Raw genomic sequence first — 72089 nt, forward strand, 5'->3', positions numbered from 1 at the left:
CATGTTGGGATTTCAAAAGGTTTCAAAACCTTAACTGTGTAATTAGGGGCCTCACCTACCATTTAAGAAGCACCTAATTATCAAACTATGCTACAAAATCAAGGATAGCTATCTTAATGCCACATAAAGGGGAACTGAGGTGCATAGGGATTGAGAGATTAATGTCAGATGTCTCAGCAAACTGCTCGAAAATGAAGGCTCCCGGTGACTGATTGCTTGTGATAATCTGCATTTAGAGGAAACCTAAATGTCTATGTTATGGCTGCATATTTGACTTAGTGATACACAAGGTGTGGTCCAGCAGCGTCTGCATCACCTGGGAGGTGATAGAAACTCAAAATCTTAGTGCCCCCTCCAGACCTGCTGAAATCAGAACCCTTGACAACAGGAGCCACAAAATCATTGTCAGTAAGCCCACTCTCCAGGTAATTCCTATGTTCACTAAATTTTGAGAGGCTCCTGGCATCATTTAACACTTGTTTACTTCCCATTTCCTACTACATTTTTCCTTCTGTGGACCGCAAGTTTTAATAATATTCTTTAATTACTCACATGTAGGAGTCCACTGGAGTCTGACTTACGTGTTAATGTTTGGGAATTTATGGAAACATCTTCAATACAGTCCTATTATTACAGAATCACTATCTGCTCCTGACCTGTTTTCCAGCTGTATGTATGTCTATATGTATTTATTTGCCCTTTCCCACCTGTAGCTTTGTTGTGATTCACTTGGAATGTGTACCCTTGTATTCATAAGTGAATTCAGCCTTGGCTTTTTGCTCCATTGCAGATTCCCAATAATAAACCTCTACATATTTAACGAACTTCAGTCTGCCAACAGCTTGAGTATCAACTGTCAGCCCACTTATCTCTCTTTGACGTAGAAGAGGATGAGAACCTCACAATGATAATTTCATTTTCTTTTCAGCACGTTCAAGTGCAGTGCTCACATGCACCCTCTAGCTTCCAAATCACCCCTGACCTCACCAGCAGAAGACAATAAGGTACCTTCTAGCTGCTTCCACAGCGATAGATACACCTCTCTTGTTAAACCTCAGAAGAATTTTCTTCTTTTTGTCTTTATTTCTCTTGATTTGCCAGGTCTTTCTATTCTTTTAAGCTGTTCTTTCCCCTAGCATCACTGAACCACTCTGATACCCTCAGTGGACAACAGAAGAAATGAAAAAAAGTCACCCCAAGGCTTTGGTGGTAGGTTACTATCCTGTGGGAGGCCGGTGACCTTCCTTTGCCGACGTCAGGGTTGCTGTACTGCAGTAAGTCCCTCTTTAGAGATTTTCTTTAGTAGGTCTTCAAAGATTCACTCAGTAGACTGAAATTGTCCCGGCTCAGTGCAGATTGATGGTGAACACTGATTCTGAAAGGCGAACACAGGAGAGACACCTCCTGCTGGGGAAGCGATGTCCTACTGGCAGAAGCGTGTTGGCTGCTATGATATCTGATCATTTCCCTTTTTGATTTCACAGAGGCGAATCCCTAGACTTGTAAGGCTGCTTTTAAATTCTCTGTCCGCGGGACCTTTATCAGTTGTTTCACCTTTGTTAGTTTTACACATACCAGAGTTAACATTTCTCTTTTATTTTCTGTTAGTTTTTCATATATCCTCTATTCTTTTTCCTTTATTCCTTCCATTTGTAGCACAGAAAATATCAAATGTTGCATATTTACCTTCTCTTTTTCTTGCATGCTTTAACGAAATTGGATCGAGAGGAAGATTAAATGTTTACTGAGCAGATGGATGAGAATGCATGTGAGAAAAGTCAAGAAAGGTTGAATTATGGTGTAAAAATCAAAAGGTGTGAGAAGGGGTAGATAAATCTAGAGGCAGTACAAGGGTACAGGGAGAGGAGTGGTGACAAACTGGGCCAAGGAGGAACAGAGAACAGGGAAAATAGGGGTGCTGACAGAAGAAGTGCTTTGGTGGGAGAGTGAGAAGGGGTAGTTGCAAACAAAGAGAAATGAACTTGAAAGAAAAGGAGAATGGTTCATGGAGGTGTTTAGGAAATCTTATAATTGGGTTTACAATGGATGCTCCCTACTCCATTCTGTGAAAATGTCCTTAAAAAATTTCAGTTGTTTTTAATGGTTTAGTAGCATATGAGTCTATTTCTTAAAGAGAATATTGAGAATTTACTCAGTTATATTTGGCTTTAAGTTTTCTTTTCATGGGAACAAATATGTGTAATTTAAATTAAAAAGACATGCTATACAAAGCAAAGGATATAAAAGATTGATTTTAGATGTGCTATTTACAGTGAATGCTTTCTTGTTTTACCTTGTTTATCTTCCCAGGAGATTCTTGTTCCTAGGACACGCACAAGTTTTAGATTGCAAAATATGTTCTAAAAACAAAGAAATCCTAATATTGCAAGCACTACCTACATTCATCAAATAATTGTAATTTTCATGACTCTTGGGCAACATATCATTGTTGGTGTCTGTGTGAATGTTGAGACTTCGGAGTTGTGTAATTGTGTTAGTCCCATAGAAGCCAATATGAAAGTGGGTGGCCCATGTTTATGAAGAATTGTAACTTTACAATGTATATGACAATCACCGTAAGTGAAAAAATGCTGCTGAAATAATTCCAATAGTTCAGCAAACACAATGAATTTGGATACAACAGGATGGAAGAGAATATTTTACTTCTGTTTCATTTTTTTATAGATTCACTATTTTGTATATAGATAGTCAATGTGAAGAAAAACACTATTTTGGTTAAGTTGTTTGCTTAAAATATCTACACTATAAATGTTAAATTTAAAATAAACATTTAAGCTCATACTTAGTCCCTAACCAATTATGTTGAAATATATGTAATCCACCAATTCTGTGGTTATTCTGGAGCAAATATTTATGCACATACTTTTGGACTATATTTATGAATTCCATTGCATTGTAGGCTGTAGTATTACCAAGATTACATGGTTTAAAATAAGTTCTGAACAACCTAAGACAGGCACAGTCTGAGGGGGGCCATCAGGTGAGAAATTGGGGATCAACAGAGGTGAGGCTTAGAACCTCACCCCCCCTGTTTTGAGAGAAATCTGCATCCATGGATGTTTTGTTGCCCTTGTCTAGCTTGGATTAATACTTAGTCCATAGAAACACACCAGATCATCTACATTTGCCCTCTTACAGCACTAAACTATGTTTTCTACCTTTATCTTGCATCTACCTACCACTTCAGCATTTTATTAAAAATAATAATAATAATAATAATGAGGGAGAAATGTGGGATTCACATACAAATCAAGTACAAAAATCAAACGAATATTCACATTTGACCTGATTGTTTATAGTTCATGATGCGTGATCAAAACCGAAAGTTTCTGTGATGACTGCCCTTGCACTGTTCACCATGTCAGAACTTATTCACTATGTAAGAACTTGTTCACCATGTAAAAACTTGTTTGTTATGCTTCAGAAGATTGGAGACTGTTGAGAATTAGGCTTGGGGTTGATTAATGATTGTGCATTGAGTCCCTTATACAGAATTTTATTGTTGTTAACAACCATATGATCAATAAATATGAGAGATGCCCTCTCAAAAAATAAAATAAAAATAAGTCCTGATTTGTTCCTAATATTTTGATATGTGCTTTTATTAGACTTCTAAGTCTTGAGAGAATTTCTCTTTATAATAGGGCTATTAAATTAATAACTTTCTTTCACTTGAACTCAGTGTCAAAGTGACTCTCTATGACACTTCTTTTTAATCCTCTTCATTTTCTTCCAGCATCTGTAGCCAGTTTCACATGGCGGCAGCTAGCAGTAACATGCATTGCTCTATTTAGTCCCTACCCATCGCTAAGTGATGATTCAATGGACTAGGTTTCAGGCCCCAAGTCATCTAGATCAAATGGAAAACAAGTACCTCATATGGATTGCTTAAATATACTAGGATTATGTGTGCTCTGCATTGAAGAAAAGGGCATTTTCTTCTTCCAGGTCTGAAAGTTGTCTGCATTTTGGCTCTGCCTCCCCAGCTCCCTAAATAACCTTGTCAAAGTCATTTAACCTCTTAGTATTTGTTTTCTCAGCTGTAAAATGAGGATAATTATCCTCACCTATCTCATAGGGATGGTGTTCAAATTAACCAATTAATGATTAGAAAGCGCTGCAAAAATGCTCAGTATTATTAAGGAAAACCTAAGTATTTGCAGTGCCTCTGGGTAAGAGCGCCACTTAGTAGAAATGACTCCCAACAAGTGTTTGATAGCCTGGTAAGCTGCCAGCTCCATCCCTGAGGAAAGATGACTGGCCCTGGGACCTTGCCCTTCACTGCCATTTTGTTAGCTGAAGAGCACAGAGGCTGCCTATGTAGCAAAAAATACTAGGATCAGTGATACATTCTCTAACTGTGAAACATTTGAAAAGCTGCCAAGTGATAGCAAGATATGCCACTTCAACCTGAAGAAACCGTCTTTAACAACCATGCAGAATGCAAAAATCCCTGTGGATCTAGTTATAATTACAGCTTGAAATACATCCTTACACAAAATGAATTCAGTTGTGGCTTTTCTTTACAGGTTAAGAAATTTTGTTTACATCTTTAGAGTTTACCTTTTGTCTGGCAGACCCATGGTTTCTGGCAAACTCATCAAGTAGTGGATATGGGATTTCTTTCATTAAACTTTTTACATTAAGTTATTTGCAGCACAATGGGCCTAACTGCTGCTTTCACATCTTTCTAAATATGGGATCTCTGGGCAGAGAGAGAATGAGAAACGCTCCTTTGGGCTTTGCTAGTTTGTTTGACTTACTGGTGTTTCCAAATTCTATGCGTGCCTTTTTCCCCTTGTTTTCATTGTTCTAGCTGGTGTGTTTTTCTCTCTCATTGGTCCACTGTGCTATCACTAACTGCTCATCCTACATCCAGTCCATCTGCTATAAGGGCCTTAAGTTGTCTTCCAAAGAAAAGCCTATTGCTTTATGCTTTTGCTTCAATTGTGAAGTGCCTCTCCTTACCTTTTGGGACAAAGGCCAGTCTATTCAGGATATGTCTCTCACCTACAAGCTACAATCTACCTACCAAACATCGCCAACAACTCCAGAAATACTGGTTGTGACCTTCCATTTGTGCAAACAATTCTAAACAACTAATCATCTTAAATTTGAAATGCTCTTTCCCCTTGAGTTAAATGTTATTAGTTCATGAAGAATATGTTCTTATGTCAGCTTTTCTGTGAATATATCATTTTCACTTAAAAAAATTCGTTTTGAAAGATTCAATATACTTTTTAAGACAAATTTCACTGGATTCCAATGCGCATCTTCTGTTCTCCTTAAATTATATGGTGCTGAGCACTATCCCTCCCTATGTCTCAGCTTCCTTCTATATTAACTGACAGTTCAGGGATAATAACTTATCTATTAAATGGGTTTGTTATTAGGATGAAATGAAATGAAATAATGTGTATATAAATGACTCGCAACATATTAAATGCTATGCCAATGTAAGTTATTATTATAGTACATTTTTTGTATTATGATTGTATAAATGTTTGCTTCCCTTGATGGAATATATGTAATCATACTGACAGAGGAAACTGTTTTATAATTAAACTTTGTATTCCCCAGCATCCGTGTGCATGCCTGAGATAAAGCAGTTGTTTAGTAAGCATTGGCTGAGTAGCTGAGAGGAAGAAGGCGACCAAGATAGAAAGTGACCCATTCCATGCATCTTTCCAGGTACACCAGGGTTCTTTCCTCATTTTTTTCATTTATCTACTCACTGAGAACAATGTACAAAGTACTATCTGTTAGAAAATGAAAATTACAACATATCTTTAAAAGATTCTCACTTTAGCTTGCTATTTATCAAGAATAAAGAATGGATTTAACAATTTTTTTGCACTGAATCACTCTTGGGATTCAAATACAACCGCTTTATAGTATCCTTATTTTCAGTATTTAACTAGCATACAAAAATTACTTGATCAAAAGAGACTGTTCACATGAATGAAAAAATAAATATTCACTCATTATCAAATATAATCAATTTAAAAAGTCTTAATGCCGTGAATAAGACTTATTAGAGTTGTTGATCGTGTTCCAATTTCTAATAGGCATTAAAAAAAACAAAAACCCTTGGCAACTGCACTTTTCAAATTACCAGAGAAGCTAAGGGAGAAATGATACCAAAATAGAGACTTCCCTTTTATTCTATGTTCTGTTTACAAGCTTAGTTAGCCTTAATCATAGCATATATGTACTTTAAATTTTAGGTGCTAGCAAATGGAATAATAATTAGAAAATTCAATATGTATATCTGATTGCTTTTTTCTCCCTACTACTTTGGCTTCTTTATTTGCAGTATGGAAATTTTGATTATTGTTAACAAATATGATTAATATTTTCTAACATCACTTTATAGAAAACCTTGTCAGGTTTTAGACAATGGCGATTTAATCAACATAGCGTGGAACTGATATAAAAATTCAGAAAGCACATTTGGCACAAGGGGAAAAGTTACTTGAAAATGTGTTTCTTAAAACTTAAAGAATTATCTTTTACATAATCCAAAATGCTACTGAGTTCACCATTTGTAGGGGTACTGACAAAGCATTTTTTTAAAGATGGAAGAGTAATTTCAACTTTTCATTAAAAGGCTTTTCAATTTCTACTGAATAAAGCCAGCTGTTCTTTTCACTCCCTCGTCTACAGCAGCCCATCATAAACGCTTAGACCAGAGCTCTGGATGACACCGCACTGCTCATCCGCAACTGCCTCCTTCCCAGAAGTCTGCTGGAAGACTGGAGCTGGCAAAAGATTAAGACAAGTTATCTTAATCAGAGCTCTGCCAGTTGCTTGATCTGGAGGACTTTGCCACCTGTGATAACAAAGCAATATTGTTTTAAAGAGAATGCGTACTGGGTGGAGTGGAAAAAAAAAAAAAGGCACCCTGTGTAACAGTTGCTCTAGAAGCCTGTCTGTTCCTCTAGAACTTCTTGGAGTACAAAAAAAATTAGAATCCAGGATTACAACCCCCAGGAGGACAGCAGGGGTCCATTTGCTATACTCTTTTATCACGCTTCCCCCTTTTGACTGTCCTCCCTTCTCTCTCTGGTTACTCTTCACCCATCGATCTTCCTAAATAAAAATTTTCTTTAAGAATTCACCACTGTTCCCATTAGTGGACTCACTCTTTGCAAGCCTTCAACTATAGTACCTAAGGATGTAAATCCAAACATTTTTATTCTCTCGATCCTGATGTTTCTTCTGGGCTCAAGCCTTGTGTGATGCACTGTCTTTTTGGATCTCTCTTCAGTGTCTCCTGTAGTGTAACCCATTTAACTCCCTGCTGTTCGATGTTAACACCTTGAAACAAATCTCTGATGATATTACTGCCTTGCTTGAAAACTCAAGGCCTCTTTGTTGCTTACAAAAGATCTAAATGCTCCAAGAGGGGATTCAGGATGCCTCATGATTTATCTTCTGCTTCTATCTCACAGTCTTATTTTTTTCTCCTTTATGTATTCTCTAGGACGGTGCTGTCCAGTGGGTATATAATGTGAGCTGATATCTAACTTTGAATTGTTTAGTAGCCACAGTAAAAGTAAAAATAAGTATGCAGAAGTATCTACTGATTTAATAGATTTGTATAATTTGCATATATTACATACATATAACCTATTCATATCATACATTATGTTTATGTTTATATTCAAAATATATTTTATTAGATACACAAATGAGACAAATGCTACAAATAATACAGTCAATATAAAAATCCATAATTAGATACCTATGTCCTAGCCAGTTTGCAAGATGACCCCTGTCGATCCCTGCCAAGATCAATGGCCCTGATTACCCCCATGCAATCCCTTTCCACACTGTATCAGGTTGGTTGGTGTGACCAATATGATATGACAGATGTCTCTTTAGTTCACAGATCTTATGATAAAGAAGAACTGTACTTGAGGAGCTATATTTAAGGAATGATACTCACATAGCTCATCTTTATCTGTATGTGATGACAAGATCTTGAACTTCAAACAAGTGCTGTGATGGGATGAAATTTTGGGACACCTTGGGAAAGAGTGCACATATTTTGCCCATGGGAATAATATAAATAATGTATAACCAAAGGGTGGACAATGTTTCACACATCTCTTCCCTTAAAGAGGTAGAGCCAATTGCCTCCTTCCTTGAGTGTGGACTGTATTTAATGAATAATTTCTAATGGATAGAATAAAGTAGATGTCATAGTGTTTGATTTTTGGAGACTAAGTCATAAAAGGTAGAGAGGAAGAAAACTTTTCTTCCCTTCTATGTTCTTTGTCTGGTCTAATAAATTCAGTTGACAAAACACAGATTAACAGGAGAAAAACAGATTTAATTTTGTATGTATGGGATCTCATAAAAATCTGAGACTCAAAGAAGTAACCAAGCAGGCAGCTTTTACACCTTGTAGAAAAAAAACAATAAATTTGTGAAGAACTGGCAAGATAAAGAAGTTTGGTGTTGGGGTAGCAAATGAATGAAGAAGTAACATGGTTTGTTTACAGTCTTCTTAGACCTGAATTCCCCACCTATCTCTGGTGATGAGGATGCCTTCCATCTTCCAGGTGCAGGGAAGGTACCCTTCACATAGGAGTTTATTTCCTGCTGTCAGGGGGACAGAGAGAGTCAGAGGGTTCTTAACACTAGTTGTTCCTTAAGAAAACTTAATTCAAAATAATGATATGACAGAGTGGCATATTTTATGGTGGCCTGACCTGAACCCCCTCAAAGGCATTACAGATTCCTGCTTGCTCCCTCTCTCTTGGATGACTCATTCTGTCGGAAGCCAGCGGCCATATAGTGAGGATTCTTACCTATGGTGATAGTTGATATGGCAAAGAATTGAAGTCTGACCAACAGTCAGCAAGTAACTGAGGTTTCCTGCCAATAGTAATGAGATTTGCTTGAAAGTGGATCCTCCATCCTCACTCAAGCCTTCAGATGCCTGCAGCATTGACTGACACCTTTACTGCAATCCCACGAGAATTTCTGAGCAAGAATTTCTCTCAAATTCTTGATCCATAGAAATAGGGAAATCATCAACGTTAGTGTTTTAAATCACCAAAATTTTAGGGTAAATTTTTATTCACTAATATACTATTAACACATTTTATAGTCTTTTAAAAGACTTAAAAAAATCTAGTATATGTTTTACCCTTAAAGCACATTTTAATTTGAACTGACTTCAAGTATTTGATAGCTATATGTTACTAATGGTTACCATATTAGACAGTGTAGTCCTAGAAGGAATAAATGTCTGTACATGAATTTAAATATCCCAGAATTTTCACATTTCCAGATATGTTTCTGCTGTTGTTGTTTGTCTTTTTGCTTAGAATGTACTTTACTCTCTTCTCAATCTGGTGAAATCTTCTCTTTCTGAAGAGTTCTTCTTATTCAATTTTCTGTGATTCTGTTTACCAACCAACTACTTAGAATTAATTATTACCTTTTACCTCTTTCTTAGCATGGTTTTATAACTGGTTACATGGTCTCTTTTTTCTAGATTGAGAATCTTGAGGGCAAGGTGTATGCATTTGGTTTTTAAAAAATCTTTTGCATGCACTAAGTCTACTGCTTAAAACTTAGTATTCAATAAATATTTGTGGGGTTTTCTTGGTGTTTTCTTTTTTATTATTGAAGTATAGCTGATATACAATCTTATATTAGTTTCAAGTATACAACACAGTGGTTGACCAGTTACCCCATCATTTTCACCCCAGCTAGTGCAGTTAGTATCTGTCAACATAGAAAGATGTTACAAAATCATCAGCTATATTCTCCATGCTCTGCTATACAAATGGTAGATACTAGACAACTACTTGGCAATGATGTTGTTGGAAAGAGTTCTCGCACTGCATGAAAAATTAACCTGTAAGATTCTTAACAAATGTCAGTATTCTATAAAATGCATCATAGAGAGATGTAGTTCCTACCGGAGGGCATCTCAAAATATAACATATTTCTCTCCCCTAAATAATTGTGTGCAGATTTGTTATGCAGAGCACAAATTAATTGAGTGGAGAGGGTTGCCCATTATTCACTATTCACTGTCTCAGTGAGGAAAAGTCCTGTTTCACAATTCCATTTCTCTGTCCCTAGGAAAGGGCCCTTTTGCCAGAATAAAAATTGTGCTTTAGGTCTTGCTGGGAGCTGAAATCTCCACTAAGCATTTTCAATATTTTATTATAGATGCTTGAGGCACAAATCAAACAGCACAAATCCTAGGTCCATAGAGAGTTAGTTCTTTTCTTTAGTTTATTAGAAAAAGGTCTAATTTTTGTTTTCAAAACAAATAATATTCTTCAAGTATTCAAAAAAAAAAAAACAACACCCAAGTCAGTATTCTTCAGATGCAAGGTTACTTTATAAGAGCGAGTTAAAAAGAATGAACACAGTATTTCAGATATAGGAAGACTAAGCAGGATACAGAAATTATAAGGATGTTATCTGGGAACAGTCTAATCCTGGGAACAGTCTATCAGTAAATAGATACTCTTTCCTTTTTTAATTTTGCAGAGACAGGAAAGCAGACGGAGGCAGAGATATGAGTCTCATCCAAGTGGGTTATTGTTCTAAACAGTAGCAGGAGACTATTATCTGACCACTTGAGCCATGAGCTTCCTTTCAAAATCATGTGATGACCCAGATACCGAACTTCTGTCTCTTGCTTTTTACTCCTTTTCTGGAACAGATGATGCACTTTTGATAGTGCAGATTTTGGGAGTGTCATCAAGTGGACTGATTTTTTAGGCTATTTTTACTATTAAAATACAGCTTTCAGTTTTTCTTTTCTCTTTTTTTTTCCACTCCCCTCAACGGAAGGAAGCCAAGAGCAGCATATCTTGCTCTTGTCATGTTAGTGAATCATAGAAATATTAGCATCCTAGGTGAGAAAGCTATAGAAGCCAGGGGCTGAAAGCTCAGTGATCCATATGGTTTACAATATACACCCTTAGGCAGGGCTTGTGGGTAGTGGCTGCATAAAAAATAAAAGGAAGAAAAAAAATAAAAGAGACAAGTAAAATGTGACTTTCTTATGAGGAAAATCAGAGTGCTGGGGTCCGCTCTTTAGAGCTGATTTCTTTTGCCTACAGTGCCCAGTTACTTGTGGAGGGAGTCTGCACAGACTCTCATGGACACCCCCAAAGCAGGACAAACAGAGCTATTTCCGTGTCTGCTTCATGTTAATTTGTACAAAGGAAATTACTGTGACTAATGGAGTACCTTCTTTCCATTTGTGGCTTCTCTGTCAGTTTTCAGGAGTCAGAATATAGGACAGGAAATCTGCTTTATGAAACTACCTAAAACTTTCAAAATACTCTTCACATCTAGTGAAAATTAAGAAAATTAAGATTTCCTGCCTTAAAAATTCATGTGAGTTTGTTCTCAAAGTTCAGGTTCTGTTCTTCTCTCACCAGTTTTACGATCAAGATAATATCGAATATAGTCACTCTCTATCAAAGTTAGTCTGTGATATACATAATGAAAATCTTGCAGAGTTGATTATAATTTCAAAAACCATTGAGGTTTCATATCATTGAGATATGAATTTATACTTGTACAAATGGCATTACTGTCTAAATGTATGCTAGACAGGAAAAATAAAAATATCAGACTTTGCATAAAAGACCAATGACTAAAAGTACCTACGTTCAATTATTCATACAAGTCATATGAATATGATTAATTTATCTAAACCTATTTCTAAAACTCATGTGTATATTGGAGATACTAATACTTTCTCTTTTTATTTCTAAGGGTTAATTTTTGTTACAATTCTTTGCTAAAACTGTAAATAATGATAAAAATGAAGATAATTTATGCTGTTGTTTATTGAGGCTTCTGAATTTATCAACATTAAATGAACTGATCCTTAGTTTCATAGATATCTTGAAAACAACCTTTTGTTTTTATTTTCACTGTAATTTTTTGTTTCATATATGATCTCTTTATCTAGAGTAGAGAGTTGGTTTGGAAGAAAAATTAAACCTTGGAAAACAACCAGTTAATACAGTAAGGAATAATGACCACGTACTTAACATTGAGTGGCCTCTTAAGATTGAGATGGCTCTTTGCTAATCTTGAATCTCAGGATTGATTAAATCAGACTGGAACATTCATCAGGCTCCACCTTGTTGTCTGCTACATTTGTTTTAGGATTATTTTAAGCTAACAGATAGCTGTGGCTTTACATGTCTCTCAAAAACCAATAGGTACTTAATTGTTAATGAGTATGATGTTGGTGATCATGGGGTTAATGAGGATGATAGAAAACTCAACATACCAAAGGTGAGTCCAAGATTAATGCGGGACATATCTGATCACAAAGATATTAAAGAGTTGCTGTAGGGAGGCGGAGCCAAGATGTCAGCGTGGGTAGAGCAGCAGAAATCTCCTCCCAAAACCACATATATCTATGAACATATAACAAAGACAACTCTTCCTAGAATAAAGACCAGAGGACACAGGACAACATCCAGACCACATCCACACCTGCGAGAACACAGTGCCTCGCAAAGGGGGTGAGATACAAGCCCCAGCCCCGCGGGACCTGAGCGCCCCTCCCCGCAACTCCTGGAGGGAGGAGAGGAGTAGGAGCGGAGAGGGAGAAGGAACCCAGGACTGCTGAACACCCAGACCCAGCCATCCAGACTAGAGCGCAGACACAGTGCATGCATGGAGTCCTGGGTAGTAGGGAAACAGGGCAGCAAGACTGGTGAGCGGATACCGGAGGCCGGCGCTGGAGGACAAAAGAAAAGCGAGAGGCCTTTTTTTTCTTTCTTTTTTTATTTATTTTTAATTTATTTTTGTTGTTGTTGTCGTTTTGTTTTGGTGAGTGCTTCTTGGAATTCTTAAAGGGGCAGGGTGGGACACTTAGTCCAGAGGTAGGGAATCCGGGGATGTCTGGGCACTTTAACCCCCTGGGAAGCAGGGAGCACGGAGTCCCCTCACAGAGATAAATAGCCTCCCAGCCGCTCCCACTCCAATGGGACTCCCCATTTTGGAGCAGCAGCCCGAGCCAGGCCACGCCCACAGCAAAAGCAGAGATAAACTCCATGGCAGCCGGGCAGGAAGCAGAAGCCTTGTCTGCATGCAGCTGCCCAGCACCATCCACTAGAGGTCGCTGTTTTCCCAGGAGAGGAAGGCCGCAAACCAACAAGAAGGGAAATTCTTTCGGCCATCACTCATCGGAGCTCTGCAAACTATTCCTATCACCATGAAAAGACAAAATTACAGGCAAACCAAGGTCACAGAGGCAACACCAGAGAAAGAGAAAGACCTAACCAGTCTTCCTGACAAAGAATTCAAAAAAATCATAAACATGTTGACAGAGATGCAGAGAAATGTGCAAGAGAAATGGGATGAAGTCCGGAGGGAGATCACAGAGGCCAGGAAGGAGAATATAGAAATGAAACGAACTCTGGAAGGATTTATAAGAAGAATGGGTAAGATGCAAGAGGCCATTGATGGAATAGAAACCAGAGAACAGGAACGCATAGAAGCTGACATAGAGAGAGATAAAAGGATCTCCAGAAATGAAACAACATTAAGAGAACTGTGTGACCAATCCAAAAGGAACAATATCCATATTATAGGGGTACCAGAAGAAGAGGAGAGAGGAAAAGGGATGGAAAGTATCTTTGAAGAAATAATTGCTGAAAACTTCCCCAAACTGGGGGAGGAAATAATCGAACAGACCACGGAAATACACAGAACACCCAACAGAAAGGATCCAAGGAGGACAACACCAAGACACATAATAATTAAAATGGCAAAGATCCAGGACAAGGAAAGAGTTTTAAAAGCAGCTAGAGAGAAAAAGGTCACCTATAAAGGAAAACCCATCAGGCTAACATCAGACTTCTTGAAAGAAACTCTACAGGCCAGAAGAGAATGACATGATATATTTAATCCAATGAAACAGAAGGGCCTTGAACCAAGGATACTGTATCCAGCACAACTATCATTTAAATAAGATGGCGGGATTAAACAATTCCCAAACAAGCAAAAGCTGAGGGAATTTGCTTCCCACAAACCACCTCTACAGGGCATCTTACAGGGACTGCTCTAGATGGGAGTACTCCTAAAAAGACCACAGAACAAAACACCCAACATATGAAGAATGAAGGAGGAGGAATAAGAAGGGAGAGAAGAAAAGAATATCCAGTGTATATAACAGCTCAATAAGTGAGCCAAGTTAGGCAGTAAGATACTAAAGAGGCTAACCTTGAACCTTTGGTAATCACAAATTTAAAGCCTGCAATGGCAATAAATACATATCTTTCAATAGTCACCCTAAATGTAAATGGACTTAATGCACCAATCAAAAGACACAGAGTAATAGAATGGATAAAAAACCAAGCCCCATCTATATGATGCTTATAAGAAACTCACCTCAAACCCAAAGACATGCACAGACTAAAAGTCAAGGGATGGAAAAACATATTTCAGGCAAACAAGAGCGAGAAGAAAGCAGGGGTTGCAGGACTAATTTCAGACAAAATAGACTTCAAAACAAAGAAAGTAACAAAAGATAAAAAAGGACACTACATAATGATAAAGGGCTCAGTCCAACAAGAGGATATAACCATTCTAAATATATATGTACCCAACACAGGAGCACCGGCATATGTGAAACAAATACTAACAGAACTAAAGGGGAAAATAGACTGCAATGCATTCATTTTAGGAGACTTCAACACACCACTCACCCCAAAGGATAGATTCACCGGGCAGAAAATAAGTAAGGACACGGAAGCACTGAACAACACAGCAGAACAGATGGACCTAATAGACATCTATAGAACTCTACATCCAAAAGCAACAGGATATAAATTCTTCTCAAGTGCACATGGAACATTCTTCAGAATAGACCACATACTAGCCCACAAAAAGAGCCTTAGTAAAATCCAAAATATTGAAATTCTACCAACCAATTTTTCAGACCACAAAGGTATAAAACTAGAAATAAATTCTACAAAGAAAACAAAAAGGCTCACAAACACATGGAGGATTAACAACATGCTCCTAAATAATCAATGGATCAATGAACAAATTAAAATAGAGATCAAGCAAGGAATATATAGAAACAAATGACAACAACAACACAAAGCCCCAAATTCTGTGGACGCAGCGAAAGCAGTCTTAAGAGGAAAGTATATAGCGACCCAGGCACACTTGAAGAAGGAAGAACAATCCCAAATGAATAGTCTAACATCACAATTATCGAAATTGGAAAAAGAAGAACAATTTAGGCCTAAAGTCAGCAGAAGGAGGGACAGAATAAAGATCAGAGAAGAAATAAACAAAATTTAGAAGAATAAAACAATAGCAAAAATCAATGAAACCAAGAGCTGGTTCTTAGAGAAAATAAATAAATAGATAAGCCTCTAGCCAAACTTATTAAGAGAAAAAGAGAATCAACACAAATCAACATAATCAGAAATGAGAATGGAAAAATCACGACAGACTCCACGGAAATACAAAGAATTATTAAAGACTACTATGAAAACCTATATGCCAATAAGCTGGAAAACCTAGAAGAAATGGACAACTTCCTAGAAAAATACAACCTTTCAAGACTGACCACGGAAGAAACACAAAAGTTAAACAAACCAATTACGAGCAAAGAAATTGAAACGGTAATCAAAAAACTACCCAAGAAAAAAACCCTGGGCCGGATGGATTTACCTCTGAATTTTATCAGACACACAGAGAAGACATACTACCCATTCTCCTTAAAGTTTTACAAAAAATAGAAGAGGAGGGAACACTCCCAAACTCATTCTATGAAGCCAACATCACCCTAATACCAAAACCAGGCAAAGACCCCACCAGAAAAGAAAATTACAGACCAATATCCCTGATGAATGTAGATGCAAAAATACTTAATAAAATATTACCAAACCGAATTCAAAAGTATATCAAAAGGATCATACACCATGACCAAGTGGGATTCATCCCAGGGATGCAAGGATGGTACAACATTCGAAAATCCATCAACATCATCCACCACATCAACAAAAAGAAAGACAAAAACCACATGATCATCTCCATAGATGCTGAAAAAGCATTTGACAAAATTCAACATCCATTCATGATAAAAACTCTCAGCAAAATGGGAATAGAGGGCAAGTACCTCAACGTAATAAAGGCCATATATCATAAATCCACAGGCAACAGACAGGGATGCCCACTCTCCCCACTACTATTTAACATAGTACTGGAGGTCCTAGCCATGGCAATCAGACAAGACAAAGATATACAAGGAATCCAGATTGGTAAAGAATAAGTTAAACTGTCACTATTTGTAGATGACATTATATTGTACATAAAAAACCCTAAGGACTCCACCCCAAAACTACTAGAACTGATATCGGAATATAGCAAAGTTGCAGGATACAAAATTAACACACAGAAGTCTGTAGCTTTCCTATACACTATCAATGAACCAATAGAAAGAGAAATCAGGAAAACAATTCCATTCACAATTGCATCAAAAAGAATAAAATACCTAGGAATATATCTAACCAAAGAAGTGAAAGACCTATACCCTGAAAACTACAAGTTACTCTTAAGTGTAATTAAAGGGGACACTAACAAATGAAAACTCATCCCATGCTCGTGGCTAGGAAGAATTAATATCATCAAAATGGCCATCTTGCCCAAAGCAATATACAAATTTGATGCAATCCATATCAAATTACCAGCAACATTCTTCAATGAACTGGAACAAATAAATCAAAAATTCATATGGAAACACCAAAGACCCCAAATAGCCAAAGAAATTCTGAGAAAGAAGAATAAAGTAGGGGGGATCTCAATCCCCAACTTCAAGCTCTACTATAAAGCCATAGTAATCAAGATAATTTGGTACTGGCACAAGAACAGAGCCACAGACCAGTGGAACAGAATAGAGATTCCAGACATTAACCCAAACATATATGGTCAATTAATATTTGATAAAGGAGACATGGACATACAATGGTGAAATGACAGTCTCTTCAACAGATGGTGCTGGTAAAACTGGACAGCTACATGTAGGAGAATGAAACTGGACCATTGTTTAACCCCATATACAAAAGTAAATTCAAAATGGATCAAAGACCTGAATCTAAGTCATGAAACCATTAAACTCTTAGAAAAAAACATAGGCAAAAACCTCTTAGACATAAACATGAGTGACATCTTCTTGAACATATCTCCCCAGGCAAGGAAAACAACAGCAAAAATGAACAAGTGGGACTATATTAAGCTGAAAAGCTTCTGTACAGCAAAAGACACCATCAATAGAACAAAAAGGAACCCTACAGTATGGGAGAATATATTTGTAAATGACAGATCTGATAAAGGCTTGACATCCAAAATATATAAAGAGCTCACACGCCTCAACAAACAAAAACAAATAATCCAATTAAAAAATGGGCAGAGGAACTGAACAGACAGTTCTCCAAAAAAGAAATACAGATGGCCAACAGACACATGAAAAGATGCTCCACATTGCTAATTATCAGAGAAATGCAGATTAAAACTACAATGAGGTATCACTTCACACCAGTAAGGATGGCTGCCATCCAAAAGACAAACAACAACAAATGTTGGCAAGGCTGTAGAGAAAGGGGAACCCTCCTACACTGCTGGTGGGAATGTAAATTAGTTCAACCATTGTGGAAAGCAGTATTGAGGTTCATCAAAATGCTCAAAACAGACTTACTATTTGACCCAGGAATTCCACTCCTAGGAATTTACCCTAAGAATGCAGCAATCAAGTTTGAGAAAAACAGATGCACCCCTATGTTTATTGCAGCACTATTTACAATAGCCAAGAATTGGAAGCAATCTAAATGTCCACCAGTAGATGAATGGATAAAGAAGATGTGGTACATATACACAATGGAATACTACTCAGCCATAAGAAGAGGGCAAATCCTACCATTTGCAGCAACATGGATGGAGCTGGAGGGTATTATGCTCAGTGAAACAAGCCAGGTGGAGAAAGAGAAATACCAAATGATTTCACTCATCTGTGGAGTATCAGAACAAAGGAAAAACTGAAGGAACAAAACAGCAGCGGAATCACAGAACCCAAGAATGGACTAACAGGTACCAAAGGGAAAGGGTCTGGGAAGGATGAGTGGGTAGGGAGGGATAAGGGGGGGAAGAAGAAGGGGGGTATTAAGATTAGCATGCTTGGGGGGGTGGGAGAAAGGGGAGAGTGGGCTGTACAACACAGAGAGGACAAGTAGTGATTCTACAACATTTTGCTATGCTGATGGACAACGTCTGTAAAGGGCTTTATAGGGGGGACCTGGTGTAGGGGAGAGCCTAGCAAACATAATATTCTTCGTGTAGTTTAATGATAACAAAATAAAAAGAATGAAAGAAAATGGGGATTACTTCCTGATAGGATAAATGTAACTGTAAATCAGTGATTAATGCATGCTTTAAATATCCTTAATTTTGATCACTTAAAGGGTGAAGAAGGAGATATCTAAGCTGGCCTATGCACACAGTAAAACAACAAATTTAACTGGATCTATACTGTTGGAACTCAACCAACAGTTCCTGAACTTAAAGGGTGTCAGATGATCAGCTATGGAGGTACAATTTTCTGATAATATTCCTTTCTCTTAAAAAAAAAAAAAGCAGTTCCTGTGTGGTGACCTCCAATGAGTTCTACACAATGGTTTAAAGGGCATATCAAAGTGTGGGCAAAGGGTCTGTTTGTGTTTATACAGAGGATCAAAGCCTAATTTGGCTACCCAGAAAATGAACTAAGATACGATATGAAGAAGAACTTCCAATATCAGCACTCTCTGGAAGAGTCATACCAGAAGATGATCATCAAAAAACCTCAACAAAGATACAGGAAATGCTGCAGTTGTAGCTGCATTCGTCCCACCGGTTCCTGAACTTGCCATTGGAATGAAGAAGGAGATATCTAAGCTGGCCTATGCACACAGTAAAACAACAAATTTAACTGGATCTATACTTTTGGAACTCAACCAAGAATTAGGAGAAGTGCAAGTTACAGCACTCCAAAATCTTGTGACTGTAGACTATCTACTGTTAAAAGAACATATGGGATGTGAACAGTTCCCAGGAATGTGTTGTTTTAATTTGTCTGATTTCTCTCAGACTGTTCAAGTTCAGTTGGACAATATCCACCATATCATAGATAAGTTTTCACAAATGCCTAGGATGCCTTACTGGTTTTCTTGGTTTCACTGGAGATGGCTGGTAATTATATGACTGCTTTGGTTATGTAACTGTATTCCTGTTATGTTAATGTGTGTATGCAATTTAATTAATAGTTTAAAACCTATACATGCTTAAGTTACTCTACAAGAAGATATGTCAAAGAAATAATCAATCTTCCCATGTTTTCTTCTGTCTGCTACTCCTATAGCTTTTCTTCTTCCTTCCTAATTACAACCCTTAAATAGAATTCGTGCCTCATATCGAACTTACAGAGTATCATAATTCTTCCAAGTGGTAAAGATACCTGAAGACAAATAGTGGGCATAAAAGCCACAGGGCAAAAATCTGCAAAGAAGTAAAAAGCTAACCTTTTCAAACAATATTGCCTCTCTCTCACTTACCAACTTTACATCTCCCTGTATGGCCCCGGAAGATGACTGGTTAGCCAGAGACGGGTAAGATTCCTCAAGGGAGGAACAACTTAAGACAGGCACAGTTGCAGGGGGGTCATCAGATGAGAAATTAGGGATCAACAGAGGTGAGGCTTAGAATGTGGATGTTTTATTGCCCTTGTCTAGCTTGGATTAACACTTAGTCTACAGGCACAAACACCTGATCATCTACATTTACTCTTACAGCACTAAACTGTTTTCTACCTTTATCTTGCATCTACCTACCATATGGGATTCACATATAAATCAAGTATAAAAATCAAATGAATATTCATATTTGACCTGATTGTTTATAGTTCATAATGCGTGATCAAAACTGAAAGTTTCTGTGATATCACTGCCCTTGTACTGTTCACCATGTAAGAACTTATTTACTATGTAAGAACTTGTTCACCATGTAAGAACTTGTTTGTTATGCTTCAGAAGATTGGAGACTGACGAGAATTAGGCTAGGGGTGGATTGTGCATTGAGCATTGAGTTCCCTATACAGAATTTTATTGTTGGTAACAACCATTTGATCAATAAATCTGAGAGATGCCCTCTCAAAAAAAAAAAAAAAAGAAAGAGTTGCTGTAGGGATGTAAGGACTTGATGGAGCTGGTGATATCATATAATGGCCCAGAACTAATGCCAAGAAATACTGGCTGGTTCCTTTATCTTCAGGAAAAATGGTTGAATATATAATTACACTCTTTGAAAATACATGAAATCATTCGTACATATGTATACATACAACCTAAGTACATGTCAATTCTCATATATGAGAATCAGATGGAAAATGTCCTGTTATATGACTATAAAACTAAATCTGAGTCCTGGATACTATTTTTTAACATGCATTTAGATTTATTGAGTATTTTTTTAAAGACAGTTTTATCTTTATACCTTGATTTTTTTTATGTAAAATGAAGGACAAGCCTGATTTTTATAAGAGGCAAACTAATCTCTTAAGCATTTCTCAATATGGCATTTCTCAATATGGCATAAATCTGATTCTTCCTGTCTTCCTCCATATAAAACAATGATCCCATCAGCATCCCACCAAAATCTACCCACCTGTACCTAAAATGTAGAGAAAAGTCACATTTGAACCAGTTGATTAGGGTCTGACCCCAGGCTCTGTAATGGGCTTTGCCTCACAGTGGGGAGAGATTCTGGAACAGCTACAGGTGGACTGACACCAGGAGAGGGCAATAGAATTGCTCAACCCTGGTGGTTTCAGGGTGTGGTGGACCTATGGGCATTGAAAACCAACCATGAACATCTTAATTTTATTCTCTCCATTCCAACTCAAGGCAGGAAACACCACGTACCATATGATCTTGAAAGGATTTTAGGATCTTTGTGTAAAGTATACAAAGAATCATTTTAAAATAAAGCAGAGAGCTAATTTTGCTGCAAAGTTTGCAAATTATTATAAAGAAATCTAGCAGGTATGCATATTTTTAATGAATTAAATCTTATATGTTTTTAAGGAGTGGCAGAAACCTCCTCCCACTCCCTATTGGTCTCTTTTTTCTAACTATTGTTTTTCAAATTGTTTCCTGCAGCATTCACTGCATATATCTAAACTGTAATTTGAGATTTTGCTGATGAGTTTGGCTTCCAGATTTTATAAATGTCTCTCACACATTTTCTCCTTGTGTCTTTACAACCATATTAAAGCACTTGTTGGTGGGTAACTAATGATGAAAGGTAGCAGGCAAGTGACCTCTTGTATATTTCTCGAGAAGTAATTAGTGAGTTAGATCCCCCAGAGACATGGGTGATATATTATAGCTTGCAGGTGGTTTGGCACTGCAGATATTACTCCACCCACACAACTCTAGTCAATTTATGTATTTTAAAGCAGAAGTAAGACAACAACAAGCAAATAGGGGAAAACGTGTTTATTAAGAATATATGTGTATTTTCAGGGTTGACAGAGAGAATCTATAGGCAGATATACTTAATGTAACACTGACAACTGATGGTGGAAGTAGATAGATTTCGAGAAACCCTCTGATGTATATTCCAACACTGATAAGGAGCTGAGCTTGGGTTTCACAATAAGAAAAAATAAATAATGCAAACTAGGTATACTCACCCTTCCCCTTCCCCTAAGGATAGCCAGGTTTGACATTATCTCTAGAGACATTTACTGTGGCATAAATGTGACCAGAAATTTGAACTGCACAGCAGTGTCTTACTTCGAATAGTAAAGGTAACAGTGCTTATTTCCATGCAAATGTTCCATTTCCTGTTGACAATGTCAAGCTAAATATTTAATTGAACTCATTAAACATGTTCAGGTATTTTTACATCACAGGTTGTGAATTTAAAATGAGTCTATATTGATTAAGATAAGGCACTGGAATAAAAATCCTTCTAACCCTGTCATAGCTCTCATAAATATCTTGGTTGAAACCACTTGGCATTTCTGTATCTACAGGTTTCAAGCCAATTTCCAAATTGTTAATCAGAAATGATGGACAACATATTTGGCCTGGGTAGGGAATACATAGTGAGCTCCTAATCCAAAGAAATGTATTTCTTAATCCTATAATGGGAAGTAATGGAATACTAACCCAAGCCCCATACATCAACTTTCTGGTCTCTGAGGAGTGAACCCAACCATCAGTAGCCATTCCACCAGCAGCCATTCAAGGACAGACTGACATTGATAACTGATCATAGCACTCCTAGCTCTTGGACTCAGGTAGTGTAAAAGAATTTTTGCCAATGCAGGTCTTTAGGAAGCCACTCTTAATAGTTCAGAAACAGCTCCTCAGATTAAAACTGTTTCATCATTGCCATTTCAACTCTAAGCAGCCATACTGACTTCCTAGTTCCTTAAAAACTGATAGTAGATACCTCCAAATACAAGAAAAGCACATATGGACCCTTCTTCGACTTCTTGGTAATAGGAAACAGTTTCCTTTTTTTCTTTAGTAGACATTAGAGTAGATACTACATATCTGTACTTTGAGTATTAACCTACTGCTTAGTCCAGATTATTAGTACAAAAAAAGTGGCTCATGTAAAATAGAAAAGCAAAGAAAATTTAATATTAAAGACTGAAACAGATTCCGTACTTTAATCTTTGTTAGCCTTGATAACTGTAGTTACTAGAACTGCCTAAAGAGCTCACTTCAGCAAAATGTTTCCATTGTCCACCATATACTTCATTCTCCAAAGATTTTTTCTCATTTCTCATCTCTGAAACAGAAAAATCAAACAAAAATCACCCATGCTATGTGGGGCTGGGTAGAGGGTTTGAAGAATGGATGGATGAAGAGTAGTCATGGCCTCAGCCTATTCCTCTGTCCATTTATTTATTCATTAGCTATTTAGCATCTGTACTATGACAGCAGTGGTGAGCCTAACAAGAAGGAAGCAGTAAAGCAAACCTACCAAAAGAGCTTATGGTCTAAAATGGAGGGGAGAAGTTAATTAAATAACACACAAATATGTAAATTCAAACTGACAAATTATATGAAAGAAAAGCAGAACTTGGAAAAACAGAGAAGAGAACTGATCTAATCCAGCAGGTCAGAGGAGGCTTTTACGTGAATGCAAGGTTTAAGCTAAACTCTAAATACTGAGTAGGATTTAAATAGGTGGAGGGCAGATGTGGGAGAAGTAAATAAACTCTTTAGGCCAAAGGGATATATATGCAAAATCTATAAAACAAAAAGGTGGAGTGATTAAAGATGGTGGTGTGAGAGGTGAGACAGAGGCTTCCTCCTAAAACTGCATGTGATATGAAAATATCATTAATACAACTAATACTGAGAGAGCAACAGGAAAGAGGACTGGACCAGACTGCATACACCTGGAGAAAAGAGAAGACCTCACAGAACAGGGTAATGTACCAAAGCTGTGGCATGGTGGGACACAAGCCCTTCCCCCACCCCAGCTCACTGGCAGGAGGAAGAGAAATGGAGCAGGGAGGGAGTGGAGGCCTGAGACTGCTGAATACCTAACTCCAGAGATCTGCTCTGGGAGCACAAACCTACATTTCATGGTGCTTTCCTGATACTCACATGATTCTCGGGTTGAAAAGCTAAGACAGGCAGAATTCCTGGAGAGACTGAGATTCCAGCCACTTGCGGAAAGCAAGGATCCATATCCGGCTGCTCTGGAACAAAAGCTTATACCTGTGTGCTCGGTCCACTGGTTCAGGCGGTGGAGACAGGCATAACAACTGGGAAGCAGGAAACAGCTCCTTGCTCCCGCCAGGCACCAATACCACTCCTCTCCCCTGCGATCCCCGACATTGCATCAGGGGCTGAGCAGCTCCAGAGAGTAGAGCTTCTGGACACTAGAGGTGCCATATACAAATATGAAACACCAAAGGAACCTGGTCCAGAGTAAAATTATTAATACAACTCCTGAGAAAGATTTAAATGACATGGACCTCATGACTCTTCCTGAAATGGAGTTCAAAATAAAAATCATTAACATGCTAATAGAGGTATGGAAAGATATTCTATAACTCAGGAATGAATTCTGGTTGGAGATCCAATCATTGAAGAGTACAATGGAGGGTATTAAAAGCAGATTGGATACCGTGGAGGAGATGATCAATGAAATAGAAACTAGAGAAGAGGAATATAAAGAAGCTAAGGCACAGAGAGAAAAAAGGATCTCCAAGAATGAAAGAATATTGAGAGAACTGTGTGACCAATCCAAATGGAACAATATTGCGCATTATAGGGATACCAGAAGAAGAAGAGAGAGAGAAAGGGATAGAAAGTGTATCTGAGGAGGTAATTGCTGAAAACTTCCCCAATCTGGGGAAGGAGAGAGTCTCTCAGGCCATGGAGATCCACAGATCTCCCAACACAAGGGACCCAAGGAAAACAACACCAAGACATATAGTAATTAAAATGGCAAAGATCAAGGATAAGAAAAGACTATTAAAAGAAGCCAGAGAGAGAAATAAGATCACATACAAAGGAAAGCCCATCAGGATAACATCAGACTTCTCAGCAGAAACCTTACAGGCCAGAAGGGAGTGGTATGATGTATTTAATGTCATGAAGCAGAAGGGCCTGGAACCAAGATTACTTTATCTGGCAAGATTATCATTTAAATTTGAAGGAGGGATTAAAGAATTCCCAGATAAGCAAAAGCTGAGAGAATTTATCTACCACAAACCATCTCTACAGTGTATTTTGGAGGGACTGCTGTAGATGGAAGTGTTCCTAAGGTTTTATAGCTGTCACCAGAGGTAACAAAACCACAGAAAATAAAGTAGAACAGCTATTTACTAAGCAAATGCAAAATTAAATTAACTATCTCCAAAGTCAATCAAGGAATTGACAAATGATACAGAATATGATACCTACTATATAAGAATGGAGGAGGAAGAAAAAGGAGGAGAAAAAGAAAAGAACCTTTAGATTGTGTTTGTAATAGCATATTAAGTGAGTTAAGTTAGACTCTTAGTAAGAAAGTTAACCTGGAACCTTTGGTAACCACGAATCTAAAGTCTGCGATGGCAATAAGCACATACCTATCGATAATCACCCTAAATGTAAATGGACTGAATACACCAATCAAAAGACATAGACTCACTGAATGGATAAAAAACAAGACTCATCTATATGCTGCCTACAAGAGACCCACTTTAAAGCCAAAGACATACACAGACTAAAAGTGAAAGGATGGAAAAGATATTTCATGCAACTAATAGAGAGAAAAAAGCAGGAGTTGCAGTACTTGAATCGGACAAAATAGACTTCAAAACAAAGAAAGTCACAAGAGACAAAGAAGGACATTATATAATGATAAAGGGGTCAATCCAACAAGGATATAACCATTATAAATATCTATGCTCTCAACACAGGAGCACCTATATATGTGAAACAAATACTAACAGAATTAAAAGGGGAAATAGAATGCAATGCATTCATTCTAGGAGACATCAACACTCCACTCACTCTGAAGGACAGATCAACCAGACAGAAAATAAGTAAAGACACAGAGGCACTGAACAACACATTAGAACAGATGGACCTAACAGACATCTACAGAACTCTACACCCAAAAGCAGCAGAATACAAATTCTTCTCAAGTGCACATGGAACATTTTCAAGAATAGATCACGTACTAGGCCACAAAAAGAGCCTCGGTAAATTCAAAAAGATTGAAATTGTACCAACCAGTTTCTCAGACCACAAGGGTATGAAACCAGAAATAAATTATGCAAAGAAAATGAAAAATCCCACAAACACATAGAGGCTTCACAATATGCTCCTAAATAACCAATGGATCAATGAGCAAATAAAAACAGAGATCAAGCAATATATGGAGACAAATGACAACAATAATTCAACACCGCAAAATCTGTGGGACTCAGCCAAGGCTCTGCTAAGAGGAAAGTGTATTGCAATACAAGCCTTCCTCAGGAAAGAAGAACAATCCCATATAAGCAGTCTAAACTCACAATTAATGAAACTAGAAAAAGAAGAACAAATGAGGCCCAAAGTCAGAAGAAGGTGGGGCATAATAAAGATTAGAGCATACATAAATAAAATTGAGAAGAATAAAATAGAAAGAATCAATGAAAGAAAGAGCTGGTTCTTCAAGAAAATAAAATAGATAAACCCCTAGCTGGACTTATCAAGAAAAAAAGAGAGTCTACACACATGAACAGAATCAGAAAGGAGAAAGGAAAAAACACTACGTACACCACAGAAATATAAAGAATTATTACAGAATACTATGAAAAATTATATCCTAACAATCTGGATAACTCGAAGAAATGGACAACCTTCCAAGGCTGACCAAGGAAGAAACAAAATCTGAACAGACCAATTACCAGCAACAAAATTGAACTGGTAATCAAAAAGCTACCTAAGAACAAACCTGTGGACCACATGGCTTCACTGCTGAATTTCATCAAACATTTAGTGAAGACCTAATACCCAGTCTCCTTAAAGTTTTCCAAAAAATAGAAGAGGAGGGAATACTTCCAAACTCATTCTATGAAGCCAGCATTACTCTAATACCAAAACCAGGCAAAGACACCACAAAAAAAGAAAATTAAAGACCAATATCCCTGATGAACATAGATGCAAAAATACTCAACAAAATATTAGCAAACTGAATTCAAAAATACATCAAAAAGATGATCCATCATGGATTTATGTCAGGGATGCAAGGATGGTACAACATTTGAAAATCCATCAACATCATCCACCATATAAACAAAAAGAAGGACAAAAACCACATGATCATCTCCATAGATGCTGAAAAAGCATTTGACAAAATTCAACATCCATTCATGAGAAAAACTCTCAACAAAATGGGTGTAGAGGGCAAGGACCTCAACATAATGAAGACCATATATGACAAACCCACAGCCAATATCATACTTAACTGTGAGAAGCTGAAAGCTTTTCCTTTAAGATTGGGAACAAGACAACAATGCCCACTCTCCCCACTTCTATTCAACATAGTACTGGAGGTCCTAGCCATAGCAATCAGACAGCACAAAGAAATAAAAGGCATCCAGATTGGCAAGGAAGAAGTTAAACTGTCCCTGTTTGGAGATGAGATGCTTTTGTACATAAAAAAACCTAAAGAATGCACTCCCAAACTACCAGATGTAATATCTGAATTCAGCAAAGTTGCAGGATACAAAATTAATATGCAGAAATCTGTGGCATTCCTATACACTAACAATGAACTAACAGAGGGAGATATCAGGAAAACAATTCCATTCACAATTGCATCAAAAAGAATAAAATACCTAGGAATAAACCTAACCAAGGAAGTGAAAGACCTATACCCTGAAAACTACAAGACACTCTTAAGAGAAATTAAAGAAGATACCAATAAATGGAAACACACCCCATGCTTATCGATAGGAAGAATTAATATTGTCAAAATGGTCATCCTGCTTAAAGCAATCTATAGATTCAATTCAATTCCTATCAAAATACCGACAGTGTTCTATGAACTAGAGAAAATCATTCTAAAATTCATATGGAACCACAAAAGACCCCAAATAGCCAAAGCAATTCAGAGAAGGAAGAATAAAGTGGGAGGAATTATGCTCCCCAACTTCAAGCTCTACTACAAAGCCACAGTAATCCAGACAATTTGGTACTGGCACAAGAACAGACCCACAGAACAGTGGAACATACTAGAGAGCCCTACTATAAACCCATCCATATATTGTCAATTAATATACTATAAAGGAGCCACAGAAATACAATGGAGAAATGACAGCCTCTTCAACCGCTGGTGTTGGAAAAACTGGACAGCTACATGCAAGAGAATGAAACTGGATTATTGTTAAACCCCACACACAAAAGTAAACTCAAAATGGATGAAAGACCTGAATGTAAGTCATGAAACCATAAAACTCTTATAAGACAACATAGTCAAACATCTCCTGAATATAAGCATGAGCAACTTCTTCCTGAATACATCTCCTAAAGAAAGGGAAACAAAAGCAAAAATTAACTCATGGGACTACATCAAACTAAAAAGTTTCTGTACAGCAAAGAACACCATCAACAGAACAAAAAGGCATACTACAGTATGGGAGAATATATTTGTAAATGACATATCTGACAAGAGGTTAACATCCAAAATATATAAAGAACTTATACACCTGAACACCCAAAACAAATAACCTGATTAACAAATAGGCAGAGGATATGAAGAGACAATTCTCCAAAGAAGAAATTCAGAAAGCCAACAGACACATGAAAAGATGCTCCACATCACTAATCATTAGGGAAATGCAAATTAAAACCACAATGAGATATCACCTCATACCAGTAAGGATGGCCAGCATCGAAAATACCTAAGAACAACAAATGCTGGCAAGGATGCGGAGAAAGGGGAAGCCTCCTATACTGCTGGTGGGAATGTAAGCTAGTTCAACCATTGTGGAAAGCAATATGGAGGTTCCCCAAAAAACTAAAAATAGAAATACCATTTAACCCGGGAATCCCATTCCTTGGAATTTACCCAAAGAATATGACTTCTCAGATTCAAAAAGGCATATACACCCCTATGTTTATTGCAGCACTTTTTACAATAGCTAAGATATGGAAGCAACCTAGGTGTCCATCAGTAGACGAATGGATAAAGAAGAGTTGGTACATACACAATGGAATACTATTCGGCCATAAGAAAGAAACGGATCCTACAATTTGCAACAACATGGATGGAGCTGGAGGACAATATGCTCAGTAAAATAAGCCAGGCAGAGAAAGACCAATGCCACATGATTTCCCTCATTTGTGGAGTATAATAATGAAGCAAAACTGAAGGAAGAAAATGGCAGCAGACTCAGAGACTCCAAGAATGAACTAGTGGTTACCAAAGGGGAGGGGTGTGGGAGGGCAGGTGGGGAGGGAAGGAGGGAGAAGGGGATTGAGGGGTATTACGTTTAGTACACATGGTGTGGGGGATCACGGGGAAAACAATGTCGCACAGAGAAGGCACATAGTGGATCTGTGGCATCTTGCTGCACTGATGGACAGTGACTGCTTTGGGGTATGGGTGGGGACTTGATAATATGGGTAAATGTAGTTACCACATTGTTTTTTCATGTGAAACCTTCATAAGAGTGAATATCAATCATAAGAGTGTATATCAATCATACCTTTAAATAAAAAAATTAAAAAAAGCAACAAAAAAAACCCCAAAAAGTTGTATGGTACCTTTGTAGAATTGAGTGCAAATAGAGAGCAGATTGAAAGGAAACACCAGTAAGGGGAGGAAAGTTGTAGCTGGAGAGCTAAATAAGGCCAGCTTAGACAATGTAGGTGCTTGTGAACCATGCCAGTGGGTGCAGTGATTTTTTTTGTTCATCTGAGATTCTTTCAGTTTTGGAGAATAAACAAGAAAAGGACAAGAGTAGATATTAATAGACAAGTTACAAGTCCATTGCACTTGTCCAGGTATGACATGACAATAGCTTGAACAAAGGGGATAGTATTGGAAATGAAAAGAAGTATATTCAAGAGATGTTTAGAAGGAAAAATGAACAGTGGTATTAAGATGTTGGGTGGAGAGGTAATAACTAGAGAAGGAACTCATTACTTGGATTTAGCATCTTGTTCACTGAGAAGGAAGCACTGGGAAAAACCAGACTTTGAACATTTAGGTATGGATTTTATGCAACTGATATGCCAGTGAGTTTTCCAAATAGACCGGCAAATAGGAAGTTGGATGTATTGAGTAGGACCACTATGGGGTAGAAATGTAGATATGAGAATCATTGACATATGTCTATTCATTTTTCTGATTACATCCATAAAGACATGCTCAACTCAATTAGATTTTTTCCCCTAATTTATCATGCATACGTCCAGTTTCTATTACCAACAGCTTTTATATTTTGTAGAGATGGGTTTGTGTCTAAATTGTGATAGGTATAGACATGGTGGAAGGTGGGGATATTTACTGACATGTACTGAGCAAATACTATGTTCTGAAATACGGAACTTGGTATTTTGCATATATTATCTCATGTATTCAATCTTACACCCTGGGGAATACACACCTCTACACTGGGGTAAAAAAATGGAGGATCAGAGAAACTGAAGAGCTTGATGGAGACCCTTCAGCAAGCAGCGTGTGATTCTGAGGACCTTGCTTGTGACAAGTTCTTTCTCACAGGTTTCAAAGCCGTGAATGACTGTATGACAGCATCTAATATATCCATATGCAATGTTTCAGATATTATCTTTTTTCTTTCACTTAGAATATAATTTAATGTTGAATCACATTTTAGATAAATACGCTCCTGGATGCAGTTATCAGGCTGTCAATTTAAAAATAGTAATTCACCAAACTTTTATTAAACAGTGACTATATGCTATGGAACTGTATAACTAGTACTGTGAAAATACAAATATTAAAAAATTGAAGTTCCATACTCTCAGTTTACTCCTTGTTTAGTAGGAAAGACAGCGAAATATGGTAGTGATGTTTATCAATAGCTACCTAAGCATTGTGCTAATTACTTTACATGGTTTTCTCAATTAATCTTTATTGTATGGTTATGAGCTAGCTAGGGATTATGTTCTCTGTGTTACAGGTGAGGAAAGTGAGGGTCAAGGTCACACAACCAGTAAGCAGGTTTTGGATTCAGTTCTGCAGTGTCCATAGTCCAAATTTGTGATTAAATTATTCACTTTCTCTGGCTCTTTTAGACTAATAGTTGAACAGACCATGTAATGGTTCATACTAATTTCCTGTATCATGTAAAATGGAAAAACAAAGAATGGAATAATCATGATAATATTAATTTATGAAAAGACAAAGTATTGTTTGGTTTTTAAAAAGCAATTTAAAACTTACTTTTATTAAGGAAAGATAAATGTATATATTTACTAAGTGTTAACAATAAAATCTTACACATTTTTGAGGATTGTGTTAAGTTTTTATGAGATTGAGAATTGAAAACCATTGTAAGGAAATGTTGTATTTTAAATGTCCTTTTTAGTTCAGAATCAAAGAGGGTTTCATATGCTGCTTTTCATATGAGGACCACAATTTATTTTATAGGCTTTGTGCCATGTTCTGTTGTAGCTCAGTCTGACAAATTTTAGAATTGCTCCATATTTATTTTGCCTTGAAACAGTACTGTCAAAACAAACATCAAATTTTAAAATGGTTTTCCTTCTATTAATTGCAGATAAATTTGAAACAAAGGTGTTTCAATTTAAATAAGTTGTATTTTGAAGTTCAACTATTACTTTGTTTAGTAAAAAAATAGCTGTCAATAAAATATATATCTTTACATGTAGGTTGATCACCTGGCTATGGTGAATTTCTATTTCTGCAATAGAAAGAAAATGTTAGCAAAGGAGGCCAAGGTTCTTTAGCTTACAGATATGGCTGCATTTTTTAAAAGTTCAACATTAATGCTTCATAAAATCAATCATGTTTATACTATATAATCCAAGTCTGAAGGTAAGGGGACTTCTAGCTGCTCTTAAATGTACTTAGAGCCAAAACAACATGTATTTGAAACTAAAACCTTTCCCAAATAAAGTTTTCTAACATTCTGAATCATATAGATACATGTGTGGGTATGTCACATTATTGAAAACAACTTCATATTACAAAAATATATTTTGTGCACTTGTACATCACACATTTGTGCATCGGTACCTTCCAGGTACAAGGCCTTATGTTCAGGCAGAGTCTTTACAAAGATGGTGTTGTGCCATCTGGTTTCAAGAAGTGCACCATCTATGGAGGGCAGGAGGCAGATCCAAGAAACACAATACTGAAAGTGAAACAATCAAACAGAATGGCTTAGTTCTGTATGTCATAAGGAAAGGAAAGTAGAGAATTTAAGAGTTAAGGGGGGGGAGAATAGAAGAGAGGGAAAGGGGAAAAGTATGTAAGTAAGATAAGGAGGGTTCAGAAGGGGAAGGAGGAGGACAGAAGGAGGAACATAGGAGGCTAAGGAAAGGTGATCTCAGGAAGAACAAAGAATTACCCCTCCGCCTCCCCCCACGCAAGCACTTATTAAGCTCATTCATGATCACTGTTGTTTGGGTACCTGTGTGTGAGTGTCTTTGCAGTGCATGCTCAGAAGATAAATTAATGGATTTTAATATACATGCATGCTTAATTTAACTACCACCAGGCTGTTTTCCAAAATGACTGTATCGCTTTACAGTCCCAACGACAGCAAGCACAGCACAAAAAGTTCACATTTCCCCATTCTCAGCATCTCTTGCTATTTTTATCATGATATTAATTTTATTTCTCTTATTTCCTGTGTAGTTGAGTAGTTTTTCCAATACATGACTCTTTTTATTTTCCTGTCGTCATTTGCCTGTTCATATCTTCGGTAAATTTTCTGTTCTATGTATGAATTCTTTGTCAGTTGTATGTTTTGCATTTTTCTTTTCCTATTGTGTTCCCTCCTCAGACTTTTAAAACTCCATCTATAGTACATTTTATACTTTTGACTATATATTTCATTCTTAACATTTTATTTTTTTATAATTTCTCTTTCATTCATCTTTAAAATCAGTAACATCTTGTATTTTTATATTTTTATATTTATATGGTACTTAACAATTCCAGTATCTGATGTCCATGGTGGGATCTAAACCCATTGTTGTTTGATATTCCAGATGGCTTGTTGCCTTCTGTTTTTGGCAGTCTGGAGTGCCGAGTTCATGGTGACATCTTCATCTGTAAGACTCCTGTGGGAGTAAGGAGACACTTTGCTCCAGAGTGGATTTTTCATCGGCTTTTTTTTTTTTCCGTGATGATCATTCAGTTACCATAGAATGTAAAAATGTGTAAGTATATATGTATTTATTCATTCATATGTTGGATATTCTCACAAAAGCTGAATTTACTCTGATCGTTTTCAGTGGGAATAGAATTTCTAAAGGCAGTTCAAAAATTTTGGGGAAACACTTGCATGGGTATTGGGAGTTACCCTGAAGACATGAATATAGCACATTAACTAAGATGTGCAGTGATCTAAGTGTTTCAGTGACTTCTAAGAATTGGTTCTTGTGGACACCAGGCGGTATTGTGGGGAAAATACTACCTATTGAAATAGTTTGTTTAATCTCTGGGGGTAATGTGTTCTAAATTCCGTGTTGATTCCTGATGCTAATTTGGTGGTATTTTTCTGTCATTCCATATTATTTATTTGAAAAAGTAAGATTGATACAATACAAAGATACTGAACTTCCACATTCACTTATGTCTTTAACAAACTGGAGCTCAGAATTTAAACCATCCATAATGAAAGAGTTATGATAATACCAGGGGCCACAGAAATCAAAGTCAAAGGCATATTGTGAGCATGAATGTTCCTCTGTTGTGCTGTTTGTGACTCTGTGACTGTCAGTGTCATGCATACATTCTGGGGGATTTGCTCAGACAGGTTCGAATATCTTTTCCTTTTCAGAGCACTGATGTCCAAGTGACATTGAGAGAGAAATCATGAGGAAATACACAAGTTCCTAGCGTATGACATAAAGTGAAAAACAAAAAAGAAACTGATTTGTAACATTTTTAAGTGTGACAATAATGCTCGACAATTAATGTAAAAAAGGGGTAAAGTGTATTAAAAAGCTCCCATTTTAGAGCAAGGCAAAAGAAACATGTTGAATAGAAAATAACAGCCTGAACTCAAGTTATTTAGACAGAAAGTTAATTTTTTGCTCAGTCACTCCAGTGTTTTAAATATTCTCTTCTCTTTTGTCATCCTATTTATCTCTAATAGATTGTTGCATGATATATTGTGAATCTTAGCTTCCACATTTGTTCTGTAACGCTATCCTTCACTGAAAGGAACCAGGGATCCTGGTAGAAGAGATCAAATAAAATAATAATGAAAAAGTTTGGAATATTCCAAGAATTGCCAAACTGTGACACAGAGACACAAAGTAGGTGAATGCTTTTGGAAAAATGGTACCGATATACTTGCTCATGATTGGGGTACAAGTTTTTAAGATGAACATTCCAGTATGATAAATACAAGTCATGCCTAACTATCTGTCCATATGATCAATCACGTGTCACTCAGCACATGAGCACTCACCAGATGGTGGTGGGAAGAGGTGGACCAGATTATTCAGTAAGTAAGGGAAGTGAAGAACTTTTATAGGCATACCTCATTTTATGTGCTTCACTTTACTGTGCTTTGCAGATACTGAGTTTTTACAAATTGAAGGTGTGGCAGTCCTGCATGGAGCAAGTATATTGGTACCATTTCTCCTAAAGTATTTATCTACTTTGTGTCTCTGTGTCACCGTTTGGCAATTCTTGCAATATTTCAAACTTTTTCATTATTATATTTGTTATGATGTTCTGTAATCAGTGGTCTTTGATGTTACTATTAATAATTGTTTTGGGGTGCCAACCTGCATCCATATGACAGCAAACATAATTGATAATATTGTGCATATTTTGTGCATATTTTGATTGTTCCACTGACTGGCTTCTTCCCCATCTCTCTCCTTCTCCCTGGGTTTCCTATTCCAGGAGATGCACAATATTGACATTTGGCCAGTTAACAACCCTACAATGATGTTCCAAGTGTTCAAGCGAAAAGAAGAGTCACAAGTATGTCACTTTACATCAAAAGCTAGAAATTATTAATCTTGGGGAGGAAGGTATGTTGAATGCTTACTCTAGTCCAGAAGAAGGCCCTAACTCTCTTTGATTTTATGAAGGCTGAAAAAGGTGAGGAAGCTGCAGGAGAAAAGTCTGAAGCTAGCAGAGGTTGGTTCATGAGCTTTCCAAGGAAAGAAGCTATCTCCATAACATCAAAGTGCAGGTGAAACAGCAAATGCTGCTGTAGAAACTGCAGCAAGTTATCCAGAAGGTCTGGCTAAGATAGTGAATGAAGGTGGCTGCACTAAACAACAGATTTTTCAAGGTAGACAAAACAGCCTTCTCTTGGAAGAAGATGTCACCAGGACTTTCATGGCTCAAACAGAGGAGTCGGTACCTGGCTTCAAAGCTTCACAAGAGATGTGACTTTTTTTTTTTTCAGTTTCCTCATCTGAAAAATGAGGATAATAGTATTTATTTCATAATGTCCTTTTTTTTTTTGAGAGGGCATCTCTCATATTTATTGATCAAATGGTTGTTAATAATAAAATTCTGTATAGGGGGTTATGCTCAATGTACAATCATTAATCCATCTCAAGCCTAATTCTCGTCAGCCACCAATCTTCTGAAGCATAACGAACAAGTTCTTACATGGTGAATGAATTCTTACATAGTGAATAAATTCTTACATGGTGAACAGTACAAGGGCATTCATCGAGATGTGACTTTTTTGAAAGGGGCTTGTTAGGGGCTAATGCAGCTGGTGACTTTAAGTTGAAGCCATTGTTTATTTATCATTCTATAAACCTAGAGACTTTAGAAAATTTACTAAATCTACTCTCCCTGTGTTCTATAAATTGAACAACACAAACTTAGACAACAGCACATCTGCTTACAATATGGTTTACTGAATACTTTAAGCCCCCCTTGAGAACTACTGCTCAGAAAAAAAAGATTCCTTTCAAAATATTACTGCTCATTGATGAAGCATCTGATCACCAAGAACACTGATGGAAATGCCAGATGAGATTAATGTTGTTTTCTTGCCTGCTAATACACATGCATGCTGCAGCCCACGGATCAGGAAGTCATTTCAACCATCATGTCTTATTGCTTAAGAAATATATTTTGTAATGTTATAACTGCCATACGCAGTGATTCCTCTGATGGATCTGGACAAAGTAAATTGAAAAACCTTCTAGAAAGTATTCACTATTCTAGATGTCATTAATTCATGATTCATGGGAATAAGTCAAAATATCAGTGTTAAAAGGAGTTTGAAAGAAGTTGATTCCAATCCTTATGGATGCTTTGAGGGCTTCAGGAAATCAGTGGAGAAAATAACTGCAAATATGGTAAAAAATAGCAGGAAAACTAGAATTAGAAGTGGAGCCTGGAGATGTACTGAATTACTGCAATTGCATGATAAAACTTGAACAGATGAGAAATTGCTTATTATGGATGAGGAGAGATTCAAAAAAAGTGATTTTTTAAAGTAGAATCTATTCCTGGTAAAGATGCCATAAAGATTGTTGGAATGATAACAAAGGATTTAGAATATTACTGAAACTTAGTTGATAAAGCAGCAGCAAGATTTGAAAGGATTGACAACAATTTTGAAAGTTACACTGTGGGTACAATGCTATCAAACATCATTACGTGCTATAGAGAAATTGTTCATGAAAGGACTAGTCCATCAATGCAGCAAACTTCATCATTTTCTTATTTTAATCAATTTCCACAGCCACCACAGCCTTCAGCACCCACCACCCTGATCAGCCAGCAGCCAGCAGCATCAAGGCAGGACCCTTCACCAGCAAGATAGCGACTTTCTAAAAGCTCAGGTGGTGTTTAGCATTTTTTCAGAAATAAAATACTTTTAAGGTATGTACATTGTTTATTTAGATATAGTGCTATTACCATTTAATAGACTATGGCATAGTGTAAAAATAACTTTTATATGCCCTAGAAAACCAAAACCTTCATCTGATTCACTTTATTTAGATACACACTTCATTGTGGGGTCTGAGACTGAACCTGCCGTATCTCTGAGGTAGGCCTGTATTTGGTTAAATGATAATATACCTTCCCAACTGTGTGACTTGGATTGATGTTGATAACTGCCTTAGAAGTAAAACAGTTTGCTTGCTGACCTGATACTCTAAAAAAAATAAAATAAGGGATAGAGAAGAGGAGACTTCTAAAAAGGTCTAAAGTTCAGGCCTAAGTGAGGTTCCTCAAGTTATGGACCTTTGCTTTACCCAGTTGAGCAACAAACCTTCTAGAATTCTTGAAGTTTGTTCTGTACTAGTGACTGAGTTGTGCTTGGTGATCAGGCAAGACTAGTGTTAGAGTGCCCTGCTTCCCTGCAGAGACCTTTGGAGTACCTGGGAGGCTCTACCCCTGTCTGGGCATACTCTTTGCTATTTCTAGCATTATAGATTTGTCTGTCCTTTTTTGCATCCTTTATTAAAAAAGACACCCCACATCCTCTGTTCAGGCCTGCATCTGTCTATCAATCACATCTTTGTCTCGTTGTACAACAAACACCATTATTGCTGCTCAAATGGATTAGGTATTAAAAAATCAAGTTCAGAGGTCCAGGTTTAAGATCAAAGGTGAAAAGTAACATCCTGATAATATACTTTGCACATTACAATTAGATACTGAGTTCAATGAGCTGTAATTGAATAAAAATCAAAACAAGCAAATAATTAACTCATATAAATTGATTCATCTTAGTGCACAGGTCATCTGGCCATGTATGCTAATTAATTGTATTGTGTGAAGTGATAGGAATCCTTACAAGTTGAATAAGGAGAGTGTTAATTATTAGAAAAATGAAAGATATTTCTGGACATGTAATACAGAAGAAGGTAAAGATGAAAAGGGCCCTGTTGGGAAGGAATAACATAAAAGTAATTGACAAAACCAAAGAACATCAAAGGAGCAACATTTTATGAATATGAATGCTAATCCACTTAAAAACATTTTGTGTACCTGAGACCTAAAAAGAGGGGCAAAAACACAGTGAAAAGAAAACAAAGATGAAAAAACTAGCTATTGAGGAAGGGGTTGAGGTTTATTAAGCTGAGAGCAAAATGAATTATTTGCTTGAGTATTCCCCAGAGAAGAGGAAGGTAGTATTCTAAAAACTGCAATGCATTCTCCTTAGGGGGAAGTGAGATGTTAAAAGGCTTTACCATCACACTAGAGCAGATAATTAGGCAATTACAACTATTAAATTTGACAGAGCATTAGTTTAAATGCATTACTTACTAGAATTCTGAAGGAAGTAACAAATAGTAAAATTTTTAGTGAATACTTTTGATAACGCATTGACGACAACATCATGCCAGAGGGCTGAAGGGTGTTAATGCATTCTTGTACTTGAGAAAAGCACACACACACACACACACACACACACACACCCATACGTGGGCTTGGAAAAAACTCCACAGGAAAACTTGAATCTTCTGGAGTCCTTTTTTTCTTTACATGGAATTATTGCAGTGTTCTTATAGATATTAACTTACCAGTCATCAAAAAAACCTTTCCAAAGTAAATAGCAAGTATCATTTCAGAATCTCCTACCTTGATTTACAGGTATTAAAAGAGAAACAAAATAAAAGTCACCTTGGAAACTGGTGGAAAGACCCAGCCTAGGATTTAAGTAATTGACAATTATCAAACATTTGGTAATGCATAATTTAGTAATACCAGAGTCAACTTAGAACACTGTCCTTATCACCTTGCTCTAAAGCCTCTAAGTGGATTACTGCTGCATTTTTAAAAAGCATAAAATATTGCCACACTGAATAATAATTTAATATAATAATTACATAGTGCTTATCACTTACTTTCCAAATTCCACATGTTTTACAGGTGTCACAAGATTTTACTAGTATCCATATGAATTTTTGCTGCTTGAAATAAAATACAGGACTTTTAAAACACTAGTCCTGTGCCTTGCACCAGAAGTCCTGAACATTTAGTTTTATTTCTAACGGGATGGTGAGCTTAGTGGTATCATTGGCATACCAGTTTCCATCAGACACTCTCCTTGTGTGGTCTCAGAGATGGATAGCCTAGTCAGTGACAGACAAGTGATGGTCACACTGGCTCAGACCCCTGAAGGTCCATCACTCTTTCTGACACAGTCATGTTTTGTGTTTACTAGGGTGGGCTCTTAGGCTGGACTGAGGATTCAGTCAGGTAGGGTGCTGGCTTGTTCCTCTCTGTGTTCTCTTGCAGTATCAGTGCACCTACTCTGTGTTAGTTCACTGTTGGCTGAAGGAATGGATGAAACAGTATCCCTCCAGTAAGCTTTTTCTGACATTCTCCGTGGTGAGATTTGAAGGTCCTTTTTATGTAATTCCATATTGGCCTTTACTGTAGTATTTACAGCTCTGCTTTGCAATTCCCTAGTTATGTTCTCAGTAGGGTAACTGCTATTTCTGGCCTAGCCATATGCTTGGCTAATGCTGATATGTTCAGGGTCAAACATATAATAGATGCTCAGTAAATATTTGGTGAATGAATAAATACAGGTATTCCCCATTCATCTTTACCTGCCAAAATGTACCTTTTAGTAAAAACTGACAATAATGCGCATGTCCATTATTTTCAAAATTCTAATATTATTTTAGACATGCAACCATTATATAGTTAGTGGTTAGTGACTGGAGCTCAGTAATGTTTGTGACTTTATTTTAACTCTGTTCCTCAAATCTGCTACCACATTTTTTCTGTGAGTATTCCTGTGATTTTTGATATCAACATGAGTTTCATATAGTTTAAGAGTTCATAAAGAATTCAGAGTGAATTAATAGAAAGAATGCTGCAGACTGGTATTTAGGAGACCAGTGTTCTTTCCTTGGATTTATTTTAAGAAATAAGTTAACATCTCTGAGCTGGCAGCCATCACCTAGCCATCTATAAAGTGGTGGGATTAGACTAAAATAATCCAACCCTCAAATATCAACTATTCCAGGATAAGTAAACTGAATAAACATTTATCGATTGCTGTGTAATAGCAGTGTACAAAGAGAGAGAGAACCTGCAGAGAGAGGTAGTCCTTTTTGGGATTTCTATGTTCTGAAGGGCAATGATATCTAAGAGAACTTTCTGTGATGATGGAAATGCCCTATAATCTGCACTGTCCAATAGGGTAGCCAGTATGTGGTAAATGTATGTGACTATGGAACACTTGAAAGGTAGCTAGTGTGATTGAAGAATTTAATTTTATTGAATTTTAATCAATTTCAATGTAATAGCCACATGCAGCTATGGTGGAGGATGAAGGTTTAGAGAGGCAGATACATAAATAAATAACTGAGACTGTAGAAATTGAAAATAGAAGTTCAATAGGGAACAAAAGTTTACATGTAGAGAAATTTCTCTATTCTTTTGAAAAAGTATATCAAACTTATCAATAAGTAAAATGGATTGAAAACCAATACATAATAAATATTAAAAAATATACATTGAAGAAATATATATATATATATATAAATTAGTTGAGTAAGCAAGTAATTTGTGTATGGATCTTTTTAGTAGTGTAAAAATGAACTTAGGTAAGGAATTCCTTTAGAATATCTAAATCTGTTTATAATAGGTATTTAGCTAAGAATTGGAAAACACTGAGAACAGACAAAACAAAATTGTGTTTTGTATCATCAGTTTATGGGGTTCCAAATGGCTATTATGATCCCATATAACCGTAATGAGTACAGGGATAAAAAGCAATCATGAAGACCAGAATCAAAATCAAAGTATGATATAGATTCTACCTTGAAAAAATGACAGAGAGAAATGATTGTGCAAGAATATTAATATATTAAATTGCCCACTATGAAACACTTTGGCAAAAATAGAATGACCAAGTTCGTGTTTAAACCATTTAAGAAAGAAAGAGGAGATGGCGTGTCAGAGTACGGATTCTAAATTTTGTTATTTTGGCAGACCATAATGAAAGTCAAGCCATGTTCGGAAGAGTATGTATGTATACTTCAAATCACCATAATATTCTGTTGAGAGGACATCACTAAAATTAAAGTGGTGAGTTGAAGGGCAACCAAATAAACTTAAAATTTTAGAGGATAGAGTATTATTCATGATGAATGATTATCCAGTTCAGCAAATGTGGCCTTAATCAAGATGACTAGGAAGAGAACTGCAGAGGTATATAGGGAACGCAAGGAAAGGCTGGATTGATGGCAATGTGAAGTTTAAAAGGGGGAAATGTAAATTAGGAAACACTTCCTAATAGTGATAGTCAGTCAGACAAATGGAAAAGCTTGCAGTTAAAGTACCGTTACTAAAGATATTAAAAATTGATGATGTTATAAATTTAGCTCTTTACTGGTAAAATTTTACAGAAGCAAACACCATAATATTGACAGCACCGAAGTGAGTAACTGGGATATAGCCTATGTATTTAAGAGAACTAAAGCTATACTTTAGTTCTGTTCTGAGCATTTGAAGGGCAAATGCAGAAGAAACATGTCTAGTAGAAGGAGTATTGACGTTGGAGTTGGAAAGACTTTCTATTTGAACTCTCAGTCTTCTGCTTACTAACACAGCTTGAGTCAAATTGCTTTACTTCGCTTGAGTCTGAGTCTCCAAAGCTGAAACGTGTTTAATGAGACCTACTTAAGAGAGTTGTTTTGATGTTTAATGAAATAATATGTGGAAACTGCCTAGCATTGTGTCTTGGGATTCTTTTGTTCCTTATAAACCTACGCCTTAATTCAGTCAACTGTAATGTACATGTACACACCAGCCAGTACAATTCCTTCTAATATTTATTGAGCATTACGCTGTGAGAGGCATTCTCCTTGGTCCCAGCTGTATAAATAGAGGAAGGAGGCTGCATTCTTTGCCTTCAAGGAATCATAGTTTAATCAGAGAAATAAGACTCAAACAACAGTTGCAGGAGTCAAACCGTGAGAAGGGTTCTAAACAACCACTAACAAGTGCTTTGGGAAAAGAGAAAGGTGAGATTGGAAGGGGATGAGCAAAATATATCTGTATCAAATAGTTTACCTTGGTGTTGATGTGTCCCTGTCACTTCATTAGTTTTATGGGTCTATTCATTTACTTCTTTAATAAATATCTATTTAGCACCTACAATACTCCAGGCTCTGGAACACAATGATGGAGGTACAGTGCACCTACCCTCACTGAGTGTATAATTTGGTCTCCAATGAAATGGAGAGCTGTGCCATCCTTCACTACAAGGCTGTCCATGTGGAGTGTATGAAAGCAGGGGTCAATTTCATGGCATGGCCCCCATGTCTTCATCTAACTTTGTATGTTAGATGAGAAGAATCCTCAAGAGCATATCAGAAGAATGAAAACTTCCCTAAAAGGCAAAATGCAGACTAAAGGAAACAAGGAGGGTCACCTTTCTATTTGGGCTTATTGCCAAAGTAGAAGGACTTCTGGGCTTGAGGAAGGATTTTTGGCTTTAGAATAAAGGTAAGTCTCAGGTTTCTTTTAACATTGGTGGATGGAGTCAGCCTTTTCTGTCATCTGTTGCCCTTTTGGTTTAGGACTAGTCTTTTTAAATCTCAGTGCCAAATAAATGTTTGTCAGTAAATTAAGAACCACATGACCATCTTCAAATTAAAAGGTGTACATGTTTATTGTGAAATGTACATTTCTAATACTTTTATTTTAATAATTGTTCTTTTGGTTGAGGCTGACATTTTAGTTGCCTTCCTCAAAGATTTGGTATTTATGAGGAAACTCAGAGTCACATTTGCAAAAATTAATGGAACATTGAGCTTGCAGTGTATTTCCCCTTTTTCTAGCCACCTTCTTAACCTCTTCTACAGCCTGACTGGAGCATTTATGTCAAAGATGGTATTTCATGAATATGAAGAAATGGTTTTTTTTGATAAAAATGCTTTGCCATCTGAAGTTAGAATGTCCTTCTTTGTCTTTTTGCCCAGAAAGCCATAAAAAGCTGGTAGTGCTAACAGCCATTAGAATTACCTAGTGCAGTTAAGGCCATATAAGCAGCACTCAGCCAGATTTATTTGAAGATGGATGCATTTAACAAACCACCCAAATTTAAGTTAAATGATCTATGGACCAAAATTGTAAAATAATCTAATAAACTGCTAGTGCTTAAAAATGTATTGGTAATGGATAACAAGAATCCTATTACACTCAACAAAATGATCAGAGGGCTGATGTTATATTTGAAGAGGACCAGAAATTAGATTTAGAAATAATAATATTCAGGTACTCTCCTGAATCTGGGTACTTTAATTAAGAATAATGTGTTTTTTAAATTGCTAATTGATTTATTTGGTAGTCTTCATAATATGATTTAATTTTCTCCCTTGTTTCTAGCAGAGTCAAAACATGTTCTTAGAATTTTCCATAGCCCAGGGCTACCAGGGCTATGCCCCTTATACTTTGCTTTATTCCTCTCTGTCTCTCTGTTTCTGTCTCTCACACACACTTTCTATTAACTTTAGAATGAAATTAAGAATTGTGTCTGCCTTTTTGATACCTTAGAGAAAGAAAATAAGATTTGAACTCAACTTTGGTTTTTTTAGCTTTGGATTATCCATAAAACAGCAATTCAAATTTTTTAATGTTTTTGATATGTTTGGAATCATTTGTTCAATAATTTTGTAAAGATAATCACAGATAGTGCTATGGGAAAGAGTGAAAGACTAGGTGTGTAGGAAATAATTTTAGGCTTGTAATCAAGTTTCTTCTAAGCATGGGTCCCCCCCCAGATTAGTGGTCGGGTCCCCAGATTCTCTTAAACAATGAGACTTCAGGGACAGCTTAATATCCCAAATTCAAAATGTGCTGAAATAACAAATGGCTTACAATGAGTTTAAGGCACAATACAAATTTTGTGTTTAAGAGACCCAGGTCTGAGCCTCATGCTCTTGCTGATCGTCTCTCTGGGTGAGTCACTGAATTCTCTGATTCTTTTGTTGTCCATCTGTCACAGGGTGAACGACCTGCCTTATTCTTTGGCAAAAGTAATAAATAAACATTTCCTAGGTTTTTCAAATGCCAACTTGATCCAAACCGTGAATGCAACTGAAAACAAATATAGTAAGACAAAGCGGAGGGCTTTGTCATCATGACAGCTGGAGAATACAAAACACTGAAATGCTGTTTGTCCAGGATGCAGTGTTAAATACTATATATGAATATTTAATTCATTGAACAAAAGCTTTTGCTGGCATTTTGTAGATAAAACATTTTTAATTTTAAAAAAGTGGAGTTTCTGTGTGCATTAAAATTGCTCATAGATCATCACTGGAATGTTGACTTTCAAACTCTTTTACCTGTAGTGTTGATAGGTTTTCACTGAACCAATGAACTATCTACACAGTTTCAAGTGATCCCTACTGTGACTGAAATGTTTCTGAGACAGCTGGCCAGGATTATAGGAGGTACAATATGTGACTGAAGAACAGATGTTTTCTTCATCTGAAGTTAACTGGCCCATTTAGGACTCAACCTTTGAACTTATCCTTATGAGTACTTAGAGCTAGTCAAATTAGCTGGCCCCATTTTCTTTCTCTCGTAGCTACCAGGAAATACTCCTAGAGAAATAAGAGGGTATAACAGGTGTTATGATCTCTTCTTAGGGGACTTTGATTGCTTCAAGTTCACTTTTCCTTAGCTTCAAGAACATAAAATCTAGTGAAATATTTTAATACTGGGACATTGTTATGTTGCATTATGGTTTGGCTAGATAAGATTATTGTCTTTTAAACTTTCTAACTGGTTGATAACATTGTCATAATTTGATTAGTCTCCTATAATTTTAGATTTCATTCTTTTAGGTTAAATTAAAATGTCAAAGCTTTTAAATCTGTCTACAGTATATTAAGATGCTTTACCTATGGAGAAATGGAGCCACCCCCCACTTTGCAATGAAATGAGAAAGGAGACAAGTTCCTTTGGTCTAATTCTAAGTCAGGTAAGAGATGATAAGGTAGCTTAGTTGATAAGGCACAGATTACACAAGGATTATTTTCTGATATTATATTTCTTGTTAGAATGTTCCCACTTAAAAGTGAAATTATAAATAGAAAAATTAAGTACCATGCTACAATGCTATAGCACTGTGCATTTGTGTTCTCCCCAAATTCATATTGTGAAGTCTAACTCCAATGAGATGATATTTGGAGGTGGGGCCTTTGGGAGAGCAGAACCCTCATGAATGGGATTAGTGCCCTTTATAAACAAGACCAAAGAGAGCTTCATCTCCCCTGCCATGTGAAGATACAACAAAGAGACCACTCTCTATCAGCCAGAAAGCAAGCATTCCCTAGACACCAAATCTCTGGCATCTTGATCTTGGACTTCCAGCCTCCAGAACTGTGAGGAATAAGTGTTTGTTGTTTAAGCCACTCAGCCTAAGGTATTTTTGTTTGAGCAGACTGAACACCCTGTGTATCCCTGGCAGCTAACATGGTTTAGAGTTATTAATGCCTCTATCCCTAAGATAATCATCCAAGTATCATACTATCCCTGCCTTTATGTTATTTGGCTTAAAAAGATTAGGCTGACCAGGAGATGCTATTGCAGAGAGTACTTAAAAAAAAATGTCGTCAACATAATGGCTTCTCATGTACAAGCCATTATGTTCAGATGAGGATAAAAGACTAAGAATTTTGACAATGCTAGTATCTTTCACATGAAGATCTCCTGCTTTGATCTACAAGAGGAAAAAATAGAGCTTATCAACTATGTGATGCACTTGGTAAATAAATGCTACTAAAATGTATTCTAGGTGGATTCATTCACCTGCTTTATTTTTGAGTACTCTCAGATAAAAGTATGCAACTTTATTAGTTACAGCATCTCTTCAGCTTTAGTGGGATAATAACTGTAATCAATACTGGATATCACTTCTGGCTGACATATTTACAAACTGTATGTTTCATTTTGCTTAAAAGTTAAGAGTTTGATATAAAACTTGTATATTTTTCTATTTACATGTAAATAAAAGCATTTATTTTTTGTAAATGTGTATTGCATAGGTTTTCAGTGCCTTTAACTTTCTTAGGGTCCTATGGTCTACTTCAAGGTAATATTAATTCCAGTCATTTGCATTCACTTGAAGTAACCATGGAAGTTTAATGGCCCTTGACATCTTCATCCCACTTCTTAGTAAAACCTACTTAAATTCTAACTAATTGTTCTAATCAACTTGGATTTCAATGTTTGAGAGAATAATTTCTCAAGCTTGTAATTGGTGGGTGTGAAAAACTAAAAAAAAATTATGTACATTTCATCAAGATTAAGCGAGTCAATATAATAATCAGCAAACATTATTTAGTAAAAAGGTAAAATAGAAAAGAATCAAAAACTTAACTACTGCTTAAGCCATCATTCTTTGATTATGTTATGTGAGCTTGCATAACCTTGAAAATTTACATTCTTTCAGTCTTTTGAATAAAGACTCTATAAAAACTTTTTCACAATTAAGAAAAATAGAGAAGCAATAGTAATTGAACTGACCATTCTTATGAGAGGCTCTGAAGGGAACCAATGACAGAAAGTTAGGCAAAAAAGAATTCAGACTCTGGCTCTGCTGCTTTGCAAATCTATAACTTTGAATAAGTTACTTAACTTCTATAAAACTGAGGCATTATCTCCCCAAAATGGTTGTTGGAAGGATTAAATAAAATCATCTATGTAAATGCTCGATGGAATCTCTATCACCATCACCACTGTGACTCATGCCAGCTTTCCCAGAGGTGCTCTTTCCATGTAAGTGTGCTGTTAATATATGTAACCTATCTTTTTATATATGGTTGATTTTGGAAACAGTGATTAGATTACTGAAAATGCACAATTAGAAATGTGGACATGCAGAATGACTACAGAAAAACCTCACAGGTATAGAAAATGTTAAAAACAAAACAAAACATGGAAGCCCTTTCTGAAAATGAGGCCCCTTTCAAAGATTTTCAGTGATGGAGACTCTGCTTAGCATCATAACCCATGTAGAGCTACAGATCTGTTTGTGTGTGTGTGTCTGGGTGTGTGTCTGTGTGTGTGCAAGTAGGTGAAGAAAGGAAATAGTTTGGAGAATAGGGAGTGATCTCTCTAACTTTGCCTACCTACCATAACTTTTTTTTCCCAATGGGAAATGAGGCCAGAAGAGAAAAACAAGCTTAGATAAAAGCCAAAAGGCCAGTGTATAACTAATTAGGTAAGTAAACAGTATGCTGTAAAATTTTTTTAATTTGTTACCAGAATCATTCAGAATAGCATAAAATTGGAAATAACTGCTATCCTCCAGCCTATTAGATAAGATTTCCCCATTAAAATAAGTCATTACTCCAAAGTACAAAAATATATATAATTTGAGGTGGAAATTGGGTCCCAAGGGTACCTGGGGTTGCTAAATTGCTTACAGAACTTGAAGTGAATGTCACTAAATAGCCATGAGTTAGCCATAAGTGCAAGAATGATCTGTGAACCACTCTGATTTCTTGTCAACAGCAGAAGAGGGAGCAGCTTAGACTATAAAAGAAGTAACCTTTGGAGATGATTTCCTCCTATTGACAAGTAATCTAGACAATTTGCTGTTTTTCTTTGAAGGCTCATACATGCTTAGCTGTTGTGCAGGTTTAATGAGACAGACATCTGATACTCAAACCCCTTTGCCTCAGAATTGCCCTTCTATTCTAATTAACTAGGTTTTATGGTACTTTTATTTGTTTTCTAGTGTCCTTTTTGGCCTTAATTAAAAAAGACAGTATGATAAAATGGCTATTTCCTTTGTGCACGTGCATTTACTGATGTTTGCAAGTTTAACTCCAGCTTCTGGAAAAGAGCATGGCACATGGGTTGGAACATGCATTAGGTTCCAGATATCAAAGTGAGTTTCAGTTTAACTTTGTGAGATTCTAAAAGCAGCTGTGCTTTGTTGTGCTTGCTTAGATTCCAACAGTGATTTAGTTCTGAGGATTATATATTTGTCTCTTATGTGTCAAAAGTCCTATCCCTTGTGACTCTACAACTCTGTTTTTGTATTTAATGTAAAAGCATGATAGCTTCACATTGATGATTGTCAGCAGTTGCTATTTATCATCTGTCAAAAGTTTTTCTCATGGGAAGGCAGAAAATCAAATGGATTAGGGCTGTTTTTTTAGTTGCTTCAAGGAATCTTACATGACACAAGACAAAAAAAAAAAAAAAAGGGGAAAAGTGACTCCTTGACAAGTAACTTAGCATTCAGATAAACCTGTGATTTTATGCACATCACAGAGCTGTCACTCAGCCTGACAAAATAGCATATTTTAAAGTGTTATGTCAATTTGCTTGTTTGACCTTTAGGTTGCTTTACCACCTGGTCCGGTAGTTACATAGTTTTGCAGTTACTTACTTGTGTGAAACAATAAACTGAGCTGGTTTGATGGCACCTCTGCAGAGTACGCAACGTATGGATTATTCTCCTCTTAGATATTCCATCTGATTGTTGAAATATCATCAAATTCTGGTCAAAATTGGGGAAGCCAATCTCATTGAAGAGAGATCAACACAGTTTTAGTAGTTAATGTTTATCAACCTAAAATACAAGTATACATCCTAGGTTATATTTGGAGATGTAAATAATGATATTGGAAGTAAATGGAATCAATCACATAGGAATTTTGGAATAAGAAACCTGTAACCCTTATAGAAACATATAAAATCCTAAAGTGTTTTAATAATAACCATCTTGATCAATAGACATGGAATTTATAGGACTATGAAGTTCCCATGAATATCTCTTGTTAACTTTTAGATTTCACTTTAGAAATGAGAGTAGAAAGATGTTTTATCCCAGCCTCAACAATGATAACATGTTGGCTGAAACTTTCTGTGGAGGTGATCCTGTGCATCGTAGGGTGGTTACCAACAGCCCTGGCCTCTGCCCACTAGATGCCGGTTGCCAAATGTCCACTGGAGATAAAATTGCTCAACACGGAGAACCAATGCTCTGGAGGAATTAATTTACTTTAACAGGGCTTTGAGTGGAATCTTTCTTGTCCTAGAATTAATCTAGTGCCTTGTAGAACAAATGACACTAACCACTTTGCATTCTAAGTTCAAGAAGTTAACATGAGTTAGGGCAAACCACTACCCTGAGGACTTGGAGGTCAGTTTAAAAGTGATCTTACTACAAATCCATCTGCATGTTACCTTACACCGCTACCCCTAGCAGCCACTGCTCTATAAACCAACATAAACAGAGAACTGAGTTTTCTTTCTATTTTTTTTTTTAAGAGTTTAGCATTTATTGCAAAATTCTACACCCTCTCCTCTTCTAGGAGAAACAAAGATTGCTTAATCCTCCCTCAAGATAAAGGAAAGTTTTCCAAGAGAATAATTCCTAAACATTGGGATTAGCAGGGAGTAATAGTCCATTCCTCAACTCTATGTTCATTGAGCTGCAAAACTTTAGCCCACCCTAGTGGAGTGGGATATCTGGTAGAGTATTCTGGAAACCTAGACATTTTGTCATGTTTTTTTTTCAATTCCCTCTTTTATCATGGAGAAGAAAAAAAAGAACTATACCTCTCATCTATTCTCTGAAACTTGAGGGCACTTTTGAGCATCAAAACTATGCACAATTCTGGGCTAGGGATACCCGCAGCTGGAAGGTCCATGATACTTATAGATTTCACAGTGTTATGTCTTGAAGAAGATGGAGCTAATCCTACCTCACCCTATGGCTCCACAGTCTTCATGCTTCCACAAGAAGGAGTGCAGAGGTAAATGGAGCAGGTAGAGGGTGTAGAGTAGCTTGGATAGCCTTCTTCCAAGTGATTGAGCACCCATCTCAATAAAGGAATTAGAAGCTGGCACTTAATGATAGAGCGAGCCACGGTGAAACTACCTCATCAGCAGCTTAGATACATCCAGAATGAACCAGAGTGAATCCAGGAACACCACTCCACTACCACATCGGGCCAGGCAAGCAAGGAGACCTGCTCTTCTATCTCTCCTTTCTTTCCCCAACACTGAAGGGGAAAGTGCCTAGAAAACTTTATTTCTATTAACAAACCATTAATCATGCTCAAATAGTTTTCCCAACTGATGAGAATCCTGTTGGGGATGAACAATCTGAGCTCTACTGTGCTGTCTCTATTTACAGGTTACACTTGAGATGTGTCTGCTACTTTTATGCCATATGACATTCATTCAGCAGTTACATCTCACACTCTTCTGAACTCAGGCATCACTGCATATTTAACTCTGGTTGTGGGGAATTTAGCATGCTCTCTCTTTCTCCTATTTTTTTCTTTGTCTCTTTTTTGATGTTAATTTTCCTAAGAAGAAAAATCTATCTTTCTGAGCTGTACCTCTCTATTTTAGAGGACATATGTGCCATCTGGATGTTGTCCTTCTACCACCCCTTCCTTAATCTGCTATTTCCCAGATTCAATTTGCCTTTCCTTACACTGATTTTGCATTACAAAAACCCAGCAAACCATCTGGCAAGAGCAGAATCTTCTTTGGAAAGGGGGCAACAAACTAAGAGTATAATGGCCTTTCTTTAGCATATAAAGAAGAGAGAAAGATTTGGAATTGTAATACATTAATAATTTTTGTTCCATCACTCTTTCTGGTGAGACACTTATGGTCCCTGAAAAGATGAACAATATTCAAATGTGCTGCTCAGACACACTATCTATTTCTAGTCCATTATTCATTTGCCATATTTTTCTGTTAGGAATGTGCACATTTCCCCTCATGTCTTTCTACAGTCATCACTGGCTCAGGACATCACAGTTAATTTTCACAATCTTGAAAGTAGAGAATTATTATCTCACATACTCACCTTTAACAATAATGGCTAACATTCTGGAATATTTATTATGTGTAGACTGTTCAAAATTTGTGAGTATGTCTGTGAACTTTTAAGTAAAGCAGGCGGATAGACAAGTGGATGGAATGTGTACAGACTGATGAATTTTCATGAATGAGCATGCCCATGTTACCCACCACCCCGATCATGCTCCTTTCCTGCTACAAACACATGCTATTATCTCCATCCCCAAATGTAAACTTTATCCTGATTTCAAATATAATATATCAATTCTGCCTCCTTTAGAACATTTTATAAATGGAATCATACTGTGCATACTCTTTTTTATCTGGCTTCTTTAACTCAACTTTATGATTGTGAGATTCATCCATGGTGTTGCATCTTTGTACATTCTCATTGCTGTATCACTGTTTACATACTATAATTTTGTTATTATGATTATTGATGTATGAACATTCTTATGTATGATTTTTGTGAAATATTTCTATTATATCTATAACAAGTAGAGAAATTGTTGAGTCATAGGGTATACTACCAAACAGTTTCCCATGGTTGTGCCAATTTATACTCCCAATTAAGATATATGAGAGGTTAGTTGTTTTATAACCCTGTCAACACTTGGTATAATCTGACTTTTTACTTTTAGCCATATAGTGGGTGTTTGCATCTCTCATTACAACTTAAATTTACATATTCTTTGTGGTCACTATTGTTGAGACTGTTCAATATTTGTGTGTATGTATGTGAACTTTTAAGTATGCTCTTGGGTACCCTTCCACATTTTTCTTGGCTATAAAAATATCCTCTTATATGAAGTGCAAGACTTTTGCCCAATAGTCTATTGGGATTTTTGTATTTTTCACATTGATTTAAAGGATTAGGATGGGGGAGGAGGATGGAGATATATGAGTACTTTATCAAATATATTGTGAATATCTTCTTACACTTTGTGGATTTTTAAAATTTTCTTCATGGTATCTTTTGACAAAAGAATTAAGTACTTAATTTAAATGTGGTTAAATTCAGCTCTTGTTTTGTTCTTTCTGCTTAGTGCTTTTATGTTCTCACCTACCTTAAAGTAAAGAAGAAATTCACCAGTTTCTTCCAAAAGTTTTCTTGTTTTTTCTTTACTTTTTATTTTCACAATGCATATGGAATTAATTTTTTTGCAGTAGAAACTATGATTTGCTGTACAAAAAGTGTACAATTTAAAAATGGCTCTAGTTTTTCCCTTGAATTTCTTAAATGACATAAAAGTCACATATCCTACACATCAATCCTTGTATTCTTTTCTCTTATACTTTCTAGCTTCTCCAGCAGATATCCTCTCAATAGGTCACTTTCCTTTCTAGCCTTTCCCTAAATTTCTTTACCTTTGTGTGAAAGTAGAAGAAGGAAGAATAAAAGAAAACTGAACAAGCAAAATCAGCCTCCCCTTTAAACCCAGAGGCTGTGGAAAGGCTGAGAATTTTTGCATGTCAATTTTTTATCCAGTTACATTTAGTATTTTTTAATGTACAACAAGCCATAGAAGTTGAAGTGAAGCTCCTAATAAAATGGACACTTTCCTTTTTAAGGAGTGTTGTTATCCATTAAAAAGTTTCTTTAAAACCAGAAGTATATATATTCTGTAGCAAAAAAATTTTCTAGAAATGTTGCACAAAGTCCTGACTATGTGAAAAATAATGTATACAGTAGTTTATTCATTACCATATTGTGTGAAATGGCAAATTATTGAAACAGATTAATGACCAATAAATTGATGGTTATATTAATTATGGAATGCTTATTCAATAGAATATTGTTTATGGAAATAAATTATAAAATCATCTATATAGGATTTGATGATCTTTCAAATATATTAAATTTTTAAAAAGCAATCAAAATATGTCTGTATAGGATGTTACCATTTGTGTAAAAAAATGGGGAAATAGTATGTGTATTTTTTTTTCTGCATAAAGAACATTTGGGAGTAGGCAAAAACTGGTGATATTGGTTACTTCAGAAGAGTGAGTGGGGGAGAAACTTATCATTGACTACCCTCCCCCTTTTTTTAAGATTTAGAACATGTCAAAGCATTATCTTTCAAAAGTTCAAGTTAAAATTATTTTAAAACTTGGTACATTTTTAGTTCTTATTCAATCTTAATTGTCTTCCAGTGGATATGACACACACTACTGAGATTTGTGCAAAGTCCATTTCTCTCCCTATGATCCTTTATATTAACCAAGGAAAGGACTGAGCCAATTATTGAAAAACTGATATGCTATCAGATATTTTAGCCTATGACTCCAAGATAAGTCAGTCTGCCATTAACTGTCAAACTATGATCTGGGAACATAGTCCTACAAATAAGGGGTATCCACTATTCCATGAAGTCCCTTTTCTCAAGTCCTTCAGAAATGCTTACATGTTCTGCATATCTGTTTTGGGGTTACTTGTCACCTTTATTAGCCATGTTTTCTAAACCTATTTTTACATACTTCAGATTATTGTCATTTTGTTACTATCTTTTGCTAGTTCTTCTTCAGTCTCTATGAACTTAAGCCCACCTATACGTTTCTAAAATCTGAACCATAATTCAAGCCAGTATGTTGTGTTTTAACAAAATGGTCTGAATCCTCAGTATCAATGGAAATATAATAAAGGCAGGAGCTACTAGACCACCACCAGAAGTAGTTATTCTCAGGACTCAGAAGCCCCAACCGACCTCTGTATTTGGGTATAGGTCCTGCAGATGTCACAAGTTGCAGCCCAACCCAGCTCTCATCTATGAGAATATTCAGATGTCCCCACGTTTCTGCATCCAGATTCCCAACTATGTTAGCCCCAAATGAAGTCTCCTTTTTTCCCTCTAGTATTCACTTACCTCAGACCCAGCACCATGTTTTTACAGAATTGAATCATAAATTCAGACTGGACAGAGATGTGTTTCTTTCCTACAGGTATTCTTTCACATGAAATTGCCGAATGGGAGCAATGCTAAGAGCTGCTAACAGGGCAACTTTCCATGAAGGAGCCCTGAATCATGTAGGGGTACCACATCTCAGAACTGACTAGATGGTCAGTCATAATCTCTGAATGCAATATGTGCTCTCCCTATTAAAAATGGTGAAGGTCTGTCCAAGAATGTTTTATGAAACAGAAGTCTTACACTTAAATCTACAGCCTCTGTGTTCTGATTTTAGTGCCATCACAGTTTTCTCCAAGCACCATGGGTGGGCATTTGCCTTACATTTTTATACTAATTGCCCACTTCCTGATTTCTCTAGAACAAAAAAAAAAAAATTCTTCTTTTTTTTGCTCTAAAGGTGAATTGATGTTTACACCATCAGAAACCAAATACTGCTAGCAAATTTTAAATGGCTGGTCTCCTGAAAAACGCAAGTATCAAACCAACCAAACAAATAAACGCAAAGCTAAAATCAATCAATCAATATGACTTCTGTTTTCCCTGCTGCACTTGTTAACCTTCGGACAAAACAGTTTCCTTCTCTCTCATCTGAAACTCAGTGACTGCCTTTTCTCGGCAGCAGTCTTTTTTCCGTAGGTCGCATTCTTTCTTTCCTTCAGGATCAGGGTCCTTTGCTACCTAGAGATGAAACAGCACAAAGGAAGATGCTGCAAAACCATTTCACAAAGTCTCTCTTGGATGGAGTCAAAATTTTTAAAAATGTAGAAAACATGATTCTTCCTGTGTAATCCCATCACATGGCTCCCTTCTGTCACACCTGAACAGGAATAGCCCAGTGCACCCTCAATAAGGATGTGATTCCCCATAATTGCACTATTTGCTGACCTGTACCTGTTCATTATTGGTAAGCATTACTGAACTATGCCTAGTATAGAACCTAACACATAGCTGGCACCTACTAAGTATTTTGTAAATAATGAATATTCATGGTCTATGGAATACCATGTGGCTTATTAAGCCCTAAGTTTGGGAATTCTCACCCAACTGCCTGTTTTAATATAAAATATCTTGATGTACTTGTCTAAAGAACAAAAAAAGACAATATAGAGCAAAGTGCATGGCTTAGGCAAAAATTCCTAGCTGGAAAGTTGTGTGAAACCTATTAATTTATGTATGTAGCCATATATGTGGATATACATGCATGCTCTAAATTTTTTTAAGATGGTTTACAGAGACACATAAAAAACAAGATGATAACATATTTTTTTAAAACATGAAGAAAAAGGAGAAATATAAAAGAATAGTGTCAGAAGGTAGTTGTGAGATGTTTCATGGATGAAACAAGAGTAGATCCGAGCCTTTAAGAAGAGATTTAAATGTTCAGAGTGAAAATCATAAAGAAGAGGGGGCACAAAAAGCTGGGCTCCTATCTTAAAACAAGAGAATGGAATTAATGTACTTAACACATGGTCAGGTGATGATCAAGTTTTCCATGAGGGTCTCTTTAGGGAAAATGAAATAAAATGGGACTTATGCAGGTGAGAAGCCCTGAAATTTAAACTTCATTAGTTTCTAGGAACACTACCTGTGCTTGTGGTAAAGAGGACCATTTAAATGAGAATCAGGACATTTTGATGGGAAGGAGGAAAAGTAAGACTGGAAAGGAGAGGTAAGATGCAAAAGTCTTACCTCTAAGGAGAGGTAAGAATGTGAACTTGAAGCTTGAGCAGTAACAAGCTATTGGATATTTTCCTGCAGTATCATGAAATGTGGAAATTAGTATGTTTAAAAGATTTACTTAGGGAGAAAGTGGGCTTTGAAAAGAATGGAGACAAAGAGACCCAATGATATATGTGTAATTCATGGGGTGATGAACATTTTGATAAACTTCATGTATTGTGCCATATTAGGAATTACATCTCTAATAAATATGACATCCTTTAACCAGTTTTAAAGATGACAAAATAGAGTATTGTATCTGAAGAAAGAAATTACATGGAGGGAAATATATTATTTCTATTAAAATCACTTTATTTAATGAGTCTGAGAACAACAAGTAATGTATTGAAGCTTTTACAGTTCATAGTCTAATAATTATTGGGTAAGTTAGACATTCTCTGGCTGAGATTTTTTAAACCAAATCTTACAATTATTAGGAATTCTTTTTGTATTGATTTTGAATGACATGCATTTGCTGAAAGATGTAGGACCCAAGTCTCTTATCACATTCCCCTTTGTGTTAGAACTGCCATAGATTTTTATTGAGAGTTTCATGCAGAGGTAGACTCACTCAGTCTTGGAGATCTATAAAGGGAAATTTAGGCATGCTAGCCTAGTTCTTCAATTGACAAATAAAGCTGAAATTCATTTTTTTGGTATCCCAGAAAAACAATTTGGTTTCTAACAGGATGTCAAGACATGTTTTTAAATTAGATAAGATAAAAATTTAAAAAAAATCTTGGAGAAGGAATTTTCTGATGACTCTGAGAAAACCTTATAGAGCTGTTTTTCTAAAGAAAAATCATCATTTGATGGGCTCTATTATGTTCAGAATTTTGGACAGAACTTAGAAAATATAAATATTAAATTAATAAATAAAAATGGAGAGATATCTTTTAAAATTCAAATACCAAGGACCATCAATGGATGCTAAAGCTATTAGAGAAAAATGCGGAACAGAATATTCATTGATGAAAACATATCACCATTAAAATTACTTACTAGCTGTTGTGGGACAATAAGGTATCATTTGCAACCTAAATTGGAATCTTGTTTAAAACAATATGCAACCATTTTTTAAAAAATGGGGTTGAGAGATACATTTCAATAAATTTTAGTATGAATTAGCAGGAATTAAGTATAATTATGTCTATATGTAAAATTTCAGTTTAGGCCACTTCCTTGTCACCAAGGTTTATCTTAATGCGTTAAGTGTGGTGCAAGACTCACAGGCAGGCACATGCATGTGTGTGTGAAAAAGCAACAGGAGTATTAGTATGGGTGGGGGTGAGGGAAAGTGTGTGAGAATCTTTCTAAGAACTTCATTAGGATGATGGGCCATATAGGAGAGGATTACAAACAAAAAAATGATGGGATGTTGTATGTGAAAAATAAATATTTACCACACCATAACATAACAGCCTCTGTATTCTGTGATTTATTCTTCCCCTTTTAAGATGGCATTTCTCCCACCATGTGGTGTCTCTGGGGTCCTTTCAACTACTTTCAAGAGCTGCCAGAAGAAAGCTCAGGAATTTTTGTTCTTTTATTCCATAAAATAATAAACTTTCAGACCATGCCAACTTTATATTTCAAAACCAAAAAGGATTATCAAGATTATTTCCTAAAAAAATTGAGAGTTAAATCTAAATGTATAAATTTTAACTTATATGTAAATACATATGTAAATACATATGTAAATTTAACAGGCGAGATTGAGGTTTAGGGATATGGTGAGGTGTGGGTGATGATGAGAGTAAGGAGGTGGGGTAAGGGCAGGATTAGGGTTAGGTTTAGGATGAAAGTTATGGTGTGGGTTAGAGTTAGGATATGGGTTTAGGCTTACAGTTATCATGAGAGCTACGTTAATGGTTACAGTTCCATGTGAGTAAAGGTGAGGGTGAGGTTATGGATAGGGTTAGGTTAGGGTTAGCGATAGATGTAGGGTGAGGATATGGTTCCTGAGGGTTCAGTGTTAGGGTTTGGCTTAGGTTTAGTTTTGGGTAATGCTTAGGTGTGGATGAAGGTGACGATGAGGGTGAGGGGACTGGTCAAGTGGTCAGTTAGGATTAAGGTTATGTTTAAGCTTCAGTGTAGAATAAGGGTAGGATTACATAAGAGATAGGGTTCATGTTCAGTGTGATATTTGGGGTTATGGCTGGGAGTGGGTGAAGGTGTTATGAGGGTGAGGGGCTAGGTGAGGGGTCAGGGTTAGGTTTAGGGTTAAGTCTTAGGTTAGGTGTACTGGGAGCATAGGGTCATGGTTAGAGTTAGGGACCAGGTTTAATATTAGGGAACTTGAAGATTGAGATACAGGGTTATGGTGACCTGTGGGTGATGATGAGAGCGAGGGGGGATGGGTAGGGTTAGGGTCAGGATTAGGTGTAGGGTTAGGTTTAGGATGAAGTTTTGGAGTGGATTAGAGTTAGGATTCAGCTTTAGGCTTAGTGTTAGCATGATAGTTACATTAATGGTTATGGTTCTGAGTGAGTGAAGGTGAGGGAGAGGATTAGGAGCTAGACTTATGGATAGGGTTAGGGTTAAGGTTAGTGATAGGTGTATGGTCAGGATATGGTTATGGCAAGAGTTAGGTTTAGGGTTCAGTTTCAAGGTTTGCATTAGGTTTATGGTTTGCAGTATGGTTAGGTGTGTTTAAAGTTAAGTATGACAGTGGGGCATTAAGATGTGAGGTGGGGGTAGGTTTAGGGTTATATTTTAGGTTAGGTGGATGGAGAGGCTTGGGTTACAATTAGATTTAGGGTATGGGTTTAATTTTAGGATAAGGGCAAGATTGAGGTTTAGGGTTTTGGTGAGGTGTGGGTGACGATGAGGGTGAGTGGATGGGAGTACGGGTAGAGTTAGGGTTAGAGTTAGGCGTAGGATTAGGGTTATTATGAAGTTACAGTGTGCATTAGAGGTAGAATGTGGGTTTAGTTTGATGGATCGTGTGAGAATTAAGTTAACAGTTATGGTTCTGTGTGGGTGAAGGTGAGGGGAGAGTTAGGGGCTGACTTTTGGTTAGGGTAAGGGTTAGAGTTGTTGTTAGGTGTAGGGAGAGGATATGATTATGGTGAGAGGTTGAGGGTCCAGTACTAGGGTTTGGATTAGGTTTAGGTTTTGGGTTATGCTAAGGTGTGGGTGAAGATGACGATGAGGGTGAGGGGTTTGGTCGAAGCATCAGCACTAGAATTAGGGTTAAGTTTAGGGTTCAGTGTAGGGTGTAGATGGGATTACAGTTAGAGTGAGGGTTTGTGTTCAGTGTGAGGTTTGGGGTTATGTTTAGGATTTGGGTTACATTTAGGTATGGATGAAGATGAGTATGAGGTTTAGGGGTTAGGTTGAGGGGAGAGGGTTAGGATTAGGTTTGGGGTTATGTGTATGGGGAGAATAGGGTTACAGTTAGATTCATGGTCCATTTTTAATGTTAGGATAGTGCGAGTTATGGTGAGGTGTGGGTGACAAGGGTGAGAGTGTACAAGTAGGATTCAGGTCAGGGTTAGTTGTGGGGTTAGGGTTAGGATTTGGGTTAGGATTAGGATTAGGGTTAGGATTAGGGGTAGGGTTAGGATTAGGGAGGGGTAGGTGTAGGGTTATGGTGAGGTGTGGGTGACGAGGGTGAGAGTGTACAAGTAGGATTCAGGTCAGGGTTAGTTGTGGGGTTAGGGTTAGGATTCGGGTTTGGATTCGGGTTAGGGTTAGGATTAGGGGTAGGGTTAGGGTTAGGGTTATGATTAGGGGTAGGGTAAGGTGTAGGGAGGGGTAGGTGTAGGGTTATGGTGAGGTGTGGGTGACAAGGGTGAGAGTGTGCGAGTTGGATTCAGGTCAGAGTTAGTTGTAAGGTAGCGTTAGAGTGGTATTATGATTTGGGGAGTTAGGATTTGGCTTTAGGCTGAGGGATCTACTCAGAATTAGGTTAACCATTATGGTTCTGTGTGGGTGAAGTTGAGGGGGAGGTTTATGGGCTAGACTTATGGATAGGTTTAGGGTTAGGGTTAGCGATAGATGTATGGTCAGAATATGATTATGGTGAGAGTTAGGTTTAGGGTTCAGTGTCATGGTTTGGGTTATGGGTTGGTGCAGGTTAAGTTGAGTATAAGGGTGGAGGTTTAGTTTGAGGGTGCGGTTGGTTTAAGGTCAGGTTTTGGGTTAGGTTTATGGGTAGGATAAGGTTACTGTTAGATTTACAGTCCGGTTTTAATGTAAGGTAAGGTCGATATTGAGGTTTCAGCTTATGGTGAGGTGTGGGTGATGATGAGGTTGAGGTGCGGGGGTATCTGTAGGGTTTTAGTTAGGTTTAGATGTAGGGTTTGGTTTAGGATGAATTTATTGTGTGTGTTAAAGTTAGAATTTGGTTTTAGTCTGAGAGATCGCATGAAAATTGGGTTAACAGTTATGGTTCCATGAGGGTGAAGGTGTGGGTGAGGGTTAGGGGCCAGACTGATGGTAGGGTTAAAGTTTTAATTGTTTTTAGGTGTAAGGTGAGGATATGGTTATGGCAAGAGTTGGGATTAGGGTTCAGTGTCAGTTTTTGGGTTAGATTTAGGGTCTGGGTTTAATGTTAGGGTAAGGGTGATTTTGAGGTTTATGGTTATGGTGAATACGGATGACGACGAGGTTGAGTGATCGGGGTACAGGTTGAGTTAGGGTTTGGCTTTGGCATAGGGTTAGTTTTACGATGAAGTTTTGGTATGTCTTAGAGTTAGAATTTGGGTTGTGGCTGAGGGGTTGTGTGAGAATTAAGTTAACAGTAATGGTTCTGTGTGGGTGAAGGTGAGGTGGAGGGTTAGGGGCAAGACTTTTTGTTTGGGTTATGTTTAGGGGTTCCATTAGGTGTAAGGTTAGGATATGGTTATGACAAGAGTTAAGTTGAGGGTTCAGTGTTAGGATTTGGATTAGGTTTAGGTTTAGGGTTATGCTTAGGTGTGGGTGAAGGTGAATATTAGGGTGAGGGGTTTGGTTGAGGGGTTATGGTTAGGGTTAGGTTTATGTTTATGGTTCAGTGTAGGGTGTAGGGTGAGGATAGGGTTAAGGTAAGAGATTTGTTTCCTTTTCTGTGTGAGGTTTTGTGTTATGTTTAGGATTTCAGTTATGGTTAAGTGTGGGTAAAGGTGAGTATGAGGTTGAGAGGTTAGGGTGTGTGGCCTTGTGCAATGGATAGTGATCATAAAATCCTTTGTTTCTTTATCTAATGAAAACCCTATGTGTTGCATCTTCTCTCCCATCTCCCCACATCCTTAATATGAGTATACTTCTCATTACCTGTGATTCACAAATACTACATGCATTTGCACTTTCTGGCTGGAGTCTATTTTCACACTACTATATTTGATAGCCTGTAATAGAAATACTTAAGAAATTATATGCCAAAAATGGCATATGCTTTTTCATTTAGCTCTTTGATTAATCCTCCTATTCTTCTGTTTATTGGTATTTCACCTGTCAAGCCCTGCAAGCTATTTTTTAATAAATTCTAAGATCATAGAGGCCTGCAGCATGGCATGTCTGTGGGTGTTGCGGCTTGGTGACAGAAATAAAGGGAAGGAAGGTACAGCAGGTTGTGGGTCATCGGGAGAGAACTGTCCCTATTCTGCATGCCTCAGGTGAGCTAAAGACTGAAGTTTCTGCACTGCATGGCCATGGCAGACCTGGGAACATTTTCTGCTCTACATTTTTGGCATGTGATTTCTTTAAGTGTTTCTATTACAGGCTATTTTGCCATATCTGAGAAAAAATTAGTCTGTTCATCCGTCAATAAAGAATTTATTGCAATATGAAAATCTGTCTTTCTTCTCTGTCACAACATTCCACTCAGGTAAGTATCATTACCATTACCTATTGCACAGGTGAGGAAGCTAGGGGTCCAAGAGATGACATGGCATAGGCTCAAGAATCACACCGATGAGAGAGCTAGGATAAGGTCTGAGTTTCCTGTCTCTGGCTTTTGTTATTGCATGATGTTAAATTTTATTTGAAATGTTATCTTCATGCTTGCACATGTCTTCTTCGATTATATTCTCCAGCCCCAATCTCAAGTGGGGTCACTTGACCCCATTTACTGCACTGGACAGAAGCATGGGAGCAAGTCCTTTTTTTTCTGTTTCCTGACCATTCTGACTACTGTAAAACTGCACTGCTCCTGAGAGCTCCTGAGAGTTATGAGAATCTCCTCTTGGACCCCGAGGAAAAAGTACCAGGGCCAACATTTTAAGTAAAATTTCTTGCTACTTTTCTTTATCTTGCACATGAAAGGTCTTTTCTAATGAAATGTGGATATACGATAAGATAAGCTTTCAAGGTGGTAAAAAAAAAAAGCCTTGAGATGCAGAGAAAAATATAACATGATTATTGTAGACCATTTACTCTTCTACTACCTTTAGCTATTTTAACCCATCCAAGGGCTCTAACATCCATGTCACTGTGCTATTTCTGTCCATGTCATTCATATCAGTGTTATTGAACTCATCTCAAAAGATAAAACCTAGAATTTCTGTAATTAGAGTCAAAGAATAAAGGTAACCCCCCTAAGTGCTTTCTTTGAATCTCTCTCTCTGGCCCTTAATTAATCAAAATCAACAAATATTTTTGAGTTCCAGAGACATTCTCAGTCCCGCATTCGGCTATACAAAAGAAAAATAAGACTGTAGCTTCCCTTAAAAAATGTACAACCTGGGTTGGAAGATAAAATTCACTTTTTAAAAAGAAAAATCAAACAGGAGAATAGGCAACAACAATTCTGTCACAAGATGATGAATTAATGTAAATGTCTAGAAATAGAAAGAACTGTGGCAGTGATCAGAGCTTGGGGATTGATGGTGATGAGTGAGAGGAAGAACAATTTAGGCGTAAAACTTCTTACCTTGCAAATTAGAATTGTAGAGGAACCTGGGAATGGAAGGTAAATTACAAAGGGGTGGAATCAATGTTTAAGAGCTTATACATAGAGAAAATGATTACCACACATTTCCAAAATCCTAATGTCTGGATTTTCTTTGGAGTTGTGTGCCCCTCATAGACATTCTTCAGGATAATTTTATTCAGTTCAAAGAAGCTAACCAATCTATCCCTGACAATATTTATTCCTTTAAGAAAGAGAAAAGTGAGCAAGCAAAAATCTTTTTGTCCAACTCTCTTTCTTAATGACCTTCTATTTTGATGGCAGCACTGGCTGAAATTGTCAATACCTTTGGAACAAGCAACTTTTACCATTTGTTCAATAGGTGTTATGAAAAAGGTGAATGGAAACAATTATTCCTATTAATTTCAGGAAAAAGTGGAGGGAAGCTATATTCAAAATGTCTTCAGGAAAACTGAACATATATTCCTAGAAGCTGACATTTGAGCATTCAAAAGACAGAACACACATCTCTATATGTTCTTTACGTTTTTTATGAATCCTCAGAAATATGGTGGTAGCGCACTTCAAAAAATTTAGACCATTTTAGTCAATGGACCAAACTTTCACTGATGAACTGAAGAGGTTTTATACTTGCAGTAATAATACAACACTTTGTACTTCTGATGATCTTTTTATCTGAAGAGCTTAAGGCACATTAAAGGAAAATAGAAATAAGGGAAGGGAAGTAATAATAGCACAGTTAAAGCAAGTATAGACATATATTCTGTATAGATCAAAGTTAAGAATTTCCAAAGTGGTTACAATAATGTAATGACATATTTCCTGATCTTATACACAAATGTAGCAGCTCCTGCAGGTTGCAACAGAAAATCCAGTGTAGAAACTGAAACTAGAAAAAGATCCCCCCAAAGAACTTCGGTCTTGGTTCAGTTCTTTAGAGAGTAAGTTATATCTTTGGACTCTAGTTTGGTATCTTGTCTCTTCACTTGTGAGTTTTAGATATTACTGTCTAAACAGTAACAAGAAAAAATCTGCACCAAGTTAAGAAGATTTATCATCACAGTGTCCATGAGGACAATTACACAGAAATACCAACACAGTTCAGCCACAAAGAACAGAAGTGATTTCCCAAAGTGTTCTGTGAACTCCTGTGAAATGTTAATAGTCCTTATGGCTAGAATTGTACATAGTCAAAACACTAAGGAAAGACTGTCCACAGTAATGCCTTGTGGAAATTGAAAATATATGTACTCAAATTTGTATACTTTTTACCCCCCCACACAAACACTTGGTAACATTTTTTTTGGGACCACTGTGTTTATGAAGACCAGAGTTTAGGAAAAGTGTTGTAGTAGAAATAAAATTGCTCCAGACATTAGAGGATGCGGTTCTAATGTCAACCACTAGATGTATGACTATAGATAAAACATTTAGGTTTCTAAGCCTCAGTTTATTTGCCAATAAAGTGAGGCTTTTGTAGTAGATAACATAATCTTTAGTTCATTTTGGCAATAAAATTCTGTGATTCTATTTGAAGCATTCATTTAGAGTTTAACATCTGTAAATATACCATATGGACCTTTTGTTAAATTTACAAAAATATATAAAAAATTTGGATTTACAAGAAAAAAAAAACATTAGTATAATGATCCAGACTTACCTACACTCTCTTGCTCAGGTAGAAGTCTTTATTTCTGCAAAGGAAGAGTTCATCAATTAATTTGTTTCCTCATGAATGCCTTATTAAATGTAATTTCTATGACAATAACATTTTGTAAAAGTTTGATGAATGTAATATATAAATGATGCTACTTTCCATGGAAGACCACCATATTCCATCTAAGTAGCATCTGCAGCACTTAGCATTCTCTATTTAGTTTCTAGGTGTCAGCAGCAAAGCTGTTAGGTAACTTACCTGTGTACTGAGAGCACGGCGTTCATCTGTTGTAGAATAAGTGATGCTGAAGTCCTTTGCCACTTCAACTCTCTCTTCTGTTCAGTCATCCAAGGATAGAGAATGTGATCAGAGTTGTAAAATCAAGAAGAAAATTCACTCAAATGATCTTTAGGAGTATCCCAAATAGAAAGCTAAATAGAAACTTCTAAAAGGTTTTCTTGGAACATTTCACTGATCCATTAAGAAAGTACCACTAAATTTCTACTCTTGTTTAGATAACATGTACTCTACTGAAGTAGCTTCTCAACCTGGGTATGTCTCATCTGAGAACATTTACAATGAAAATCTAGTTTCTAGCAGGACCCATAGAACAAACTGTTCTGAAGGTGCAACCCAGGATCTATTTTGTAAATTTCCTCAAATTGATGATATAGGAGCAAGAATAGAACACTTTGTGCCATAGCATGTGATCTTAGTAATAGTTATATCCCTATTTGGCTCATAAAGAAGTATGCAAATTCTGAGAGATGTTTAGGACAACTATGGCCAATCCATGGCTCACTATGCCTCGCTAGTTGTTGCCATGGTTTATCATTTAGAGTTCTTTTTAAATGAAACACTTTTGACCATTTGTGTAACCATCATTTGAGGCTATCATTTATTCACCTGTTAGAAGTAATGAAAAGCCCAATTTTGTAAAAGAAATATTAACATCTTTACATATGAATTTAGATCAAAGAGAATGATATATACATACAAAAAGGCAAGAAAGGGAAACATTTAAATCTCTCTGACATTAATGGTGTGTATGTCCTTGGACAACTTAAGAATTCCTCTGATCTTCAGAATGGATGTGTGTGAGAATAAATGTGACAGGAAGAGAGAATAAGAGAAGGGAAATGATTATAGTTACTGCTGCAAAAAGAGGGGACAGTAAATATTTATTGAGGGCTTGTTATAATATACCAGATCCATTTCTTGGTACTTCTATATATGCATATCATCTTATAAGACCCTCCCAAGAGCTATGGAAATTATTCATTAATATAGATGAGTAGTAAGCTAATCAAGAGACCTAGAGGTGGCAGATTGGACAAGCCGATTTACGTCTACTAATAGTAGAGTAAAGAGAATTTCCTAAAAAACATATACCCACAAAAGTAAAGAGGAGGGAATACAGACAATACTTAAGTTTGGAAGATGGAAGCCAATGGATGAATAGTAATGGAATTCAATTTCAGAAAGTTACAACAATCAGCAGTGACAAATTCTAATGAACAAAATGATTTATACTATACAACCTTTAAAATCTACAAAGTTGGCTATTATAGTTATTTCTGGAAGAGTATATGAGGCTGATACTTAAAAAAAGATAATTGGCTGAAAGTTTATGTATGAAGTATTTAGTCATATTTATCCATTCTGCCTCTTTGTGTCACTAGGCAGTTGAGCCTCTCATCCTGATGAATACTGGAAATTTATTCTCTATAAAAAGTATAGAGGAGAGATTGTGGCAAAGAAGTATGGTTGAGGGTAAGGATATTGACTGAAAACACAGATATTAAATGGAAGATTATACACAGAAAGTTGAGGCCCTCTCAGATTTTTGTACCACTTGTCTCCCAGCAAAGTGCCAGCATACTGGCAGACTTTTGTACTCTGGAGAGAAGATTGGAAGAATATTCCCCATGGAATTTAACTAGTCCAAGAGAGAAGGACCTAACATTAATGACGTTTGGATTCTCTATTCTAATTGCCCAGCCAGACAATCGCCCAGTGAACCCAATATTGAAGAATCCCTGCCATGGGCAAAGAGCTTCCAACCAGCTGGGAAGTGCCCACTTTTCATTATGAGCATCAGCCAGGAAACACTGGCAAATGAAAGAAATCCTCTGTTACTAGAGCTTAAGAAAAAAATCATACACAGAGAAGAAAAAAATCTTTGCAGGGAATTGAGACTCTGCGAGAGAGGATTAAAAAAATAAATAGATATGGGAAGATTTGCTTTTATTAAAAATAGGCATGCTGTGGTTAAAATTTAATATTTAGAGAATTTTTAGAAATTAAAAATATAACAGTGGATATTTTAAAAAATGGCTTGGAATATAAAACTAAGGAAATCTTCCCTCAGAAAAAAAACAGGAAAATGGGATGCATGTAAAAAAGGAAAGATAAGAAAATTAAGGGGCCAGTCCAGAAAGAGAAAATAAAGATAACAAGGAAGATAATCATAAAAGAAATAATTAAAGAGTATTTCCAAAACTGACACACATGTATTCAAGTGGAAACATTCTGCTCACTACCAAACACAATGAATAACATGAGATTCTCATTAGAACAATTGTCATGCAACCTTAGAACATTGGGAAAAAGAATATTTAACAACTTTCAATAAACACATTTCATAAAAATGATTAAAAAATAGGAAAAAATAGGAATTCTCAACAACATCAATAGAGTCATAAAGATAATGAATACATGTTTTCAAAATTTTGAGGGATAAGGAGTTCCAAGAAAAGATTCTATATCAAATATATGTGAAGAGAATAAACTATATTAAGGCATGAAATGAATATAGATATTTATCTCCCAAGCATACTTTCTTAGAAAGTTACTAAATTATATATTCCAGGAAAATGAAGGAAGAAATAAGAGAAGTGATTCAATAAACACTGGATTCAAATGAAGAGATAAGTAAAGAGAAGCCCCCAAGAAGAGAGACTCTACAATGACAGTTGTTCTCTACATGTAGACTGGATTGATCTACATGAACAATTATTTTAAAAATTTAATAGATAGAACATTAAATATGTTTTAACTTTAAATGATTAAATGATTGACAAGGTTTGGATGTAAACTAGTATTAGTTACCAAAAACATTTAGCCAGCTATAAACAGGACAATCATTAACTTCAGAAAATAAAAACAAAAACAGTAGGTTGTGCAGGAAAGAAAATGGCACCATGTATTGCATGATTCAGGGGTGAATTGTTTTGTGTGGCTAAGATAAACATTGGATATGAACCTCTACAAAGTATGATAGGGCTATGTTGAGATGATGAAAGATGAAAACGGTGTATATGGTGGGACACAGTGAGGGAGGAAACTGAATGTGAGATTCTTATTTTCCACGTCTGGAAGTCAATAGCTAATGCTCACATCTGAAATTAAACAATAAAGCAGGATCTTTCTGGGAGCAAGGATGGTGGTCGGGGAGAAGGAGAAATTGATCTTTTTCAAAACAAGCCTTGTGGAAACATTTGACTCCTAAACTATGTGATGTGTTAATTTGATAAGAAATAATATTAAATAAAAGCATATTTTTGAATATTGAATCATTTCCGGCCTAGATGTTATTGTGATTTGGAGATCTGATGGCACAATTAAGTATTTGTTATTGATACACATCCACAGAAATGCTATAAATCAGTGTAGCTCTGATGTTTACATTAGCATTTCTATGTAGGAAAGTCCATGAAAGAGATGGTGAATTTAACTCTTTTGCAAATGATGATTTCACAGATAAAATAATATGTTTGTGCTTGGTATTGCCAAATATGTGACCCTGCTCTTTTAGAGGTGGTATTTCAAGAAAAACATAGCTTTGAAAATAAGGGATCCATTTCTGAGGATTGTTTGCAAACCATCTTGAGGTCAGTTTTCTTTAAAAGAAGATTATGTGGGTGCATCTTAGCATGAAAAGTAGGATGATGAAGGCATGGAATTGCTCTTATTAGTAAGGGGAAGAAGGTACATCCTGTTTTATATGCTGATAAAATTCTAAAGACCTCATTAAGATTTGTGAAACTGTCCAATAAGACTACAATTTTGCAAGCTGGTTTAAAACTTTTTTTTTAAGCCAGATCATTGAATTTTCACACCTTTTCTTCCCACATTCCAGTTATACAGCAATGGTACTCCTAGTACCTTGCAGAAATATAATACTTAAACTTTGTTTCATGATTTCCAGCCATTAAAATTCTTATCATACCACAGTCTGGCTTTAATCACATTCTAGAATACAGTCTCTCTTCATTTCCTCAGATTGTTTGGAGCCCTATACAGACTACTCTGAGGGAGGGCATCTCCACTGATCTTGATAACCAGGGCTAGCCTGCTTCTGGAGTGTTATTTCTTCCATTTTTCTCCCCAGAAACTTATATCTTTTTCATTTTGATTCTCCAACTCTTTTCTATCTTTTAAGGTCAGGCTCAACACTCTTTGCATCTTATAAATCATTAGACCATTCTAGCTATCAACATCTTACTTCTTATATTGTTTTCTAAATTATTATTTATTTATTTATTTATTTTATTTATTTTAATAATTTTTTATTTTTTATTAAAGTATGATTAATACACACTCTTATGAAGGTTTCACATGAAAAACAATGTGGTCAATACATTTACCCATACTATCAAGTCCCCACCCATACCCCAATGCAGTCACTGTCCATCAGTGCAGCAAGATGCCACAGATCCACTATGTGCCTTCTCTGTGCTACACTATTTTCCCCGTGATCCCCCACACCATGTGTACTAAACATAGTACCCCTCAGTCCCCTTCTCCCGCCCTCCCCACCTGCCCTCCCACACCCCTCCCCTTTGGTAACCACTAGTTCATTCTTGGAGTCTCTGAGTCTGCTGCCATTTTCTTCCTTCAGTTTTGCTTCATTGTTATACTCCACAAATGAGGGAAATCATGTGGCATTGGTCTTTCTCTGCCTGGCTTATTTCACTGAGCATAATGTCCTCCAGCTCCATCCATGTTGTTGCAAATAGTTGGATTTGTTTCTTTCTTACGGATGGATAGAATTCCATTGTGTATATGTACCATTGTGTATATTGTCATTATCCATTCATCTACTGATGGACACTTAGGTTGCCTTTCTTCACATCCTTGCCAGCATCTGTTGTTCTTAGTCTTTTCGATGCTGGCCATCCTTACTAGTGTGAGGTGATATCTCATTGTGATTTAAATTTGCATTTCCCTGATGATTAGTGATGTGGAGCATCTTTTCATGTGTCTGTTGGTCATCTGAATTTCTTCTTTGGAGAACTGTCTCTTCATATCCTCTGCCCATTTTTTAATCGTGTTATTTGCTTTTTGGGTGTGGAGGCGTGTGAGTTCTTTATATATTTTGGATGTTAACCCCTTGTCAGATATGTCATTTACAGATATATTGTCCCATACTGTAGGATGCCTTTTTGTTCTGTTGATGGTGTCCTTTGCTGTACAGAAGCTTTTTAGTTTGATGTAGTGCCATGAGTTCATTTTTGCTTTTGTGTGTCTCAAGGGGATGGGTTCAGGAAGAAGTTGCTCATGCTTATGTTCAGAAGATGTTTGCCTATGTTGTCTTCTAAGTTTTATGGTTTCATGACGTACATTCAAGTCTCTAATCCATTTTGAGTTTACTTTTATGTATGGGGTTAAACAATAATCCAGCTTCATTCTCTTGCATGTAGCTGTCCAGTTTTGCCAACACCAGCTGTTGAAGAGGCTGTCTTATAAATTATTTTTAAATTGTGTTGCACATCTTTGTCATACATAGCAATAGATATTAATTACTTAGTATAGAATTTAGTTTTCATTTCTGTTTATGTTTATCTCCTAAACCAAAAGGTAAGCTTTTTGAGGGCAGGGACCCTCTTCAACATATTTTTATGTGACTCCTGAGGTGCATGTACACAATCAACACTCGACAAATTTTTGTTCATTTAGCTTCATCACTTGTTAATCAATGTGCCAACCAAGATCTGGGGACTTAGCTCTGAATAAAAGAGACATTATAGTTACTCTAATGGACATTGCAGTTTACCCGGAAAAATAGATATGGATAAGATGATGATACAAATAAAAGTTCATGTAACCCAAACGAGAGGTATGTGATGCTTTAAAACAATCTAGTGTCAGGGAGTCAGGGAATGCCTTCCTGAGGCTTGTGCCAATTTATTGGCTGGGGTAGACTATTTCAGGGTGTTTGGGGGTGAGGATTTTTCACAAAGCTGTGTCACCTGAAAAAGTATGGAGCATTCAAGCAAATGAGACAAAGTTGTGTTTAGAGTACAGCAGAGCAGAAGATAAAAGGATAGAGGGGGATAAGTTAAAGATGAATCTGGAAGTATGGAGGAAGGTATGATTATGTAGCATCTCACAGGACTGTTAAGACTTTTCACTTTTTAGGCTAAATACAATGGAAACCCACTGAAGTGTTTTAAACATCGGGAATATATGCTTAGTCTTCCAGTTTGAAAAGGTCAACTCTGGTTGTAATATGGATAATAGATTGAAGTGTCTAGAAATGTACTCAGGGGAAGGAAAAGTTAATAGGTTATTGAAGTCATACAGGCCAGAGATAAAGTTATTTTGGATTTGGAAGAGGAAGGCAGGGGTGAAAGAGAAAGAAGTGGAGGAAATTAAGAGATATACATAGAAAAAGAATCAACAGGGTAATTCTGGATTAAGGATGTGCTTGATTGGGAAGTCTCAACTTGAGAGTGAGAATTCTTAGAATTCTCATTTACACAACTGAAAATACACTGAATGATACTTTCCCAAAGTAGACTCACAAATGGCCAAAGGTACATGAAAAGATCCTCAATATCACTAACTGGAAATGCAAATCAAAGCCACAATGAGCAATCACTGCAAACCTGTCAGAATGGCTATTATGAAGAAGACAAGTGATAGCAAGTATTGGTGAGGATGTGGAATAAAGAGAACCCTTTTACTCTGTTGGTGAGAATGTAAATTGTCACAGTCAATATGGAAAACTCTATGGAGGGTCCTCAAAAAATTATACTACCATATGATCCAGCAATCTCAATTCTGGATACATACCTAAAACAGATGAAGTGAGTGTCTTGATGAGATGTCTGCACTCTCACATTCACTGCAGCATTATTCACAACAGCCAAGATATGAAAATATGTGATATTATATATATATTTTCCCACACACACCATTGCTTCTGTATAAGGAACTTACTTCACAACAAATGGAGTAAGGCCACTAGTCCATGCTCATGGAATTCTCTGTGTTACTCTGTTTCCCACCATCCTGAAGCAGCTGACTCATTAGAATGATGGAATGGCCTTTTGAAGGCTCAGTTATAGTGACAGCTAGGTGGCAGTACCTTGCCGGAATGGGCAATGCTCTCCAGATGGCTGTATACGTTCTGAATCAACATCCAATGTATGGTGCTCTTTGTCCCGTAGTCAGGATTCATGGGTTTAGGAATCAATGGGTGGAACAGGAGTTGGCACTACTCACTATTACCCCTTATGACCCACCAATACATGTTTGCTTCCTGTTCCTGCAACCTTATGTTCTTTTGGTCTTAGGTCCAAAGGGAAGAATACTTCGCCAGGAGACACAACAGTTATTTCATTAAACTGGAAATTAAACCTGTCATTTAGCCACTTTGGACTCTGCATGCCTCTGAATAAACAGGCAAAGAAAGGAGTTACTGTGCTGGCTGGGTGATTGATGCTGACCACCAAGGGGAAAGTTGACTACTACTCCATGACGGAAGTAAGGAGGACTCTTTCTGGAATAGAAGATCCCTTAGGATGCCTCTTAGTATTACCATGCCTTCTGATTAAGGTCAATGCAAACTACAACAATTCAATCCAGGCAGGACTACTAATGGTCCAGACTATAAAGTTAGGGTCACTATGCCAGGTAAAGATTCACAACCAGCCACGTACTTGCTGAAAGCAAAGGGAATACAGAGTGGGTAGTATCAGAAGTTAGTTATAAATACCAACTATGACCATGTGACCAGTTCCAGAAATGAGGACTTTAATTATCATTAGTATTTCCTCCTTATTTTGATAGAATATATGTGTGTGTGTGTGTGTATGTGTAGCAAATATATTTATTTTCTTCCTTCTCTATTCCTTTATCATGTAACATAAGGTGCAGTGACTTTATATCATAGTATTTAAATATTATTAATCTTACATAATGGTATTTATGGAGAAGAGGAAACATCGCTCAAAGACTTACCTTCTCTTCTGTGAAAATGGTCATACATAAGATAGTCGTATCATGTTAGGTGGAATGATTACTTTGGTACTGGCTTTATTTGGAGAGTAAATATGATTTAAAAATGTATGTGTGGGTGCCAAGCTGATAAGAG

The sequence above is a fragment of the Manis javanica genome, chromosome 4, assembly GCF_040802235.1.
Source record: "Manis javanica isolate MJ-LG chromosome 4, MJ_LKY, whole genome shotgun sequence".
In the NCBI taxonomy this organism is placed as follows: Eukaryota; Metazoa; Chordata; class Mammalia; order Pholidota; family Manidae; genus Manis; species Manis javanica.